Source organism: Hesperophylax consimilis, chromosome 1 (genome assembly GCF_061612785.1).
Source record: "Hesperophylax consimilis isolate HC1 chromosome 1, BYU_Hcon_1.0, whole genome shotgun sequence".
In the NCBI taxonomy this organism is placed as follows: domain Eukaryota; kingdom Metazoa; phylum Arthropoda; class Insecta; order Trichoptera; family Limnephilidae; genus Hesperophylax; species Hesperophylax consimilis.
In genome coordinates, this window is record NC_142836.1 from 35,394,077 (window position 1) to 35,466,165 (window position 72,089).

The window sequence follows — 72,089 nt, forward strand, 5'->3', positions numbered from 1 at the left end:
TTTTTAATATTATAAACAAATTCAAAAAAAATTCTTAATAAATTATTTTAATGGGTTCTAAAATATCATGGGTTTAATATGAAACAAAGCAAAGTCCAAGCACTTGGAAAACCCGTTTTTTTAAATAGAAAATTATGTTTATTTTCAACATTGCCAAAGCTTTTTTTTTATATTTGATATTTTTTTGTAATTACGTAAATTACATGTTGTAAAGTTGAGTGGACTTGCCATTCTTAATAACATACCCATAAATTGAAAAATAAATGCTTTCCCAAAACTATTAGAATTATCGATCTCTTGGTACAACATTGTTCATTCTGACATTTGTTCCAAAGCGACATTTTTGCACACAGTTTATTAGTTTTTATTTTCTCTTTAAAACCTTATCTAAAACTATCCCTAATTGTGCAAAACAGTTGGAGTTTAAAAATTCAAACAAAAGTTAAAACTCTGCAAAAAACATGAAAATAAGCCAAAAAATAGCTGATGTTCAAAGCAACAAGATTCAATCTGATTTTTTTTTACTTAATTGTTTGGCTAAATATCACAGACTTTATTGCGTAAAATGTTCTTAAACATAAGAATAATTCAATTCCAATATTCTCTGCATATTTACAATTTCATGAATTTCAAGCGTTAGTATTTTATTTGAGATTCAAACTTTGAACCTTAATATCTCAGTTTTATACCAATGGCGGATATAACTATATTGCAACCGGGATTTGCAAAAGTTTGCTTTTAAACTCAAAGCATTTTTGTCTGTTTAGATATTCCTGGTGTCTCTGGCCCTCGTGGCGGTGGTGTTCGCAGACGATGACGGCTCCTACAACCCCGGCAAGTACGGAGATGATGGCAGCTACCGCGGCGATAACGACGGCAGATACGTGGGAGAATCCGTCAAAGCCTACAGACCGTGAGTTACCTACCCTTTACATCCATTTTGTTATTTTCCTTTGGAATATTTTTGGAGGATCCTTTTGAGAAGAGGAATGGGTGTTGTAGGATGTAAGAAACACATGCCCGCAAATCGTTCCACAGCTCATGTAATAAATGTCAACTCTGTACAAATATTACACTGTGTAACAAGTAACAGTCATTATTATTTACATGTAGTTAATAGTAGCCACTTAATTCATTATTAGTTTTACAACAACTTCACCGCTACTTATGTAAATGATGTATTGTTCGTCTTTTTGTTTCGCATAGACCAAAGTTACCTTAAGTCAAAATATGATCACCTTATAATGTTACGTAACTTGATATTTTCTATCCTGGTGATTTGGTGAAGCGCAGGTATTAACGAATTCGGTAGATGACAAATATCTCAAATTATTTGTGTTTTATAGAAGGCCATTATTTATTTTTATACCCGCATAAAGTCAAACCACGCAGTGATTTTTTTCTACTTAAATATAAAATACCGATAAATATTATTTTCTTTAACCTCTCGCAGTTGCTCTTTGTGTGAACACGGATAAAATCTTTTCAATGCCGTGACATTACGTTATTAATAACTGATTTTACCTTTGTTTTCTTAAATAATTTTAAATGATAAAATCGTTTAGATTACGTAAAAACAAATAATAATCCCGCTATTTAATTAAGATGCTTTTTCTCAGTCCATCTTTAAATAACTCTTTCTGGTTAAGAATGAATGTTTATTCCATATTAATGTTTCCAGCATCACCTACACCAAGCCTGTGGAGTACACTCCCAAGTACAGCAACGCCTATGTGAACCGCCCAGTAGTGTACAGCCAGCCCAAGCCCGTGTACAAACAGGCCGTACAGGATAGCGCCTACTTCGCTAAGCCTTACGCCTCAAACAACCCCGACGCCAACAGCCGCATCTTACGTCAGGACACTGACATCCTCCCCGACGGCTACCACTACTTGTATGAGACAGAAAACCAGATCAAGGCTGAGGAAGAAGGCAGGCTAGTCAACATCGGCTCAGAGCAAGAAGGCATCAAGGCCACAGGATTCTACGAGTACGTCGGTCCCGACAACATCAAGTACCGTGTAGATTACATCGCCGACGAGAACGGCTTCCAGGCTGTCGGAGACCACCTCCCAACTCCTCCCCCAATCCCAGAGGCCATCGCCAGACTCCTCCAGACCATCCCCCAGTAATCATTTGAATCAAATTATTTATTCGCGAAAGTACCTTACTGTTATTTATGATCCCGAAAAAAGTTTTAAAACACCATGAATTGCTCTTAATCCTATTATTAACACTTTAAAATTTTCTGTATTAAGGAAATGTTCTTTAAAAAAAAGCTTGTAAATAAAAAAAAACATTAAAATTTACGGGACTTTATTTGTTTGTTGCCTTCATTCCAATGCTAGTGTTACGTATAAATAAGGCGTAGTGTCTTACATCCGTGCTATTATTATTCATACACATGATATTTTAATTTGATTAAACTTTTTACCACTGGTTGCCATCATATTAATTTATGTAGATCAAAACGAAGAGAAGAATAATAGCATTTTCAGTATCACAAAAAATGCAAGGTCAATTCAAAATACAGTTTTTTCCCTATTAATTTAAAAATTTCAGCCACTTCATTGACTCGTTTTATTTTGTGGCAATATATTAGTGTGATCTCCACGTCCTTCACATTAAAACCAAATTTTATATCAAGCATACACATAAATACCCCTTTCTAAATCTAGATCTATACGCGCTGTTGCATCGAGATTAGCAAGTTACTTCTAATTTAATATCAGGTTGTAACAAATTGTGCGAAATAATTTCTTGCTTTCAATTTTTTTAAACCTGGCACTGTTAAAAAGAGGTGTGAAAACTATGCCTTCGATCTGTTTTATTTTTGTAATCCTGTTATTTAAAAATAGGTGATTTGTAACAAATATTGCATTTATTTTGCCCATTTTATTTCAAAACGATTACTGTAGCTTTTTTAACCTTTAACAAAAAAAGCATATTAAGAATTTTTTTTTTTTATAGTGAATACCTCACAAGAGTCCCAACTGCTCCCGTCTGGAGCCAGTGAGACTATAGCATCCCCAACTGGGGGATGTTGTGAGGCTGAAGGTAAGTGGGGAAGGGAAAGAGGAAGGTGGAGAAGTACCTGGCTATTCAGATCTAGTCACTAAACACGGCTAAAGCCATTTGGAGCAACGTTTCAATTCTGAATGGTGGTCTTACACCAGGGCGATACTGGTAGTATCTTCCACTCTGGAACGTGCCGCAAATATACTATATATTATTTTAATTAATTAATTGTGAAATAACACAAATCAATCAAATAAAATTTATTTGCGCACGCCGGGTTCGAACCCGCGACCTTCGGAATGGCAGTCCAATGCGTTACCACTGGACTATGCCGGCCGTCAGAAGAATGCACTCTTTTCAGGGTGAAATGCCTAAAACCAAAAAAAAAGAATATTAAGTCTAGAAAATTTATATCTGAATACTCACCCAATTTCCTGGCATTGCTAGATGCATTTAGCTATAAAATATACCCATAAAAGAATATAGATGCGTCCGTACATAAAAATGTTAATGCCTAAAATCCTTGCAAAATTCAGTTTCGTTATCTAAAAGCTGTCTGATTTCTAGGCGATAAATAACATGAAACAAGCACATCTTTACGGGGTATACATGTTTATAATTTATGGTTATACTAATGCCGTTCGATTACAAAAAGAGGAAACTTAATTTTATATGAAACACATGCTTGGTGTTGGCTGAAGCAGGGTATTTTCCACTTGCTCATCAGAAATATTTTTGAAGTCATAAATTAAATTTATATACAAATTTTTCAATCACCTTCTGATTTGTAAAGTTTTGTCAAACTAATGAGATGAGTAGTATACAATGAATAAACATTAGGATGGGTCGCCAAAGCAGTTTTTATAGGTATTGTCAGGGGTCTCTGTAGTATAGGCCCAAGTATAAACAAGGTCCTAACTAAAAAACAGCGCGCAGCGTCAGGAACCCAAAAACCCTCCTGTGGGGATGTTTGTACTGATAAAAAAGTAAAGTTAAATCTTGCACTGCATAAACATAAATATATAATACAACAGAATTCTTTAGTATATGATTATGCAGTTAAATCTTGCTCTACATAAACATTTACTACAACAGACATGTGTAGTATATGTTTATGCAGTTAAATCTTGCACTGCATTAACATAAACATTTACTACAACAGACTTTTGTAATATATTTTTATGCAGTTAAATCTTGCACTACAACATTTACTACAACAGACATGTGTAGTATATGTTTATGCAGTTAAATCTTGCACTGCATTAACATAAACATTTACTAAAACAGACTTTTGTAATATATGTTTATGCAGTTAAATCTTGTACTGCATAAACATAAACATATACTGCAACAGACTTTTGTAATATACGTTTACTAGCAGTTAAAAACCCGCTCCGCGGGTTTTTGCTGCTAGGCCCTGCGGGCGGCACTTGATTGGGCTTCGCCCATTTTAAGTGATACTAACATCAATCTACATTTAATAGATAGATATTAGATCATTCACAAAGAGAGGGTGAGTATATATTGTTAAAACACGGAACAGGAGTTAATGAATAATAACATGTTCAATTTAGGCATAATAAGAATTGACAGTTATTGATATTGATTTAATTTAATTGATTTATTTTAATCTAATAAAGTTTAATGTTAGATTACATATACACCTTCCAGAGGTGACACCTCACAAAAGCGGCGGTATGCAAATTGCCCAATAAATAAATAAATATAATGTTTACATTTTATTGTGTACATATGCATTGATATACAATGGAAATAGATAAAATAATGTTATCTGATTAAACTTTATTTTATTAAAAAACAAATAACTTTGTTAACATCAATTTATTATATACCAATATTAAATACAGATTACAATTGGAAAGAAGAAGTGGAAGGAGAGGGGAGGGGTAAGAGTAGACTGGGTTTATAAGAATTAGAAATTACAATATCGTTACCCGGGAAAGACGAGTTAAGTGGAAAAATATTTAAAAGATTATTTATAAAAAAAAAACTAATAACAAAATGAAGAAATATATTCTTAGTAATAAAGATAGCGAAAATCAAACAAAAAAAATCAGGAATATATATATAACCTCAATTGGGATGATTGTAATTTCTTTTACAATGTTAGAACCAATGGAAACTTTGAAGTCAGAACTAAATAACATCTCAGGCTCTAAATGGAAATAGTGAATCTGAGTTTGCAAATCATTTTTTGAATAATGATCACACTTTTGATAAAAATTCAGGTCTTAAAATACTTCACTCAGGATATAAAGCATCGCAAATAAATAATTTTGAAATTTTAGAAATTAAAAAACATGTCAATATTAAATCAAATATATTTAATAAGCAAAAAAAATATAAACACAATTTTAAATATTTTCCCACTCAACTGGTCATTCCCGTCTATCGATATTGTAATTCTTAATTCTGATAAACTCTGCCCACTCTTACCCCTCCCCCTCCTTCCAGTTCTTCTTTCCAATTGTAATCTATATTTAATTTTTGATTTCAGTGACTCCTGATGAGGTGAATTTCGTTCATGAAACATGTAGAGGTTTTATAAAATAAAGTGATGTAAACAAAGTTATTTGTGTTTTAATAAAATAAATAATGCCATCACAAAGTGATAAGCTTCCAGAAGAAATCTTCTTATCAAACGTTTGTTAATGGTCAAGTAATTTTGCGTATTGTTAGCTGCATATTTAAATATTCGCGCCAGTCATTTAGTTCGTTCTTATACCGCCAGAGGGGCAGAGTGGTCGAATTTTGCCTGTAGACCCCCATTCGGGATTTACCCGAAACATACGATTTGAATTCGACCAATCATACGGCCTAGATCGTCCAGACGCTAGAGTAATAATACTATCAGATGCAGTTAAATCTTACACTGCTTAAATATATCCTACAACAAATTTTTGAGCCCTTTGAGATATGTCATAAATTCAGTCCTATCAGCAGATAAACTTTCATTGGAACGTTGTGTCGTAAAATGTTCACTTACTTTCCTATTAGTTTTTTCGTTTAATGAGCCTCGCCAGCTCTGGGTGTTATTAACTGTAAGGTTTGACACACCTTTCAAAATATACCACCATTGATTAAAAATAGATTCTATTTATGCATCATGAAATCAAACTACCACTAAAAGACAAAGAAAATACGAAAAACAGTTAATTCTGAAAAGGGATCAACTATTTTTTATAATGAGCTGGCGGAAATTAATTAATTTTAAAATAGATTATAAGAACCATATTAAGCAAGATAAATTGTAATATTAGGTACGTGAATGATAATAAGTACTTTTTTTAACTTGAAGGTGCAAATAACTTAAATTAAATGAATAAATTAATTAATTCAAATAATTATCATGCGTATGATTTCGACGCAGTGTTCACGCTATCCTACTTGTTACTACTCTTGTTCACATCTAATATCATACAGCCTGCTTCAAAAAGGGGTTTAGTTATCAATTCAAAAACGAAAATAATTTATAATAAAAACACATAAATTTGTTTTTGACCACGATAGTTTTATTTTCACTCTACCGGTTTCGGAAGATCCCTTCCTTCGTCAGGAGAATATTTAAAACTGATTTAAATATTCTCCTGACGAAGGAAGGGATCTTCCGAAACCGGTAGAGTGAAAATAAAACTATCGTGGTCAAAAACAAATTTATGTGTTTTTATTATAAATTATGATGAGCCACAAAGTTAGGGTTGCCATCCGTCCCGATATATCGGGACTGTCACCTTAATTGAGCTATCTGTCCCGACGTCCCGACAAAAGCCTTAAATGTCCAGATTGAAATTATGCAATGCAAATTTTAATTTTCTGTGCGTCCCATAGCCCAGAGACTGTGGAGACGATTTTACAGTGCCAAGTCTATTATAACATGACTTGTACAGAGTTCTACAATTATGTTAAAAGGTACCCAGAATTGTTGAGAAAAGCGAAATCTTCTGAAAAGTATGACCAGCCAAGTACTTCTGCTAGTACCAATTAAAGTAACCTATAAAACAAACATATTTACTTACTTATTATAAAATAAAGAAATTGTTTGAGTATTACAAAATTTTTATTTGTTCCATCCTGAAACGTCCCGACGAGACCCTGGCCGAATATGGCAACCCTACACAGAGTGAATGCTTTTTACAATTACGGAAAATAATTTATTTCCGCTACTTTTAATTCGTTTTCATTCATCAATACGAGGGAAGCGAGATCATCAATCGTAATTTTGTATCGACGAGGCTGTCTCATTCTTCTCGGCACCCTTCGGTTCAGAGAGTTGACATCCCTGAGATGAGATATTGACTTAGCCCGTCTGGGGTTATAGACTATCCTCAGACGTCCCTCAAACGACCCACCTAAACAACCCACACCTAGAATCACACCCACTGTTTATTAGCTCACATCACTGGCATTATATCCGGGCTCATGAGCCATACTTTTCCAAATTAAATTTACAGAATGTAAATACAAATTATCGGAGATATTATTTATCGGCATAAACTTAAAACTCATAAAGTGTTGAAATAAAATATCAGTCTTTACATTTATGTCTACTTATTTACCTGCGTTGTTTATGTATGCAGGTAGGTACCGGAATCAATTATCCGATAGGTAACTTGTTAAAAGTATTTCAAGTTCGTCATACTTTTATAACAAATGGGCGTTCTTAAAATTTCAAATAAATTTTAAATTGTTACTCACGTCCACTCTAATTGTTTACGTTTTTGGTTAATGGATGATAATACATAGGTACGAAAATCTTGTTCAATAATGAAATATCACTATTTATTCACATTATTGTGTGGGAAAAAAATGTACCACGTATTTTTTTTATGAAATCCAAAATTGTATTTAAATAGGCTGTGGTATTTTGCTAATCTGGCCAGATAAAATATAGCGGCTGCTTTAATTTGAAGAAGATGCTCAATTTCAACATTTCGTTCAATATTGAATGTCAACTTCCAGCCTTGATAATTCTTTTATGTAAAGAGATTATAGTGAACACATCGATGATTTATACAGGTGACATAATAACTTTGATCTAGCATCTTTGCGATTTCGCTCAGTTTAATAAAATATGGGAGTGTCAGAATTTCAATTTTTACATTGAAGCAGAAAAGATCACATAATTTGTATAAATTATATGGTAAAGCTTATCTGGATGACGGTTGACCTTTCTGAGATTGGTTCATGTACACTTGATCTGATCTTAGGAAAAAAAGTTGCATCTAGTTCCAATCTAAAGGCTATAATATTTTTTACTATCTTCCAATGAATGAATTATCATTGCAGAGTATTTAGAATGCAGTGTAACATTGAATGCATTATATCTTCCTAATTTAAGAAATAAATCCAAGGAATAAGATAATGGCAGGTATTCTTTTTAAACGTTGTTCAATGTGAATCATTACTATTTTTGTTGTGAGTTTTGATTCACATAAAAATTCATCGTATCTGTAAAACAATGGATTATTAATGAAGTATGCCGTTCCTCCTTCTCAAAAATTTCATGTCATGATATAGGTATCTACGAATCTCTTGAACCGTAACTTATTTTAAACATTGTTTATTTACTAAGAGGTTCTTCCAATACGTAGATATGTGTCTTGAAATACATTTATGAACAATCAAAGATGCAAAACGAACTTAATCAAATGTATATTTTGCCCTACCCACGTCGTTGCATTAATAAAACGTTAAAAGAATTCTTCATTAAGTACTTAATTTTTATTCACATTTTGTACATTTTTGAATAAATATTCCTAATACACATTGGAACGAGGATGACTACATGATTACACACGAGATGCAAGATTTATGGCCCACGAATGCTTTAAAATGGATTGAATAGCGAAACATTTTTGAAGGAATATTTTTATCCTTTGTGTTGGTACAGCGATTTATTTACATTTTGATCTTTGACTCTTCAAAATCCACCGTGAAAAAATATAGATTTCGCCCACTTACGCAATTAAATAAGTTTTTTATGGACTTTTGGTTTAGTTAACTCTAACGTACTGGGAAAACTATTAAAAAAATATTTTTTATTGATATCGGTATGCCGATATTAAAAATTGACTTGCAGTATAATGGAAGTGGTAAGAAGCATCTTCTACGAAAGACAAAGTTCCTTAATGTTAACGCATAGAAGGTATGGTTAACATAATATAGTTACTTGAGGTAGCATTTTGTAAGACCAAAAAAAAATCACTTATTCTGTAGAATCTTTAGACGGTGGGTCTAATAAAATCACCTACCTAAAAAATCGAGAAACTCAAACAAGGCTTTAAAAATAATGTCTTATAATTTTGATTTATTTCCACAATAGTGGGCATGACCTGTGATGTAGGATTCGATTTTTCTTCCGTTAATATTATTAATTGTTAAAAAAATTGCAATTAATTAAAATGCCCCATAAAACCCAATTAGCATTCTTCTCAGAGAAAAAATGTACCGTGCTATCAATCTATGACATATTTCCAAAAAAGTAGTTTTAATTATATTATAACCAGTTTATTTTGCAACACAATTTCATAAATTTATAGATGCATTATCTCTATGCCACTTAACTTAACTACGTAATTAAAAAGATCTGAACAAAGTGACATTTTCTCATTTCTCTTTGGTGGGTACCTAAAAACTAAAAGCAGTGATTTTCAAAATATTTTTCGAAATATAGTACAATTAGTATGTTATTTATCTAATTAGGTATTAGTTAGACGAGACATAACATTGCATATTGTACAGTCTACAAATTACTTAATATTATTTGGATAAATAAACAATACAAAGAACAAAAAAACGAACGGACAATAAAAATGGTGTTAAAAAATTAGATCCTTAATTTAGTATAACAAAGGAAAGACATAGGTTTTATGATAATGATTTAACAAATCGTTTTAATCACGAACCTGCGACCACTCCTAAAAAGAAATCAAACTATTAAAACTAACATTATTGCTCATTAAAAATTTGCCAATGATATGCCTTAATTAATTGGTTTGATGGATGTTAGCTAGTTTGCATAGACGACCTTTAGGAATTCGATGGTAGAAGTGAGAATTCGAGTAAGAATGTGCCAAATCTAATTAATAAAAATATATTCCTCTCATCTTTCGTGCTTGATGACATCATACCTGGTTGTTAGTTGTAATCTGATACATAAAAAAATGTTTTAATGAGTTTTTTAACAGAAAAATAAATTAGAATATTGCAAAAGACAAATTGTTTTATCATGCCTGAGTTGATAGAATTTTGGGTGAATTCATTTAAATTTTTATCAAATATTTACAAATTCTCCGTGATCAGTTTCAGCTATCTGAATTAAGAACTTCATGTTATATTAATTTGTCTTGCATAATGAAGTTCAGTTTAATATTTGCATAAATAAACAGTGCAATCTTGGACATATCGTTCCATGGACACAACTATACAGATAATTCTTACTTTTAATGTCAAATATTCCTAAAAGCTTCACAGCTATTTTAGTCTTTACAGCTTATAAGCTGAAAAAAGTGTGTATACACACAAGTGTAGAAAATAATCTGGACTATTACAAATAATATAGTATTCTTAAATCCTACAAAACCTAATTTATTTCCGTTCGAATGCTAAGACTTTTGGATTAAAAATTGGTACCTTTTATAATTTTATATTTTATATAACTAGTTTTATATTTTGATGATTTATGTAATAATGTCCACCCCAATGAGTTCATAGAAGACTATAATATGAAGGGTTTTCTTCCAATTTATTTATACTTTTCTAAAATTTATGATAATTTTTTCCATGGTTATATATGGAAATGATCAAATTATACGAAGGTGGCGGCCGAATAAAACGTGAAAAAAACATACAACAATGGTGATATATTTCAGACGCCATCTTTAACATTTAACCCAACATTACGAAAAGTGCTACTGACAAGGTTTGGTTCTACAGAATTAAAACACTGATTTATTATCCTGATTTTCGCCGATGTAAACCAATTAGTATTCAATGTCAATTTGTCAAGTACTTTATTACTGTTATTACAGTAGGTCATATATCACTGGACAGTAATTTGATACGATTATAAAAAACCTAACAAACCTTCAAGTGAGCCTACACAGAAAACGCTAATTTGACCATTCAGTAAGATCGTATCGTACGAAAATTTAATACATTAGAAAAATAACGTCTCTAATATCCCTTTACAATATAAGGTTACGTCAGGATCTTTCTTTTATTGAAAATGTATTGTAATTATTTTAACTAGCAGTTAAAAACCCGCTCCGCGGGTTTTTGCTGCTAGGCCCTGCGGGCGGCACTTGCTTAGGCTGCGCCCAGTTTAAGTGATATTAACAACAGTTACATTTAATAGATAGATATTAGGTCATTCACAGAGAGAGGGTGAGTATATATTGTTAAAACACGGAACAGGAAGGAGTTAATGAATAATAACATGCTCAATTTAGGCATAATAAGAATGACAGTTGTTTGAATAAATGAAATTTTACGTATTTGTGATGGATTATTTCAAATGAAACACTATTATTGACTACATGTCTACAACTGATATTAACTGTTATGGTACCTAATATAATTTGCTCATAGGAGACTTGCAGTGCTTAAATATGTGTTACAACCGTCAATGTCTATAAGTTGAATCAATATCGTATAGTTTGTCACAACAATTAAAGATAGTTACAACAAAGTTGACTGAAATAATACATTATTACATATTGATTAATTGTACCCGTGTTTATGGATAAAAGGAGGGTAATTGTGCAATGTGATTAGCAGTCGGTTTAATTAAAAGGTGTGAATTTTACTCCAACTGGTGGTAATTCTTTTCCTAAAACTGTTACTGTATCTAATAAAATTTAAAGTTAGATTATATATACACCTTCATCAGGAGAGTAAAAATCTATATATAAAGGTAGATTATTACAATATAGCGCCCCTGAGGTGATATCTCACAAAAGCGGCGCCATGCAAATTGTCCAATTAATAAATAAATATAATGTTTACATTTTATTATGTACGTATGCATTGATATACAATGGAAATAGATAAAATAATGTTATCCGATTAAACTTTATTTTATTAAAAAACAAATAACTTTTTTAACTTCACTTTATTATATACAACCAATACATGTTTCATGAACGAAGTATACACCGAAGTCAAAAATTAAATATAGATTACAATTGGAAAAAAGAAGTGGAAGGAGGGGGGAGGGGTAAGAGTAGGCTGGGTTTATAAGAATTAGGAATTACAATATGAAAGACCAGTTAAGTGGGAAAATATTTAAAAGAGAGTTTATAAAAAAAAATTCTTGTTAATTACATCTACTTTTATAAACATGTTCTCTTATTTCTAAAATTTCGAAATTATTTATTTGTGATGCTTTATATCCTGTGTGAAGTATTTTAAGACCTGAAATTTTTTTTTGCATATAACCATAAAACAATATATTCATAAGACAAATAACATTTAATAACGGTTATTCTAATAAATTGATAGTTGAAATACTAAATAAAATAATTAAACATATTATCTTCAAACGGTATTTTTACCCTAGTTCTTAAGATATAAATAAACAATGGCGTAGAATTCTGTTTGTGGATAACGACACTTCTAAAATTATATATGTATATAAACATTCCTGGTACTATTCAACCGGCGTTTTACACTAATAACAGAATGAATAAATATATTCTTAATAATATAGATTGCGAAAATCAAACAAAAAAATCAGGAGTTTATAAACTCAATTGGGCTGGATTGTAATTTATTTTACAAAGGTAGAACCAATAGAAACTTTGAAGTCAGAACTAAAAAACATCTCAGGGTTCTAAATGGAAATAGTGAATATGAGTTTGCAAATCATCTTTTGAATCACACTTTCGATAAAAATTCAGGTCTTTAAATACTTCACTCAGGATTAAAGCATCGCAAATAAATAATTTAGAAATTTTAGAAATTAGAAAACATGTCAATATAAAATCAGATGTAATTAATAAGCAAAAAAAAATTATAAATAATAATGAAAAATGCCATTGCAAAGTAGAACTAAACTTCCAGAAGAAATCTTATTATTAAACACTTGATGTTCAAGTAATTTTGCATATTTAAATATACGCGCCAGTCATTTGATTCGTTTCTTCACCGCCAGAGGGGCGCTCTGTCGGCCACCTAGCCGCGATGCGTATTCGGGTATCGGCCATATTGAATTAACGCTTGCTTTTTTCGTCAAACGTCAAACGTAATCACGTAATTGTGGATAATTTTCACTGTAATGTAATTAATCCAATGGATTATGAACTTTCTAAGACATATTTTCTTCGATATTATCCAAAAATTGTATAAGCAGAAACGATATTTTCAAGAAATATCGTATTACATGTGGCGATTCTATTTCAGTATGAAATGGTGTCTTAATCTTTAAAGTCTTATTTAAACACAATTTGAATTTGACCAATCACAGGGCCTACACCGTCCAGACGCTGGAGTAATAATATTATCAGATTATTGAAAATGTTATTCTTACCAAATTTGATTCATAATCAAGTAGTAGTATCCAATATACTCAATCGCCAAATCGCAATATTTTACTTGGCCATATTAAATTTGTTATAAGATTAAGAGTTAACGGTAAATTTTATAGCAACAATGTTCAGGTGTCAATTAGAAGACCTAAGAAAAGACATTCTTTATTAACGCAAATCTAATTTTAAGATATTGATGCAAATGCCTCAAATTAAAACTACAGTTTTCGCAAAACCCTTATTTGGTGAACTTGAAATAAACTGATAAAAATTTGTTGGACATAAAATAAATAACTACGTTGTTTTGGTGACAACCTTTTAGCCCCTAAATAAATTTTCTTTTATTTGTTTTCATCTATGCGCTAGGTATCAAATATACATGTCCTAACAAGTGGAATCAAATTTTAAAATATCTCCCAGTCAAGGGAAGGCAAAAATTTATATTATATTCAGTATTGTGTTACCTTTTTTTCAATCATATCGAAGAAGAAAAACACAAATATCATCTCCGTACAACTCTAAAAATACTACGTGAGTTTTAAATTTTGCCACAAATGAAAACATACCAGGAGTTCTGATATTATTTTCAACAATTTTGAACTTAAACCTCTTTCTATAAACCTACAACAATATATAGCAGAGCTTACTCAAAGACAAAGCCTATCCGAGTTAAACAAGTACTAAAAAATGTAAATACCCGGAGGCGTTTGAGTCTGTTCGGCAGCTGCCAACCGGATACTTTTCAAGATTCAGTGGTTTTTGGCGTTCAGTATAAATAGTGGAGGGCGAATCTCTAAGCTTCATAACGATTTAGATTTTCATTTCAACGCAACGGTTCCAAAGTTTAAGTGAAAATGAAATTCTTGGTGAGTTCTCGATAGCTCTAAAAATCAACTCATACAGCAACAAGCTAAAAATATATAATTCTAATCTCCACGAGCTTTTTTGATTATCAAAATGTGGTTTATTTGTTATGTGCAACAGAGTCATTAATATAAAAAATACATTATTTTTGAGTGAATTAAAATATCCACAAAATTGCAATAAATACACAGATAAGACCTTTGCTAGTATTTGAATAGTTTTAATGTTTACTTATCATCCGGTTATTTGGTAACAATATTTAAAGAAAAACAAGCTGTTTTTTTTCTTGAAAATGTTGTTTACTTACAATTTTTTCATTCATAAAATAATTTTCAATTTATAAGAAACAGTAAAGTTTATTTGTAAACAAGTTCTGTTGTTTAATAAGTAGTACGCATGACAGCTATTTCGCCTTCTGAAGGCAAAACAGCTTTCCCGCGTAATAATACCTACACAGCAAAAAATGTTTATAAATAAACTGTTTTCTTATAATTTGAATATGTTAAATAAAAACTTCAAATTAAAATGGAGTTAGGCAAAATTATCTTGATAACAATGAATAAAACAAAAGTTTTTTTTATTAGGTACCTTCTTTCAATAACAAAACAAAAATACTTGGCTTAAATTTATGGTATTTTAGAGAAGTGGTTAGAAAACAGTAAAGTTAAATAAATTTCCATACTTTTGATATCCGATATTTTTTTAATCACCGGATTTTTTTTTCATATTTTTACTTCTTGTGTTCGACAAGATTGAAGATAACTCTTGCTGAAGTAAGGTTACTTTATTCAGATTTTGTTCATTCAATCGATAGTGTTTAAAAAAATAATCTTTTTGGAAGAAATGGGTGAATAATTCGATCCCCTGTCAAATTGTCAACTAAGCAAAGCCGCAACCTTCTACAAACCTGCATTTAAGAACATCAATGATTGTATTTCTTCCCATAGGTGTTTTTCGCAGCCCTGGTGGCAGTGTGCGTAGGCCAGAACTTCAACAGGAACGCCTATAACAACTACCCCGAGAACAACCAACAGCGCTACTACAAGCAGGGACTTGAGAGGAATGCCAATATCATCAAGAGCAACTTCGACCTCTCCCCCGATGGCACTTACCAATACGAGTAAGTTACCTTTTACCAGTGATTTGTGATTTAACTGCCAACTTCACTTGACTTACCGAGTTAGGTAGATATTGATTTACCCATAAATTGTCTAAACAATAAATTCTTGAATCACACCTTTTTCATAAGACAATTACATCTTGCAATTGATTTTATCATTCGTGGATCGTTGGTTTAATATCTCAAGTTCACCTTGATTCTAGAATGGCCAAAAGAAACTTATCAATTGAAACGAAACTAGCATTAACACCTTTATTGAATTTTAGTTCCAGGTTATTACCGTTTCGGTTAATTTGAAAACAAAACACTTCATATCATTGAAGAAAAAGATAATACTAACAAATCTTAATGAAACATGAAATAGAACAAGACGTAGAAAAAAACATAACGGTCTCAAATAGGAATCGTACCCATGATATACGTCTTACCGGGACAACATCTTAACCAACTCGGCCATTGGGACCTATTTCTTTTTACGGCATTTAGATTAATTAGCATTATTTTCTTCGTCAATGAAAATATATTACATTGATAGAATCAAGATAGACCTTCAAAAGTTATTAAAAAAATGTATATTACTAAAATGTGATACACGTGACCGCGGTCATGTATTGGAATCGAATTTGTATATACCTACTTTCCATACTATTATTAAGCTCAATGAACAATCTATGATGAACTTTTTTATCCTTTCTAAAAGTAGGTAGTATATTTCACATCCTTCTAGTTTCTATTTTTATAGTTACGATGTAGTTATTTTCACTAAAAAATTTAAAACTAAATCAAGAATTATGGTACGTATTAACATAAAGATGTGGTTAACAATGACATTTCCTTTGTCTAAAAACGTTGATGACTCGTTCAATATTTTAATGACCTATTCGCATAAATCACATAAATTTCTCTAATATAGATTTGAACATATCGACTTTGTGACACATGCTAATATTGTCCTCGTTAAGAGATAATATGATACTATTTGCAACTTGCTAGAAAATAAGATTTATTGTTTGCAAATGTCAAAGATACTAGCCAAAATGCGTATTGAATCATCGCATGCATAATGTAATTTTGTGTTATTATAACTAATGCAGATAGTCTGATGTATGTGAAAACAAGCATGTTATTCTGTTAATTATAATCAATAATAAATCTTCATTGTGGCTTCCGCAAATCCGGGATGTAAAAACAATACGTCTAGCCGCTTTTACAGGCAATTAGCTGCCGTACATGTCCATGTCTACAAATGTTTGAATTGATCTTTCGTTATTTTTAGTTGTAACATGTACCATGTATGCAATATAAACTAGTAGTTATATTAACAGTAGATCTCGCGTCCAAAAGAATATGTTTCTAATTTAATCATGTACAAAATAAAACCAAAATTTCTACTTAAATCATAATATTTGTAAGTGGGTACTTAAATACATACCTATTTAATTATATTCCAATTTTATTTCAAATAAAGAACTACAAAATTTGTCCAAAGAAATCTAATTTTAACGACACTTATTTTTTCATTCTTTCTTCGGGCAGGTAGGTACCATAATATTGAAAACATGCGGATAAGAAATTCCAAATAAAAACGACTTTTTCTCTTTCAAATTTATTTGTTTTAAAAAAATAATGATATCATTTTACACATACATACATCATCTTCGCCTTGTCCTATTCGAGGACCCACCGAATCGACGCAACGCCTCTAGGTGTCCCAGTCCTATGTCACTTCGAAGTCTGGAGTTGTTTTTGTTAACTATCTGGGGCGGCCCACTTCACGTCTTCCCCCACTAGAATAGCACTCCAGAACTGTAATTTTAAATGGAACTCGATCTTCAGGAATTCTATTAAATGAACAAGCCAAGAGGTTTGATGGTTAAATAACCTTATATATCAATTTATTTGTGAATAATGATACTAATGTTTGTAACCTGTTGCCGTTCATTCTTATTTTTTCCGTTGTTATGTATTTACTTTATTTTTATGAATTCTATTGACAACTTTAACATCAATTGTAAAGAATCATCATCAAGATTATCTTTCGTAAATTTTGCTAAGCAAACGAGTAGACAGATTATCAATTCACTATCATATACGATAAATTGAGGTGACTTAGTTTGCTCACCCAAATTATTACGTACACGGAGAAAACTTACTGATATAAAATACTGTTAATTTATAAAAACTCTGGTAAAATTATCCGTTTTCCTGATGAAAACGGGACTGAAGGTCTATAACGAATGCATTCACAAATTTCATAACAAACTATCACTAAAGCACGAATATGTTATGAGGAAGTCAGAACACGAGTTTTGAAAAATAATAATATTTTCGTATCTCGTCCATTATATTTAATTGGACAAGGTAACCTGCGAAACACGTGTTCAGATATATTCTGAATGACTAATATTTTTTTTGTAAATTATCATGCAGTCACATTATTAAGGACTGGTTGTGAATTTGGACAATTCATCAAATATCAATGTTAATTTTCGGTTTCTGTGAAAGTCCTATTCCAGTTCTGTTATCACATCATTTTAGGCTAATTGCTTGACAGAACTGAAAGAATAACAGAACTCGAAAAAATCTTTCAGAGAACTTAAAACAAAACAGTACTCATTTTTCACCCGTGTACATTCGACATTCATGGCGGCTCGTGACTTTTGGGTGTACTAGAGTGCTAATATTATAAAAAATGGCATTTCTGATGTTGTTATAGCTGAAAACGATTTTTATTTTTTTTTTAGAAAATCGATTTTTTCTATGAAGATTTTCAGGAAATTTCAGTATAGCCGTGCGCCGCACGGAATTCCTGAAAATCTTCATACAAAAAATCAATTTTTCAAAAAAAAATAAAAAATCATTTTCAGCTACAACAACATCAATTAAGCCATTTTTTGTAATATTAACACTCTAGTAACCCAAAAGTCACGAGCCGCCACTGCCTACAACCTGAATTTCTGACACCGTGCATCATTAATAGTGCTACTTATTTCACGGTAAACAAGATTACAATATCAACGACTTCCTGATGTCAACGTATATTTATTTATTTGTGCAGCTACCAGACTGACAACGGAATCGCCGCCGAGCAGAGCGGATACCCTCGCCCCATCGGAGGCAATGAGATCGCTGAGACCGTCCAGGGAAGGTTCTCCTGGACTTCACCCGAGGGACAGGTTGTGTCCATTGGATACGTCGCCGATGAGAACGGATACCGCCCAGTGGTAAGATCGCTGCAACATGTCATTTTATACGATTATAATGGTGTGAATCTCCATACCAGCCTTCATTAACATACCTTATTTTAATATTACTGTCGTAATCGTGTTAATTAAGATTATGGTAATGTACAAAGACCTTTCTTCTCTATCAAGGATTTTTCCAGTGACGTTGCACTTTGGGTAAAATCATGCTCTCGATCGATTTCGTATAACTAATTAATTGACAGCAGTATAATATATTTTATTAAACTCATCCATTTTTAAATACATCTATTTGAATATCTCTTTAATTTTCTGCAATGACTGAAAACAAAATATCGATCGATCTCGGCAGATGAACTCTTTGTCGATGACAATACATTCTGTCAATCGCGTAGACACACGCAGACATGCACGCATTTCTCTGAAATCAGATGATATTACAGCAGTTAATAAAAATAAAAATATCAATCCTACCCGATCGGCATTTGGCGAGGTTGTCAGGGTTGTCTACTCCAGTTTCTGAATAGGATGGTTCAATTCTCAGTCAAACCAAAGAAAAAAACTGAAAAGACATTTGAAAATAGATATTATTATATGTAGTAAAAAACATTATTTTCTACGGGTTGATTTATTTATAACATTCTTAAAGTCATCATAGTAAAGACCATCAAAAGGATTACCAAAGAGCAAGTTAAACACAAATATATATAAGGGTCTTACGGGAAATTTACCTGCAACCTCAATTTAATAAACAGTGTAGAAATGTTAACCATTCCGTCACGTTTTTGTTTTATCTTACTGTCGCTTAGATTGCGTTATATCTTCCTCGCGCAGTTTCTGAAATAGATTCAAGCACTGCCAAAAAAATTTCGAATAGTCATAACACTCATAACCCTGTTATATTATATCTATATAATAAGAATCCCATCGTGGTTCATCCCGAACTAGCAATCAATCCATAAACACTGCAATCTGTAAAATGTGCCTAAATTATCCGAAATACGAAACACTGTCATTATGCTTAATAGCTATCATCGATCCTTGTTATGTTTTTTTCCGCTTCGGATTTGCTCAACACAAGTACCTACAATAATAACAGTCGCAATAAAAAACCAGTACAATAGAAATGACTAATAATTCCCACGTCAAATTGGCAGAGTAACATTGCATTTTTTTAATGCCTTTATTACACTTTTTGTAGAGTCAGATAATATACATATTTACATACTATATTTACATTCATATTCATAAATTATTGGAATTATTGCTTTTGGAATCATTAATTTACTTTAAAAAAATGCGAATGGGTTCATGGACATGACTTTTAAGATTAGAAAAAAAAAATCAAATACGTGTGTGCTGAGGTGACATGATAAACTCAAATTTCCATCAAAATAATTGTTTTCCGTAAAATATAATCATGAAATAATAGGTAAATAAGAGCAAAAAAAAGTTTTCAAGTTGACTTATCTTCATCTGTATTATTTGTTCTTAAAAAAGTAATTTGAACGCCCGCTGACAGTAAAAACTAGCGAAAAAAAATATATATTGTGCATTCGGCAAAATACAGAAATATTTTTGATAAATATTTTCACAATCTTAGGTGTCCTTTTGCAACAATTTGCAATCGGGTGATATTTTGAATCCAAACAAATTGGTACGCTATATAATGGTACGTCGTGGTTCTGTCACAAGATGCATTTAAACAAGTTTAGCACAAACCATTAGTTGAACGACAATCTGTATTATCTCCATTATTTTTTTATTTTTAAATTTGTGATTGTTTTTTCAGGGTGACGCCATCCCCACCCCTCCTCCAGTGCCACTGGCAATCCTGAGGTCCATTGAATACAACAGGCTGAAGGCTGCACAGCCCCAGAGGAAGTTCTTCTAAATCGTCTTCAAGTTCTGACCTCCGGGCACTCCCAGTTCATTACACATCAATATTATACATCCTGAACATATAATATAATTGTATCATTATCTTTTGAATTAAATCTAGAATCAACAAAATCTTGGTGTATTATTTTCGTTTTTTTGATGAATGCATAATGAAGATATTTCAATTTAGTGCCTGTGTGGTCCGAAACATAGAGTTCTCGATCATAATCCTCTGCTAGCTAAGTCCCCAATCATTGCACAAGCAACTTTTCTCCCTTACAGTAATGGTAGTAGGAGGAATTTGGATATTGTCGGGTTATTCGAAACCCGAGAATGTTTGCAGCAATTGCAGCAGTTGCGGGCTTTACGGTATATGGAGGTGCGCACATAAGAACGCGTCGAATTTATTCATTTATTTGGAAAAACAGTCAATACGGTGACCGGATAAATCATCAAAATGATAATTCATAAAATTTTTAAAAAGTTATATAAAGTCATGGAAAGTGATAAAACAAAAACTTTTTTAACTGGGTTAAGTAGGTTAGGTTAGGTTAGGTTAAAAAAATCGTTTTAAATGACTTTATATCACTTTTTAAATGTGTGATGAATAATCACTGTGTTGAGTTATCATGGAACCGTAAATACATTTACAAGTGGGACAAAAAAAGGTTTAAATGTAGGTTTACAATGTTAAGTCTTGAATAATAATATTTCACGTTTAAATACGTTGTAGGACATGTGGAAACCATCCACATTTCCTGCAAGGCAGTTATCAGCTATTAACCTAGTGATTCTTCCCAAGGCCATCACCATTGGTAAGTTGGTTCTGCATCTAGGAAGAATCAACAGCCTATGTTGGTGGCCTCGCGCAAAATTATCCGGGACATAGAATCTTATTAGTCAGAGTGTCTGGTATTGAGACTAAACCGTTTAGAAGCTTATACGCCATCAGGAGTAATAAAACATCCCTTCTGGAATTAAGGTTGCATATACCTAGCATTCCCGAAATAAATGCTGTTGGAAACAGCCATGGATAAAAACCAAACTCTCTCATTAGAGGTATCGTAAAAAAATATGTTGTATCTTCTCAACAATTAGTACATAGATAGTGTCCTCTGGCCCCCATACCTGAGAACCACTCTCGATAATGCTACGCACTAAGCTAAAGTAAAGCAGCCTTATAACTGCTAGGTTGGTCAAGTCAAAATTGAAATTATATGAAACTGTCATGGCAACTTAAGTCTCTCGGGCGGACTTTATTGGTATTTTTTAACTCAAGAAACAATACCATAAAATTCATAGCTTTTGATGGATTTGATATATTTTTTACGTTTGCGTGCATTGTCCCATAAAAGAGTGAGACAGATTTTTGTATATTAACTCCACACAGGAGGCCCTGAGAACATTGATTTCACCCCTTCTTTGATCCTTTCGGTTCCGGTGCATAGTCGGGAAACACATATTACGCTCCCAACATATTATGTACACGGTTGAAATTTAATACATGAGAACGAGTCGTTTCTACGACTAGAAAGAGAGTAGACTAGAGTTCAACAACTGTAAAACGATTTTCCGGCCTGTATTTATATTGTATATCCTCTATCTCCAGCGACCGCGGAAGTGGGGGGCAGAGGGGGCCAAATGCCCCCCTAAAATCAAATTAGGGGGGGCCGCGCCCCCCCCCCAATTTTACTACCTGGGTAAAGAAGGATTATCTGTGCTGGTAAAGATTATCTGTTCAGGAGACCCTTGTGGTAATGCTAGACGACGACAAGTCATGTAATATTAGTGATGAGCGCAAGGCGACACTTGGCGGCTATCCAGGGAAATGGGCGAATTTACCACCCTGCTTGTGAGCCGGCGGAGCAGCTGGCCCAGAGAGGCCTTGCAGAGTGTTGATTATACTGCTACCGGGGCGCAAAATCTGCGCGGTCATTGCGTAATGTGTACAACTCGATGGGTGAACACGATTTCAATCGCATATGGACAGATACGGAAAAGGCTAATATGGAACTCACTAAACAACTCAACGACTACAACTCGACAACTCAACGATAGCATATCACATTCCAAACTAATAGAAAAACTAAAGCAAATTGGAATAGATGGAATAGCGCTATCATGGTTCCAAAGTTATTTAAATGAGAGACTCCAATACGTTAAAATAAATAATACCTTAAGTGAACCTGAAACCACCTCTTTTGGCATTCCGCAAGGAACTGTCATCGGTCCAATCCTTTTTACTATTTATGTAAATAATATGTTCACACTCCCAATAGTTGGAGATATCATATCGTATGCAGACGACACTGTACTGATAACAAAGGGAAAAACATGGGAGGAAACAACGAGGATAGCAAATTCCAACATAAACACTCTAAAAATATGGTTTGACCAAAATTGCCTGTCACTAAACACTGAGAAAACATATTTTATCCCATTCTCATTGAAAGAAAAAAACGTCGAAAATAATGTTCTAATTAAAATCCACTCTGCAGAGTGTGAAAATAAAAAAGAATGTAATCATGTGAAATGTTCACCCATAACGGGAAAAAATAGGATTAAGTATCTGGGTGTTATAGTTGACAGTCAATTAAAATGGAGCGAGCAAATTAAAAATACTATAATTAGAGTAAGAAAACTAATATATATATTTATTAGATTAAGAACAATCCTATCATCCAGTATGATTAAAAATATATTTTTCTCTTGCACAATCCATATTACAATATGGTATAATCGGTTGGGGAGGGACTTTCAAAACTAACCTTTCACCTGTAGAAAAGGTTCAGAGGTTAATTTTGAAAGTCATCCTAAGAAAACCATCGATATTTCCAACCACGCAGCTGTTTGACTCGTTTAGGGTTCTTAGCTTAAACAAATTTTTTAAAAAGAATGCACTGTTACAAATTCATAAAGACCATTTCAATTCAACAATTTCTACAAAAATAAGTAACCGATCTAGATCACGTGGTAACTTATAAATTCCTAAATGTAAAACTAGTGCTGGTCAACATCATTATACTTATCAAGGTATAAAATTGTTTAATGCCCTTCCGGATAAAATTAAAACTGAAAAAAATTACAAAACTTTCAAATCACAAATCAAAAAACTTTTATATAAACCCAACGGTAATCACAAGTTTTAATTTCATTGGATACATTTTTCAAATAATTGTTTATATGAACTCATTTGTAATTTTTATTGATTAAATTTTCCTAAATTCACGTTATGAATTTAGGAAAATTCATTAATGATTAATAAAAAATAAAAAAAAAACAAGATTTAATATTTAAAAAAAAAAAAACTACATATATTTTTTTTACATATCCTCCAAAGTTATATTATGCTCTTCCTAATATGCGTTTATTGTTGTTGCATTTTATTAAGTAACCATTTCATACAAGATTGCCAGCTCGGTCTTTGAAAAATTTACAACTAGTACTGTACCTACCTTCTATTATTTCGTACCTAATAAGTACATTTTTATTTTTATATCTTATTTTTTCTAAGTATAATAACTATTATATTATTGAAGTTATATTTTTTAGTTTGTAATTAAATTTTTTATTTTCTTAATTATATTGTGTTATCAAATTTATCATCTAGTTTTATAACTATTTGTTAATTTTTAGCTTCATCAACTAGTGAATTTTTACAACCTATAAACCATAATGACTCTCAACACTCCCCAACTCAAACACGAGAAATAATTTCTCAATTGAGTTGGGCAGTTTTCGTTAAAAAATTCTATTTTTTTCGCAATCAGCCTCGAAATATCTACATTTATAAATTATTGTAATGTGTTTGTATATTCAATAAAAATAAAAATAAAAATAAAAATAAACTATGCCTACTATGCCCCGTGCTCGAGCCCCTCCAAAACGCTTCAGTGGCAGAGCTCCAGCTGTGCAGTTGTCGCCTAGGGAAAGTCTATATCAGTGTTAGACTGGTCTAAAAACGAGTTGGAAATAAGGTTTGAACAGCCTGGAATGAATCGCCTCGCCCAGCTCAAATCTGTTCTACTTAACCGTTCAAAGGAATTATCAGCAAGCGACATCCAGGCCGAATTAGGCGTTCACGCAACAGATTTTGATATTGACTCACCAGCACTGCAAATGAAGATAGCTAAGAAAGCAATACCTCACGTGAAGACTGTCCGAGAGTACGCAAGAGAACTGGCTAATCTACCTGAAGTTTCAAGACCAATGATTAATGAAGTAGAAAAGTTAGTAGTCTTGCTCCTCACCGTGCCAGCTACGTCTACGTAGAGTGCCCTCCGACGCATCGGAACATTCCTCCGACTACCAATGAAGCAGAGAAAACTTACTTATCTAGCAATACCTACTGCACGTGCATGCTTCAAAGACGGCTGAGAGACGCAACGTTTTTGGTATCGTTCAATGAATGCAATAAATCAATATTAAAAAAAGGTTTTATTCACTGAACCTGTTATTTGTTTGACCTAGTCATCTCCGTTTTGTCTTATTTATAACTAGTTGATTGACTGGAGAGGAGACTGAAGGAAGAGGGTGACTAAAAAAGTTTGCCCCCCCCCCCCCCGTCATAGAGTACTTCCGCGGTCGCTGTCTATCTCCCTCCTCTCCTCAAAAAGACCTTCCACACAGCATCCTCAAATATGACATGGGCCCCGAAGGAAATTATTTTCCTTAAATTAAGCCTTCTCTGTGGAGATCAAGGAAAAAAAACTTTGGGGATACTGTGTGGAAGCTTATCATGTGACAAATGTGACGTTAGTTCCTAGGATGTTTTTAAATTAGCCATATAAACATAGTAATGAAATGCAAGAATACCCTTTCTCTTATAGACTTGCAAATTAAAAGCGATTATGCGTTGTATTGCGAAGTTGAATCACAGAATTAATTAATTAGGTAAAAGATGACACTTTTGTAACAAAACTAGACACAGTTGCAAGAAAACGTATCTCCACAAAATTTGCAAAACTCTTGGGAGTCCTTTCTTGTACCTAGTTATAAACCTCAGCCTTAAGTTTTAGCGGTAAGCCAAACAATCTCAACTTGACGCAAAATAACATATTTTGTTAATAATCTGAAGAATTCAAAAGCATTGCAGCAAAAAAAAACAAGGATATAATAAATAAATTAACTGAATTAATCTTAAGATAAGTAGTTTTCTACTACCTAATCAAATAAAGATCTTCTTGAACATTTATAACAAGTTCTAAGCTCACACCTACGCGAGTTGTTGTAAGTTTCTAAGCAAATGAACAGATGTCTCTATCTGAAGCATTAAAAAAATCAGACGTTTAACTATAAATTATTATTAAAAATATCGTATTTTTTAATCAATTTTTTAATAATTTGAATTAATATAAACGTTTGACATAATCTATGTATATATTGTGGGTAGGTTTTATTAGTTTTTTTGTATTAATTATTACTCTTTTGTCTATTCATGTTAATATTAATAATAATAATAATATTGCAATGATGTGTGATGAATGATGATTTGTGCAAAAACACCTCAAGGTTATACTAACATGACGAGGAACAGAAAATAGTGTAATTATTACCAGAAATTTCGTATAGATATTAACAATATTGAACTATAAGAGAGCAAAATGTTTTACTTTGGCCTCTTTTTACGCCAGACTAACATTTTATTTATAAATGTCCATATTATCAAATACCCTACAATATTAATAATATCCATTATCTGATATTTTCCATATATTCTGGTAGCCGTATGCTACAGTAGCGCCTCTAGCGGCCAGCGTTATAGATATTGCCAATATTTTACAGGAGTTGAATATACTCGTATTAATATTACAGTGTATTTGATATTATTATAATAATTGGTCATTACTAAATCCGCATTCAAATTCTATTCCATGATCAGCGTTGAATATCGACATATTAATACAAATAAAAAATAAATAAAAAATAAATAAATATCTGACGGCCTGCGTAAGTACGTAGTAAGAAGAAGTAAGACTCTCGACTAGTATTCCGAAGGTCGCGGGTTCAAATCCCAGCGTGCATAGAAAATTTTAATTAATTCATTTGTGATGTTTTACAATTAATTCATTTAAAATAATGTATAGTACCTACCTACATTTGCGGTACGTTTCAGAGTGGAAGATGCTCTCAGTATCGCCCTGATGAAAGATCACCATCCGGACTTGATTGAAATGGCTTTAACCGTGTTTTGTGACCAGATCCGAATAACCGGGTAGTTTGCCGCCTTCATCTTCCCCGTCTACTTCCCCTCCTCACTTTCAGCCTCACAACATACCTCAATGGGGGGTGTCACTGGCTCTTGACAGTTGGGAGCAGTTGTGACTCTTGTGCGGAATTTACATTATAAAAAACATGTATCTTTACAGCTGTGACACCCACAGTAGTAGATAATTTCAGTATCGCCCTGTATCGAGAATCGAAACGTTACTCTAAATGGCACTAGTCATGTTTGGTAACCATATCTGAATAGCTAGGTACATACTTCCCCACCTTCCACTTCTAATATTTTGGGGTTAAATTGGTTTATAGTCTCACTCATAAAATAAAGAATAACACAAGAAGTGCCTTGTAGGCATGTTTCGCGGTCCAAATATAAGGCCAATTTGGGCCTACATTTCCATACAAAACTTTGTTTCACCGTGATTAAGATATTCAAACGGGATGGCGATATAAAATTGGGGGTAAGTAAGTGTATGATATGCTAAATGGTCTAAAACCAAAAGTTTCAAGACAATGGTACATTTATTTACATTCAAACGCGTGAGTAAGGCATTTCTGGTTATCTTCTTTATTCTATGGTCTCACTGGATCCAAATGGTTGGCAGCAGTTGGGACTATTTGATATGATCAAAATTCGGAGAAAACAAGTTATTGTGGACTTTGTTCTTAACGGTGCAACAACATGTATTCATTTAATTCTCAGTAACACTGAACTAAACCTACTCGCAGCAAGATATTCTCGCACGACAGATGCTAAGTTTGCTGAATAAATTAAACAGTGCATTTAATCTCGTTAGGCCACCTCTAACAGGATAAATAATTTGTAAATTCTGGCAATCCCTATAAATAGTGGAGGACAAAACTGAAAGCTTCATAACAACTTAGGTTTTCATTTAAACAGTTTCAAGGTACAAGTGAAAATGAAATTATTGGTGAGTTCTTTTTTTCTCTTAAAAATATATTCAAACACCAACACGCATTATAAAAATAATCACATTTTTAAAACGCCTCATCAGTCAATTGTTTTAATATCTAGGTATTTTTAGCTGTCTTTGATTTATGCTGGAAGTGTGATTAAATGAAGTAGTAACTAAATAAAAATATAAAGGGAAAATGATTTGTTTTGAGGGTATTATATTTTTTTAAATGCTCATTAAGTGAGCAATAATAACATCCTAGCCAATGTGTAGTAGATAAGTGCGTCGTACACACTTTCGTATTTTGTTTTGAATAGGCTTTAAGGCGTCACAAGACTCTAATAACGGGGGTTTGTTCAGGACTCATGTTGTAATTAAATCAGACGAATTTGTAACCACGATATATATTTTATGTATACATAGTATGACATTCATCATAAGTAATTATAATAAAACCCACGGAAAGATCAGCTTTCTAGGCCTGCTTAGGCAAAGTCGACCATAGGTCCGTCAACTGCGGCGGGCCGCTCACCGAATATTTTTTTACACGACTTCGTTACTTATGTCGTTAAGATTCCCACTTTATTTTAAAGATTTGATAGGGAAAAGATATGCAGGTCTGTCCAATACGTTGGATCGCGCGACGCATATTTTTATGCATGGCTTTTTCATTTACGTCGTTAAGATTCTGACTTTATTTACGGCATTGTCCTGTATTCCTCTTTTAAAGCTAAAAAAAATAATTTAGACTTAAGCCACATTTTTAAAAGCTAGCTACTGTACGAATTATTAACATTCTTTAAAAATAGCACGTAATTGTACAATTGACTAAGTAATTTAGTGACTTTTAGTTTTTATTTTCACTAATAGTAGTGTTTTTTTTTTCTTTTTCTAATTTTTGCAAAATTTGATGGTGATTAAAAAACTCCATAGAAAACCAGAGGTCAAATGGTTCATTTACGGGTCATCAACATTTTATGATATATTTTGTTAAGTAATGAAATAGTTTTCCCTCTCCTAGTTGATTTTCGCCGCCATGGTTGCAGTGTGCGTAGGCCAGATCTACCATGAGCACACCAATCCCTCAAGGAGGCGGCTTGAAAGGAATACCATCCTAGTTGAAGTTTCCGAAGGCCAGATCTACCACGAGCACAATCATCCCAACAGGCAACGAATTGAGAGGAACATCAAACTCAGTGCTAACAAAGTCAATACCCCCGACCAGCCACTTTATGAGCTTTACAAATACAGGTAATAATATATCAACATCCATTTTTTAAATTTATTTATTTATATTGTACGCATTGGCTTATGGACGGCCTCTCACAAACATGTGATAAATATAATAATTTGGTGGAACATTGGCAGTATAATTTGTTAATAAAATTATAAAATATAACACATGCGAAATAATAATAAAATATCTATTTATTTATGAGGCATGTTATTGCAGCCTTCTTGTAACTAAATTCCATATAGTTGAACACATTTACTATTTCTGAAAAAGTGTTGCTAACTGCATGCAATCTAGGTACAAGTACGAGGTTACGAGTATCTAATTAGTACGTAAGGTGCGAGTATCTAAATTAATCGGTTCTAGTATTGTTGTCCTAATCGAGTATTTCTATTTGGAATGCAATTCGGGTAATTAAATCAGGGCTGTCCATAATACCGCAAAGAATTTAAAAAAATTAAAAATATTTTTTTTAAATTAAATAATTTTATTTGTTTCATCAAATGGTTGTAATTTATGGTTTTTATATGTAGACCGATTTTATAATTAATATTTCTTAGAAGTACATTTATACTTGCGGGCCTTCCTGGGTGTTTACTCATGCCCAGGCCCAAAGAATCAGTCTCGGTCCTCAGACATCGCTCTGTTAACAAAATAATTTCAGCAGTAAATTTGCTCTTGTAACTTGCGTTCTTTACCAATTGCGTGAATTCATTAATTGAAAAGACATAGTGATGGCCAAGTCACAATCATTTTGAAAATATTCAGACAAATTTAGTATTGAATCGGAATGTTGTGTTCACCTGTCCTTGGAGCTGGGAACACTGGAAAACGATGAATCTCTCACGCATTTTACTCCATTTTTACAATCAAAGTATTTTATTTTAACAAATTATTATAGGGTTTAATTATTATCCCGAAACACCTATACAAATAGAAAAAATCTCGAGATATAACAAATGCCGCCGACGGGAATTGAAGTCGTTGCCTTCTGATTTTCGGTCAGCTGTTCTAATCATGAAGCTACGTAGGCATCATGTATCATGTATTTTTGCAAGTTTAACATTTTTGGTAAAAAATCCTTTAGTTCCATTCAGTTACCATATTATTTACTTTATAATGCCTTTTAGGGGCTTTTACGTAGGAATGGTTTATAAGATCATATACAATAATGTTACTATTAAACAGATTTTTCAATATTTGATCTTAACTTCCCCAACTAAATCTTTTGTATTTATTTAGTGATAAATTGAAGATGTCCACTGAATAATCCACATTATTACCCTTCATTAGTATTAAAAGCAATTAGGAGAACATATCATAGTAGTTAGTCCCAGAAATCTGCACTGCCAAACAAATCCCGACTTGTAGTAATCTGGTATTGGTGGAAACACGCAGATACAAAGCACACATTCCTACCACTGTGCACCAAATACGTACCTAGTTAGTAAATACACATACCTACTATATTGTCCACCAAATACATAGTTCGCATAAGCACATAGGATTTGTCATATTTTTCGTTTGATATTTTTATACTTTAATAACATAAAAACTATAAAATTACTATACACGTCTCTGGTTAGAAGTCAGGTTGAATACAATGCAACCATTTGGTGTCCTCATTTCAACTCTTATTGTTTACAAATTGAAAAAATTCAAAATACATTTTTACGTTTTATTAATTTCAAAATTGGTATTCCTATTATTGAAATCAATTATGTCAATTTACGCAGTAAACTTAACTTATCGAAATTATCTGAAAGGCGAAAAATATTTGATCTCCTTTTATTATATAAAATTGTTCATTCAAGGTTAGACTGCCCTGACACTATAAACTTGCTATCTTTACATATACCTCCAAAATATACTAGACGGAATATTTTATTCTACAACAATAACTTCGCTACGAATTCTGTATTAGAAAGAATACATAGGTTGGGCAATGAACTAAGTGATGTCGCTGATATATTTAATTTAAACTTCAATACATTTAAAGCCAAATTAGTCCACCATTTTTTAAATGTAAATAATGTATGAGAAATAATTATATTTTATTTCGATTTTCTATTGTTTGTTTTATACTGTTGTTAAAAATGAAATTTGTAATTTTTATGTACTTAAAAGCCCAATAGGGCGTCAATAAATAAATAAATAAATAAAATATGCTTTATTTATATTTGTGCTATTTTTATTCACTTAAAATTAGCTATAAACCAGATAAACGTTGTTCTTGTCTGTGTGTTTACTCAAGTAAAGTATAAAAATTGATATTTAGAAGTATGTCTATTAATAATATAATTTTCTTAAAAACTCCTATAACTTTGAAGTGGTCGAAGAGTTTGCCTACCTGGGCTTCATCATAACGCAGGACAACGAAGACCCAGTAGAAGTAAGAAAGCGCATCACAGCCGCTAACAACACTTACTTCGCGTTGCTGCCAGTGTTCAAATCCCGAAACGTCCATAGGAAAACCAAAATAACCCTGTATAAAACAATTATTAGAACGGTCTTGGCCTATGGATGTGAGGCGGGAACACTGACAGCAAAGTCTGCGGAACGGCTGGACACCTTCGAAAGAAAGGTACTTCGAAGAATCTTAGGAGCGGTGCGAGAGGGAGAGGCATGGAGAATCCGCCACAATAAGGAGCTATATGACATCTACCAAGCTCCCAGACTCTCTACTCATTTACGGCTCCAAAGACTAAGATGGGCCGGACATGTGCACCGAATGCCAAGCACACGTGTACCAAAGAAGGTTCTAACAGGACACCCGGGAGGCAAACGAAAGGCGGGCAGACCTAGGCTGAGATGGGAGGACGATGTCAGGAAAGATGCCAGAGGACTACTCCATGTTGCAGATTGGAAGACGACGGCCGAGGACAGAGGGCGGTGGAGGCTCATGTTAAAGGAGGCCAAGGCTCGAAATGGGCTGTAGCGCCATTGAAGAAGAAGAATATAATTTTCAATTTTATATTTTGCTTTGAGATATTTACTTAAAAACTGCCCAAAAATTTATTTTCTAAATCATTTTAAATTAATTTTTAAATTAATACATGTTTAGTTCAACAGTCTCATATTTAGACATTCAAAAGGAATGGAACGAAGAGTGAAATTTTACATAGCAAAATTACATTTAATCTTTTCAGGAGGATGCCATTTCCATAACTCCCCTTGTCCCCCACTCCATCCAGGGGTACAAAATAGCTGTTGAATTCAAGAGACTGGAGAGATCATCGCCACCTCTATGATGCCTGTTACAATTCCTGATCTTCGGACACACCCATATCATACTATACATGGTGTCCAGAAATTCGTAGTACAAGCGGGAAACTGGGGAATTTTTACTGTTGTTTTCGGCAACTAAAGGGTTAAAAAGTCTGTATGCCGGTTCTACGCTTCAACGTAATCTAAAAAACATCACACAGCTTATATTAACCCCCAGGCGATATTTTTTCAAACTTGACCTACAATTTACTCGAAAACGAAATCTCACATTAATAAAAAGTGTTCCACATAAACGACATCGATTTATACTCACGTGTTTCCCAGTTGTACTACGAGTTTCCGTACATTTTATTACTGATTTCCTATACCTTTGATAATAAAATATATATATATTTTTAATATTATGTTTTTATTTCGTAAAACTTGTATAAATAATTTAGAATCTCAAAATAATTATAATTTAATATTATGTATTTTGATATATCTGCTAAAAAACGTGCGATTAAAATTCTGAAAAACTTACACGCCATAGAGAAAAAAAATATCAAAGACCTCAACCCCTTTGTCGTATTGTAAAATATTAATCGTGATTATTTTTTGTAATAAATTCTAAACCCACACCTGCGTGAGATGTTCTAAGTTTATCATGAAATAAACAGATGGCTCTATCACGGATAATTCCATAATTAACATGCTGACATTTATATTATACTTACCTATCTACTTCAACAAAAATAACATTTCGCTTAGAAATGCTTAAAAAATTTCGGGAGCTTTGTCAATGATAAGAACAATTATGAAGGTAGACATAATCGATGAAAAGTGATTAAACTTTATTTATTTAAATTCAGCATAATCTTAACGCCAGGAATGTTCACTATTAGGCATTGCGATTTCAAGGAAGGAGTGTTAAAGTGTAATGTGTCAATGCAATTTCGTGGGAGGGGCAAAACATTTTCAACCTTTTCCAAGAATCTACTTAAATATATACAGACTGTAGAATTCTCAATGGACGAATTGTGAAAGAAACGAAGTCACGGGTGACTGAGATGTAATATTTTTAGACTTGCCATAAGTAAAGGGTTGAGATATTTTTTTTAGTGTAACCTAATATTTTTTTGGATAATTCACATATTTTTAAAAAAAATTTTACGTTATCTTTTATTTTTTTCGATGAGTAAAAATTAATATTGAACTCTCTTTTCTTCTTTCAAAATAATTTTATTAAAAATGATAAGTTTTCATCTTAGTAAAGAAATTTTGTACAAATTGAGATTAACATAAAAATATATACATTTCTGAAAGTGTTGATGGTATTGTAGAGTGGCTTGACATTCACTTACAGCTGTACACTGGAAAAAGAAAAGAAGTTTTTAGTAAAAACATAAATGAATATAATAGATTATATTCAACACTGTTAAAATATATAATCACATTAAAATAGTATGACCGATAAGCAATATTTATTTGCCTGAAACATAAATATAAATTGAAAAAAACTTCAGAAAAAAAATAAATGCCGCCGACGAGAATTGAAACCGCAGCCGATTGCCGATCAGGTGTACTAAGCCACTGTGCTACGTCGGCTTATTTTTAACCGCCAAATAATTCAATAAATACTAAAAGTTTGTTCAACAATTATTGCTTACTAGCAGTTAAAAACCCGCTCCGCGGGTTTTTTTCTGCTAGGCCCTGCGGGCGGCACTTGGTTGGGTTTCGCCCATTTTAAGTGATATTAACAACAGTTACATTTAATAGATAGATATTAGGACATTCACATAGAGAGGGTGAGTATATATATATTGTTAAAACGCGGAACAGGAAGGAGTTAATTAATAATAACATGCTAAATTTACGAATAATAAGAATGACAGTTGTTTGAATAAATGAAATTTTACGTATTTGTGATGGATTATTTCAAATGAAACACTATTATTGACTACATGTCTACAACTGATATTAACTGTAATCTTAGGTACCTAATATAATTAGCTCATAGGAGACTTGCAGTGCTTAAATATGTGTTACAACCGTCAATGTCTATAAGTTGAATCAATATCGTTTAGTTTGTAACCATTAAAGATAGTTATAACAAAGTTGACTTAAATAATAGATTATTACATATTTATTAATTGTACCAGTGTTTATGAATAAAAGGAGGGGAATTGTGCGATGAGATTAGCAGTCGGTTTAATTAAAAGGTGTTAATTTTACTCCAACTGGTGGTAATTCTTTACCTACAACTGTTACTGTATCTAATAAAGTTTAAAGTTAGATTATATATACAACATCATCAGGAGAGTAAAAATTTATATATAAAGGTAGATTATTACAACATAGCGCCCCTGAGGTGATATCTCACAAAAGCGGCGCTATGCAAATTGTCCAATAAATGAATAAATATAATGTTTACATTTTATTGTGTATACACCGAAGTCAAAAATTAAATATAGATTGCAATTGGGAAAGAAGAAGTGGAAGGAAGGGGGGAGGGGTAACAGTAGGCTGGGTTTATAATAATTAGGAATTACAATATCGTTAGACGGGAAAGACCAGTTGAGTGGGAAAATATTTAAAAGAGAGTTTATAAAAAAATTCTTGTTAATTATATCTGCTTTTATATTAACATGTTTCCTCATTTCTAAAATTTCAAAATTATTTATAGTGAAGTATTTTAAGACCTGAAAAAAACAAATAGCATATAACCATAAAACAATATTTTCATAAGACAAATAGCATTTAATAACGGTTATTCTAATAAATTGATAGTTGAAATACTAAATAAAAAAATTAAACATATTCTCTTCAAACGGTCTTTGAAATAGTGAATCTGAGTTTGCAAATCATCTTTTGAATAATGATCACACTTTCGATAAAAAAAAATCAGGTCTTAAAATACTTCACTTAAGATATAAAACAACGCAAATAAATAATTTTGTAATTTTAGAAATTAGAAAACATGTCAATATAAAATCAGTTATAATTAATAAACAAAAAATATATAAATAATAATGAAAAATGCCATTACAAAGTGATAAGCTTTCAGAAGAAATCTTCTTATTAAACGCTTGTTAATCGTAAGTAGTCAAATATTGTGAGCTGCATATTTAAATATTCGCGCCATTCATTTGGTTCGTTTTTAAACCGCCAGAGGTGTGCTCTCTGTCGGCCATCTATAGCCGTGCGTATCGGCCATTGAAGAAACGCGTGATTTTTTTTATAAACGTCAAGCATAATCACGTAACTGTGGATAATTTTCATTGTAATGTAATTAATCCAATGGATTATGAACTTTCTAAAACATATTTTCTTCGATATTATCCAAAAATTATATGAGCAGAAACGTTGCTTTTGAAGAAATCTCGTATTATTATGAGGCGATCCTATTTTAGTATGAAATCGTGTCTTAATTTTCAAGTTAGCGGAATTTAACCGAAACAGACAATTTAAATTTGACCAATCAGAGGGCCTACACCGTCCAGACGCTGGAGTATTAATAATATCAGATTATTTTTTACGCCAGAAAACAACCATCTTAATTTTTGTAGGAAAGGCATTGTCAAATAATAAATTTCCTACTAGGTTACGTCTAGATATATTATATTTCATTTAATGGTGAAATATCCATTTTATAGTAGCTTATATTTACAAGTATACGATTTTATGCAAACTATTCTAAGCAATAATTATTAGTCTGAAACACAAATATATATATAAGATTATAATATACAAGGTAATGATCCGGAGGCAAATATTTTTCACTTCACAAATCTGTATTTTTGCGCCTTTTTTTATTTTTGAAAAAAATTACGACAATGGCGCATTTTTATTTTATTTTTACGTTGACGAATACATTTTATAAACCGTTTGTTAAATGTGGAATTTTTGATTTACTGCCAAGACGTAAAGTTCATTTTTGTACGTTTCCTATGTCACAATGGCATTGTAGCCAGTTGGAATCGTTTAGGAATGTGCGGTTTTAGATCGTTTTTTAAATCAATAATTATTAAATAATAAAAAAATTAACTTTATGTTTTCCGCTCATTTTTAACGTTATTCGTAATTTTCACAAAATTACGAATAACCCCATTATAAGATGATTTTTCACGGGTCTGCGCTAGTACTTACCTTGTTAACTTCGAATCAAATTTGAAAAAAATTGGTCAGCTTACAAGCAAAAGTACAAATGCGAGATTAAAAAAATGTTAGTAACTTACGATGGGCGGTATCCGTTCTCATCGGCGGTGTACTTGACGTTAACGGTCTTTCCGTCGGGAGATGTGTAGGAGTAAGTTCCTTCAATGACCACGGGCTTCTCCACTCCAACAGCCTTGGGGGTCCCTAGGGCGCGGGCTGAGATTCCGTTGGCAGTGTTGTAGCTGAAAGGAGAAATTAAGAATCTTAATAATAATAACTTGACAGTTAAAGATCTGTGTTATTTCACTTCATTTCGTCATTTCTACAAGCTGGAGGAAAACCACGTGATCATAGTTTTGGCACTATGGTAAACTACAACATCAGTCGAAAAAAATGAGCGTGGTGGGTAAATTATGACACATTTGTTAAAGTATCTGTAAAACTAAATGGTGTAAAGAAATATTCAATTTCGGAAACAAGCCCGAATTTTAGATTACCCGATGTGGGATTTGTAGTTTTTTTTACGCAGGCAGCAATCTACGCGCCATTTCAAAAAGGACTAGTAATTCGTAAGCATATTTGATTTTCGATTACTGAGGATATTACAATACGAGTTGCCTGTATACTTTCAGATTCATTTATTAACAAATCACAAAAAGGTCCCGCGCTTCTCACAACTTGGTTTTGTTCCCCTTTCCCTGATTAGCTGTTCTAACAATTTGAATGTTTATGCTTTGCATCAGCCTTACATTTGACAGGCTTTACTACCAGGTTTTGCTGAGATTGAGATAGAAAACTATGGATCCAAATATACTCTTGTCTATTTTTAAAAATAAAAATTTACATTTCAAATCTCTTGAGCTCATAAACGAAACAAGGTAGGCAGATCGAAATAATACGGTTAATCGAGAAATTCAAGACATTAAAATCTGGTTTATTTTCATAAAGCCAGGACTCACACTTCTAAAGTACTTATTAATTTGGAAAATGTAACAGGTTTCTGGTTCATATTTATATAGAATTTTGATAGTGACTACACAGGAAATAAATTCTCTCAGGGCCAATATCACCTTACTGTGATGAGGGTATTTTTTTAAATATGCATTGAATGGTAATCGGGAAAAAATGAACGGTTATCAATCATAAAAATAATTGGTTTGGTGAGGTTAAGTTAATTGAGTTAATGTTATGTTAGGTTATTATTATAATTAGCTTTAATGTCTTACGCGTATTGGAAGTTGCCTTCAGGGTCCAGATTCTGCTCCTGGTTGGTGATGGCGGCGGTCTTCTCCTCTACACCCCTGCGCTGGTGGTGGTGCACATGCTCGGCATCAGAGAGGGCAACAACTGCTCCCACGAGGACGAAGAATACCTGGAATTACAACATTCATCATGATGAGAAGCCTAGAACACCATTATTGTTCATTATGATTACCGTCGGTGCCTCAAACCTAGGAGATTCTTGGTCGCCCCCTCAAAATGCCTCTACTCCTGTAGGTCTTCTGCCTCTTTTCAGTTTATTTAATCGTTTCGTAGAATTTTTTTTATTTTTTTTTTTTTATTTTTTTTTTATTAACGACAATTATAATTACAAAGTTAAGTATATTATTCGCAGTCCTCCTCACTAGGTATTCCTGTTCCGAGGCGGACTGTAGGTTTTTGTATAGGTGTAGATCGTGATTTCCTTGTTAATTTCTACAAAAAAAATTTAAAAAATTGTCTTCACATTTGTTCAGTTCATAATTTTATTGATTTCCTCATCTTCATGTTTACTTAGCCATAATTTGATGTTGTTTTTAAATTTTTGTGTCTCCGTTGTGTTTTTGAGTTCAATTGGCAGGGCATTATATAGTTTTGTAGCATGGAAATGATGATTTTTCTGGCCAAAAGACGTATTTAATTTTGGGATGTTCAATAGTTTTGAGGATTTCTTCCTTGTAATATAGTTGTGTTGGTCAGCAGGGTACTCATATTTTTCTGTAAATTTGATTAGAGCATTTTTTGAGTATAGTTTTATTATAGTGAACACTTTAAAAATTTTAAAAATGTCTTTTGATGGAGTTCTTATGGGTACTTTAAGGATTATTTTTATTATTGCTTTTTGAGTTTTAATAAGCTGCTTCATGTGGATGTTTGAGGCAGATCCCCATCCAATAATCCCATATTCTATGCGTGATTAACAGAGAGCATAGTATACCTTATATAAATCATTTATACTTAGTACATTGCGTATATTTCTAAAGTAGTATATTCGAACAATGAATCAAATTTCATAGTTAATTTTCAAGGTCTGTGAAAGTATTTTTCTGTGTTAATACTGCACAATAGTCCCTACTACTTCTGCGTTATTTCACTTCACTAACCTAACTTAACCTAACCCAACCCAACCGTCTAGAGCTAGTGAGACTATGGCATCCCCAATTATGGTATGGTGTGAGGCTGAAGGTAGCAGAGTAAGAAAGGTTGGGGAAGAGTTGTCACCAAACCTGGCTAAAACCATTTCAAGCAATGTTTTAATTCTTAATGGTGGTCTTACACCAGAGTTATACTGGCAGTATCTTCCACTCTGGAACGTACCGCAAATATAGGTAGATCTATATATTTTTTATATGAATCAATTGTGAAATAACACAAATTAGTCAAATAAAAGTTTCCTAATAATAATCCCAAGTAATTTTTATTTTACATAATTTATTATTGTGAATTCATCATTAGCATCCAGAACTACGTAACGAGTGACGGTTACATCAATAAAATTGCAGTTCTATCGAAATAAACTGCATAATTATCGGATGGACAAATATAATTAACAATTATTATGGACAGTGGAAAAACAACATGTTAAGAAAATTGTGCTTTGAATCACACGATTATTGAAATTCGAAATTATGAAATTAAATGTTGTTATATTAATACTAGTGTGGGATTTACACGATTACTAGGTACATTTAAACCGGGTGAAAAACGTAATAGTCACATGTGACGCCAGAAAAACGTGATGGTCACACGTAACGCCAGAAAATGTGATGGTTACATGTAACGCCGGAAAAACGTGACTGTCACATGTAACTCCAGAAAAACGTGATGGTCACATGTAGCTCCAGAAAAAAATAATGGTCACATGTCACTCCAGAAAAACGTGATGGTCACACGTAACGCCAGAAAAACGTGATTGTCACATTTAACTCCAGAAAAACGTGATGACAACTAGTTAAACGACTAAAGTACTAGTTTAATGGTAAAGAGGTAGTCACAAATCACTTTTATGGTTCGAATTAGTTTGACCATCAGTAGTGAATGCAATCCAAGTATTCAAACGTTTAATTTATTATACACTTCACCTTTTTAACATTCTTCAATTTTCACAAGTTGTAATTCAGTGCTTCGTTGTAGGGATTTATTTATATAAAAAAAAAAAATAATAATAATAATTTAGAAATATTGTGAATGGTTTTTGTATTTAAATATTATTTATTTGAAATAAAGATTATTCAAATAATTCTTAAATTTCTATTTAAAAAAAATCGATTGACATTAAATCAGATTTCATTAAAAATTAAATTAAATTGTACGAGAATTTGGTTGTCATTACTATTTACAACATAACTTATTACTCAATTACACATTCCTTTAATTCCCATAAATAAAAAACTTCAAACCAGTTGATACATACCGTGCAATACAGATGATAATGCACATAAGCAATAGTAAATACCACGATTTACCATTTGAATAGTTGAATTAAGTACAAACTACAAATAAATTGAACATTTCAGAACCATCCCATGGTAATGGTTTGCAATAATCCTCGCCAATGACAACACGGAATTATGAAAATCACCCGTTGAATATATTTCAAATAAAATATTCCGATTAAAATTTTTGCAATATAAAATAACTTATAATAAATCCTGTATGAGATTACGACAAATGATTTTGCACCAATCAAAATGCGTTGTTTTTAATTTTTCATACATTAAATAATTTTATCAATCAATTTATAAATACGTTCTGCTGTGCAATTATCACTACGAGTGACAGATGTTTCCCCTTGTGAAGGCATTATTGAATAAATCAAAAATTTTAATAAAATAGGGTACAACAAATTAAACTCGATAAAAATAAAAATAAATGCATTACTTTATACACCCTTCGATAAAAAATGTTAAATTATTTTTTTATATATATTTTTATGATTCAGAGACCAATATTTGTACACTCGAGCTTACATTTTTACAACATGAGGTTTGTCCAAAGTTTCTTACAAAAGTATGATTATTCTAGTTTTCACGAAATAGTTTAACATAGTATAATATATTTAAACACTACAATATCATGCGAGAGAATAACTGAATAGTGATTATTACCAGGAATTTCATGATGATACTGACTTGTTCACTTGTCTGTACTGAATGATACTAAATTATCTACTTTGGATCTTTTTATACCATACAAACTCAAAACGTTTTGTCTTTTTTATGACTTATTCTCAAACAGGTTGTACAATATTTTAATAAGTTATTAATAACCAATTGCAAATCATCTGTAAATGAGCTTCTAACTGAACAAAAGACGTAAAAAATTTGGCCTCCGCGCATCAATATAAGATTGTTGTTGATATTCATAGTGAATGAGCAAATGCAATGTATGTACATATTATGCGTACAATACAGAGATTTACTATTAGCTAGATAAGCTCTTTAAAGAAAAGCTCTCTGTTAAATATTATACGAGTATTTTTTATGTGAAATCGCACGGTGTGCAGCCAGTTATGACTATGGCATCCCCAATTGGGGTATATTGTGAGGCCGAATGAAATGGAAAGGAGATGGAGGTTGTTAAGAGGAGGATGGGGAAGTACCTGGCTGTTCAGATCTGGTCACTAAACACCACCAAAGTCATTTCAAGCAACGTTTCAATTCTGAATGGTGGTCTTACACCAGTATGATACTGAGAGTATCTTCCATTATGGAACGTGCTGCAAATATAATATATATTTTTTAATTAGTAAAAAGGGATATAACATACATTAATCAAGTAAAATTTACCTGCGCACGCCAGGATTTGAACCCGCGACCTCCGGCTTGCTAGTCGAGAGTCTTACCCCTCGACCACGGAGGCCGATGATTAATGAAAAGATATTTATTTTGTTTCTCTTCGAAGTCTCTTAAAAACAATTATACACCAATGTATTACAGAGATTACAAATAATATTGTGTGAAACTACTTACAAGTACACAGCGAACATTTAGATTTCCGAGGACATGAGGTCTGACGGAGTGCAGAAATATTAGGGGCGTGGAAAGCATAGGGGCTGCAAAACTGTATAGTGTACATGCACCCAGAAACAAAGAATTAAAATAAATTAACCTATTCATTCATAATTAACGTAGATTTAGATATTCATAATTAACGTAGATTTAGAAGCTATGAAGTGCAGCGTCGTTTTCTTCTACGTTTTACACTCATCTCTGAGATTTTCAGTTGTGTAATCGTCTATTTTTGTCGCTATTCATAACGTGAGGAACGTCAACGTAAAACATCAAATAGGTTTACGATGGGGTAGATATTGCATCTTCTTTTAATATATAAAATAATTTTACTTACCTTCTAAACTTTTTAACAAAAGTCATAATTTTACGGTTAAGACCTATCTAATATCTCTAACACAAATGCCTGTGCTGTGCTTGTTTGGAAAGGTAGGCTGATAGGCACTGGTTTCACAGCATCGGAACACGAATCCAAGCAACATAATGAGCTTCACGATTAACATCTACAATAACATCATTAGGTACCTATCTATTAAATATTATGCCATAATGATTAAACCATCTGTTTTTTTAGAAATAACTTTAATTAACGCCGGCCAATGTCAACAATAGTTATTGAAATAAATAATACTTTCTAGGTGAATGTTTATAAAATTTAAATATTACCAAATCTGCGAAGTCAAAACTTCTTGGTGAAATATAGTGTTTGACAAAAATCAGAAGAATAACATTATAATCTTGGAAGAAAATTAATTTAACGTGATACAGTGCTCGTACTGACAAATATGTAGATAGTTATTTAAATCAGCGTAATGAAATACAAAATAAATCGTTTGGGAATTAAATTGAAATATGAAAATCGAATTGGCAAATATATGATAACATTTCATAACTTTTTCTGATTCCCAAACCTTTACTTCTAGCCCTTGACTCTAGGACATGTACATTGACAAAGTTAACTATGATACCGGAGGCGGATTCCCTTATATACAGGTATAATCCTTAGCGAAGAACCTGTTTCATTTTTTAATGCTATGCTCTTCTATTAATATATGTATGTTATGTAAATTACTGTTTAATGTGTCATTGTAACACAGAGACATTCTCTTATTGTAATTCTTACTTTTTTATTATTGATTAATTGATACGACTTATTTGTTTGCCGATCTTGAAATATTGTATAAGACGATGGAAACTCCAATTGTTGTACAATCCTTAATATCCTTATAATTATTTCTGGAAAAGTTTAGAAAGGGATATATGTTTAAGTTCATAAAATATTGATCTACTATTTAATTTATTATATAATTAATAAAGGATTGAAAAAAATATCAAAGGAAGTTTTCGTGTACCTTGCTATTCATATCGATGGGGTGTTTATTTTACTGTCTGTCAAAACTATCAGATCATAATAGAAACAAATTAAGTGGGTCTATATCTATCTTAAATATATCCATATAACTATCTTAAACTTAGAACAGATATTTCCTAGTGTGGCGAGAAACGAATTTATATGAGCAGGTATTATGTTTAAAAAATATTGAATAAACGTCCGAGCGCATATTTACAAAACCTATACTTTTTCAGTAGCGGCAGCGTTAAGTTTGTTGTGCAAAATCATGTACAAACCCTATATTATTTCAGTCGCCAGCTCTACGGTGACGACAGTAGTAATAGATTAGCTTTTTTTGTGCATAAACTTGGCTATTTATTTATTTTGTCATCTACAAATTGATATAATATTTTCTATTATTTGTTCGATAATTAAATTTGCAAATGATTCATGCGTTATATAGTTTGTTAATAATGAATAATGGTAATACAAATCTAGGTACACCTACTATTTCAGGAATAGTAACGGACTATAATAGACAGATTTTGTTTTATGCCAAATTATGTAAATGACTGAAACGTATAGGTTTTGTTAGTACGTGGTCCGGGCTGCTGGCAATGCATATAATTGAAGAAAAAATCTTATTCGTTTGTGAAGTAGACGGGAAAATGAACTAGCAGTACTAACACAAACACGGTACACAAGAAAATTAATCTCTTCAACAATCAAATTTCTGACCACTCGACCTCGGAGTCCAATGTTACATAAATTACCATGAAAATAACGTTGCGAATTACCAGTATCTCGTGACGGTTTGGCGTCCGCCGCTCTAGATGCAAGACGCCAAGACATTCTATTACATCAATAATTTATTAAATGGCTTGTGATTTATATTGCTCACTGTCAAAGAATATGTAAAACTTTATATAGTGAACGTCCTCATTTAGTCACCTTCACATTAAAGGGCTACTTCTTCTTTAAAGCTGGTGAGTTAGGTAGGTACTGTTGTTATAAGAGCTTCACAAGGTAGGCAGCAGGGCAAATAATCAATGACAATAGTCTACAAAAAAATAAATGGATATCGAGTTCCTTTGTGATCGACAATCGAACCAATAATTTCTCCTTGTATCTACATTACGTGGTTTTTGCTATTCCGTATTATTCCGTAATATCCTAATTTGATAAGTATTCAGAATTTTTCTAATGCAATTGTGAAAATATCGATTAAAATACCTCTATCTACTTCATTCATTATTTTTGAAAAAGATATTGTACTTTTGATAATTATTTTATTATCTGGCTTTAATACGCCAAAATAAAGTCGGAATCTTAACGACGCCGCGACGTAAGTGAAGAAGACATGCCCAAAAACATGCGACCCGCGGCTTTGGTGTATTGGACAGACGTACGGTTCAATTTACTCAAGCAAATCTTTAAAATAAAGTGGGTATCTTAACGACATAGGTCAAGAAGTCGTGTAAAAAACTATTTGGAGCGCGGTCCGGCGGAATGGACGAACCTACGGTCAATTTTGCTCTGGCAGGCCTAGATAATTGATATCTCCCTGGGTTTATCTTAATTATTTTTGATAAACGTATTACTAAAATCTCAGATGTTTCTAAATCAATACCTCGGGAAGTTACTAATTCATCGTCTAGAAAAATAGTGCTTACCGCTAATTTTATAGATGAAAAATATAAACAATAAATAACATTTTCAAACCGTTTTACATAAAATATGTTATTGGTAAGGTTGTGTTTTTATTAATCTTAAATACAAATTACTTACTTCCATAAGCATCGGTCTAAATATATATATATTCGTTACGAATTAATTAAAATGACTCGAGCTCGAACAAAACCCCGTTATTAGAGTATTGTGTCGCCTTAACTGCTGATAGGGTGATAGGAGCAAATCCATAAAAATATTGCTAATAGAATATTAGTCTATTCAGAATATATCGGAACACGTGTTGATGCAGGTATTCTTTTCCTAACATATATATAATGACAAAATGTTACAATATTACAATTTTTATGAAAACGTTTTCCGACATCCTAATAACGTATTCGTTTTACCGACAATTCGTTTTTTTACCGATAGTTTGTTAGGAAACCTGTCAATTCATTCGTGTAAGGTTTGCAGTCCCATTTTGTAACAGGAATACGAATTTCTCCATGCATAAATTTTCTGACATTTTTTTTTGTTACTTTATTTATTTTCATTTCTTGACATATATTATACATAATAATAGACAGTAAATAATAACATAATATATATTACCAAAATTGTATACACAAGAAATGAAAACCCACTAAGGCACTGCCTGAGTGTGGGTAGTATAAAACCATTACTATATTTCAAGTACCTAAGTATAATATATATAAGTAGAAAAAGTTTTTTTTTTTGTTTATAGTTATTATAAAATTAAAGAGAAAACATTATGTACAATAGTTTATAAAGTTTCAGCAAGTGAGTTGTAGGAAGGATCAATAAATTTATATAAAAAGCGTTTCAATATCTGCGTCATTCAGCCATAATTTTACCTCCTTAACATATTCTATTGTTTTATTTATCATTTGAGTTTGTAGTGGTAGAAGGTTAAATGTACGAGGACCAATGAAACTGCTATGTGTCTGCATTAATTTAGTATTTGTTTGGGGGGTGTAAAATATATTATTTGTTCTTTTGCTCATTCTGTTTTCATTTATTTTGAAATTATTTTTGTTTTTAAATAAATATTTCATTGTTTGTAATATAAATAATTTACGAATGCTAAATAATTTAGATTCTTTGTATAATAGGTCGGTCGAGAATGTTTTATTTTTGTTATATATGACTTTAATTATGTGTTTTTGAATTATTTGTAGGGGTTTAATAAATGTATCAGGTGCACCACCCCATCCTATTATGCCATAAGTGATTGCAGATTGCACCAGGGAGAAGTAGATCATTTTCAATTTTTCAGCGTTTGAAATTTCCTTGAGTCTATAAAATATGTAGGTAAGATATCTTAGTTTAAAAGTGGTTTGATTAATATGTGATTTCCAATTTAGATTAATATCTATTGATACTCCTAAATATTTTATATTTTTGACATTAGCGAGTTCGTTGCACAGGAAGCACATTTCTAATTTTAAGGTTCTAAGATTCTAATTTTAAGGTTGTCTTTTGGTTTGTTTTTTATGTTTTTGTAAAAAGGTAAGTAAAATATTTTGCTGTAGTTTAAGACAAGTTTGTTGTATTTTAACCATTTTGAAACAAGTGAAATACATTCAGTTGCTTTCGAAAAAGTTTCTGTCCAATTATTACCATCCACTATTATTGCCGTGTCATCGGCGCAAGAAACAATTTTACCAGGGATGACAAAATTACATAAATCATTTATATAAATTAAGAATAAAATCGGGCCAAGCACAGTTCCCTGCGGAACTCTGTTTTTTATCTGTGTCTCTGAACTATAATTATTCCCAATTTTTATTTTTTGTGTTCTGTCTTTAAGATAGTTTGATTGTAGTTTTAGTGTGTCTTTTTTGAAGCCCAGTCGAGTTATTTTTTTAATGAGTAAATTATGATTAACGGTGTCGAAAGCTTTTCTTAAATCTAGGAATATGGCAAGACATTTCTTTTTTTTATCGATAGATGTGTAAATATTTTTTGTCAATTCATATATGGCATCCTCAGTGCTTAGATCTTTACGAAAGCCGTATTGGTTTTTCGATAGAATTTTATATTTTTCTAAATGTTCAATGACTCTAGATTTGATGCATTTTTCGAATATTTTTGATATGTTTGAAACAAGGGATATTGGTCTGTATTGTCTAATTTATGCGTATCCCCAGATTTATGAATAGGTATTATAGTGGAGATTTTAAATTGTTCTGGAAAATGACCATCTTTGAGGCATATATTAAAAATATTTTGTAATGGAGTTAAGACATGTTGTTTTATTTTTTTAATGTATCACATGATAGTCCATCATTTCCCTTAGAGTTGGATGGTTTTAGGCTTTCAATATATTTTTTTATTTCATTAAATGTAATAGGAGAAAAATATTCAATAGAGTTAATTGAATCGTTATTAGAATCTAATTGAGGAGATGTCTCCATATAATCATCATTAACATTAATGCCGGAAGATTGAAGTACCTCGTCTACTATATTTGTAAAGAAGTTATTAAAACATTCTGCAATGGTCGATTTGTTAGTTATTATTTCATTATTTATTTTAACCTCATTTACAATATTTGAAGACATAATTTTTTTGTTGGCAATTTCATTTATAATATTCCAAGTTTTTTTAGTATTATTTTTAGCATTTTCAATTTGTTCACAATAGTATTTCTTTTTGCAGTTTCGTATCAGTCTATTTAGTAAGTTTCGGTACATTAGATATTTTGTTTTCAGATCAGGCATTGTTCTGATATTATTATTTTGGCAATCCATTTGATATTTTAACATTTCTCTATACAATTTATCCCTTTGTTTAATTGATATAATTAATCCAACTGTAATCCAAGGTTTAATTTTTTTATATTTTTTGTTAGTGACAACTATTTTACTTTCACTTTTTAGAATATAATCTCTAAGAGTATTATAGAAATTCTCTAATGCTAAATGTGGATTTTCTATTGATATTACATTTTCCCAGTTTTCTGACTGAAGTAAAGAGTTTAGAGTTTTATAATCAATGTCTACTTTTTCTAGAGTTACGGAATTTCGGTTTAAAGGTGTATTTTTGAAATGGTGTCCATAAAAGGTCGGGTAATGATCTGTGATATTAGTTTCGAGAATTGAAGAGATAATATTGGCTGCCTTGTGCGACTTGACAAATGTGTGGTCTAAACATGCAGAGTTACTTAAGGTTACTCTTGTTGGTGAGCTTATATATGACATATATCCAGAGCTTGATAAACAATTTAGATACTCATTTTGACAATTTAAATTTATATTGTTATCATTAATATTTATATTAATGTCACCTGTCAAAATGGAAAAAGTAAAATTGTTTCTGTCAAGATTTCTAACAAAAGATTTTAGTTCTTTTACAAATAAAAAATCATTTAATGATGGGGATCTGTAAATGGCTAGTACATGATATTTATAGTTGTTTTGAAAAAAGGTTAATTTTATTGCATTGGCTGACTTAAATTCAATACATTCAGTGGCAACATTTTTCAGAGTATTATGAAAGAAGACAGTGACTCCATCATGACCAGTATGCTTACAGGCAGAGGAAATTGTGGTATATTCTGATAAGTTATATGGAATAACATCTTTCATTTGTGTTTCAGTCAAAACAATTACGCTTGGAGAAAAATCTAGGTTATTAATAAGGATACAGAGCTCATCGAAGTGTTTCCTTAAACTTCTAATATTCATATTTAAAATCGAAAAATTAACATTTTTAAAAAGTAGATTTAGTTCATTTGGGTTTGTACATTTATAATTTTCATGTATATGGTTTTCTTCAGCCATGTTAAAGGTTGATTGGTGTTTGTATGTGGTGTTATTATTATTTATTCGGAGGGGATGTCTTCTGAGCTTCTTATTTGTATGATGGGAGATTTTTCATTTTTTCTCATCCAAATTTTTCCGTTCTTTGCCCAAATAAATTTGTACCCAAGCCTTGAAGATTTAGCAAGGTAAATCATGATAATATACTCGTAATTTGCTCAAAGTTTATCAGGAAGCCTGTTAATTCATAAGTAAGGCCTGCAATTCGGTTTTTAACTGGAATTATCAATGATTTGAAAAGAATCTTAATAAATTAATAATAGTCATTTTTCTCCCTGCAGGCTAATGAAATGGGGATGATGAATGCTTTTGTTTTCCTATAACAATTTTCTTTAAACGTTTACTGACTACGATCGATTTTAACCATAAGTTTGAGAAATCACAATTAACACCGAACCCACGGTTTATAAACTTCGGGGGAAGTATACTAAATTTAGCGCAAGTATTGCATTACAGTGTGGAATATTCGTGCTGAGTAAAAAGGTTTAAATAATTGGGTGGTCTATAATAACCGAATAGTCATTTTATCTTAAAATATAAGTCATAGAAGCCTGGTTGAAGAACATTAGTCGTTCTCTCTTTAAGTAAACTGAGTTGTATGACCTTTTTTAGGTTTATAAGTGAAATCCCTTGAAATTGTGTCGTTTCTGAAAAATCACTCAAATGAAACTTTACCTTTACAAATATTAATATACATGCTTTATCGCACTAAAATACTAACCTGCATGTATTAATGATTTTATTATTCTTCCTTCTTTCTATGTCAAATGTATTCATAATACGTAATTATGTTATAAAAAGTATTCATAATACGTAATTATATTGTAAAAAGTATTCATAATACGTAATTATATTGTATTACGTATTCATAATACGCAAATTATATTGTAAAAAAGTAACCATAATACGTAATTATATTGTAAAAAGTATTCATAAAACGTAATTACTTCGAAGACGATCATACAACATAAAAATAATCATTTAATCACGCAAATGGAATCGTTAAATTGATTAATATTTAAATTTACAACATTACCGATTATTTTAACATTTCAATTAATTAATAAGTTTATGTTAATCGTAATTGAATAAGCGATAATGATAATATTATTCTATCCCTCTCACTCAACGTGAAGGTAATAAATCAGAAGGAAGATAATATCTTTTTATTTATTTTAAAACGTACAATGAAATAAATAAAATATTACACACGTTTCATTATCACATGAGAATAACTCACACGTTATTTGAAATTCTTCTGCACTATTGAAAGGAAATAAACATTTATTAGTAGGTGTCGGTATTTGCAAGTGGCATAGCGACTTTGCCTTCACGGGCAAGACAAATTTAAATAACAATTTTGCTTACAATAACCCCATACAAAAGGGCATGTTATCATTGGGTATGCTGTGTGGATGGCATTTTTGAAGAAATGAAATATGGTAATTTCTGGGAAGGTAAAGAGTGTGTGGGGTGGGTAGAAATCTGGGAGTCAGCGTGTCCAGGAGTGACGTATGAATCCATCTCTCCTGCTGCCCTGCAAGCGCGATGGGTCGAGAGAGTCCGGCCGAAGACGTCAAAAAGTATCTCCCTCAACTGGCCTCACTTCATGCAGTTGGTGGGCGGATGCATCCTCCGTCAAGACCTGGACAAACATCACCCCCCCCATGAACCCGGGCACCCCTGCGAGTCTCGAAATGTAGCGAACGACTCGCGGCGACTTATGGTATAGGTGTTGGTTATCCAATAAAAGGTTCCCGGAGCGATGGTACCTACACCCGCCTCCCAAATTGAATATATATTTTTGTATTCACTAGGTAATTTGAAGTTATCGCATATATATATGCCCATCAGGCATCGGATCGGCAACGCCTAGCCCCATTTCACTGCAAAAAATCCCGAGGCGAGGCGATGACGATACGATGCTGTATGGATACCGTAGATACTGTGGTTTTGAACCGAGGCAATGCTGATCTGGTGCAGGGGTGATATGTGTGCGATAACCTTTAATCGTTTAAACGTAGGTATTAAGATTGTTGCTCACAAGACTTGTATGAAAATGAAGTATGTGTACAAATGGTAAAGGCTTCTCTTTATGATTTGTAATTGAAAATTGCTTTTAATAGAGAAATTCTGTCATCACCAATATATTGTGGCAGTAGCTATTTATAGTTTTATTATGTGCACAACCTGCATAAACAAATTTCGACACGAGAGCGTATAATCAAATCAGAAATTATTTAATACTTAAAAGCCGCAGCGAATAAATCCCGGCATATTACGGCGGCTGCGGGTTTTCGTGTCGGATTTATTATTCCCAGAGAATAAGGCAGATAACAGTCACCGTTTGCCATTTGTCTTTTCCAGTCTCCGACCTTCACATTTGCAGATGAGCACGTAACATCTGCCTTGTGTGCGCGGGAATTGCTAACATCTCTACCTCCACCGCAATACACACTCACGCCACTTTTTCAACTTTCAACTTTGCCAACACAATGAAAGCCACGCGTCCGCTAAATTATTCGTAGCATTTTAAGTAATTTAGCGTATTACGGCTATGCAGTTGGGTTGCATAAGAGGCTGCCAACAAGTGGGACTTCCTGGTACAGTTGTTTCTAAATTAAACAAAATGGTGTCATACATTTTCAATAAAAACGGGTTTCTAATAAAAACATCATTCAATACATGCAGCGAATAGTGTTGCATGAAATTCATAATAGTGCCAATATCTGGAAAACTAACGATATTTTACTAAAGTCATATTATACCCAAAGAACTTTTTTACGAATGATTTTTAATAATAATAATAATAAATGTTTTATTGTCTTCAGTTTTCATAACATACAAATATTACCCTCACCAGGATCTCCCGTGTTGAGGATTTCATTTCCATATTATTAAAATTTTGCAGTGTGAAGTAAATATACTAGTAAATACATCGTAGTAATTTTTCTGAAACAATTATAAATATAATTGCATGGTTTTTTTTTTATTTCAATTGAGTGGTTTGGATTTCTGTGGTTTTTTTATAAGATTTATATTTGAGATTTAAATGTTATAATATTATTAAGAGTTTTGAATGAGGGTGGAATTTGTTGTAGAGTTTAGAATCATTGTATAGTAAGCTTTTTTGCCCAAATATTGTATTTTTAATTACTCGTTGTATATAATTTTGACATTAAGATTATTGTTTCAAAAATACGTATTCTAATTGGGTGGTCTGAAACCTTGGCACAAGGTAGACGAAACGCAACACGGCATAGTACCCTAAAAAAATTGCCCCAAAAGGATATCAAATCTTGGTATACAAATAAATTAATGTGTAAGTAACAATTTTCTTTTAAATGTTAACCACGATGAAGAATAAAAAGTCCTTAATTTCATATCGGGTTTTTCTCTCAAATTCAACTTTCAAGGCTGAAACAAAAGGTTATTTGTATTCTCGTCAGCACAGTGCATAATTTCTAACGGCCTTCATTCATCTTCTTTCCTTTCCATTCCGGCGTACGATTTTTAAATATAATTTTTATATTACTGAAATTACCTATACCAAATTTTTATTTCCAAACATTGCTTTCACATCATGCTGAAAATCCTTCTTTTTGTGTTTATTCCCGCTAAGAATCCGGGTGGTTGGAAAAAATTGCTACAAAGGAACAAGCCCACCTCCATTAATAATTTCTTTTAATCAGATGTTGTAGATACAAAATTTAAAATATATTTACGTAGCTTTTGCGTTTTTTATCGAATATTATTGTTAAATATATGAAATGGAAGCTGCATTATAATTATTGTACACATAATTTATCTCTTATTTCACATAAAACATTTTAATATCGTTTGTAAAGGGTAAGTAAGAAATGTTATATATTCTTGCGTAGTGCGTAACATTATTCAAGTTCAATGAACTTTTAATTTTCAATATTGAAACTACTTATCATTTCAGACAAACTATAAGGTAGGTACCAAAATTATTTTTTAATTGATAATTCTTATTCGAAATTCATATTCCTTTTTTTCAGGAGGGTATAACTCCGATCAAAAATTGGAACCGTAAATATTGTGACGTCATATTGTTGCCTAACTATATCCACCAATGAAAAACTCTGAAAGTATATGAAATAAACTTTCAGAGTTTTTAATTGGTGTACAGTATAATAAGTGAGCTCCGAATGAGAATTGTACTGTCTATATATTGGCATATATATGGTTTTTAAGGACCAAGTTGTTTCATACAAAAAGCCCGAAGATATCAATCTAATGAGTGGTTTAAATAAAACTTAAAAGAAAGAATCATTTGAAGAAACTTATAAATATAAGTTTCTTCAAATGCTTGTCAGATGATGTTTATAGAGTTAAGATACGTTACTTAGAGTACGTGGTTTCACTGAAGTAGGTCCAGTGGACATTCTTTAGCGGCCGGTTCATAATAATAATAATAATAATATTTGGACAATTTGTACAGCGCCGCTTTTGTGAGATATCACCTCAGGGGCGCACATTTTCTTTGAATGGCTATCCTCTTCATAATTGGTGCTAAATTTTATTCGATTAATATGAATATAACGCGTCTTGAATTTTTATAATGTCATTGGATAAATACGTATTTTTTACGTTTACTAACATTCGATATGTAAATTTCTTCTATTGAAAGGCAATGATTCTAAAGCAAATATTATTTTTATAAAAACTTTCAGCTTTACAAATTTTGCAGCTATAATAATTTTTCACTAATAAAATAATATTCCATGCTATCTAGTGTGACAGTGGTGTAAGTAGTTATAGTTTATTTAACCCCTTGACCACGAAAATTGTCATAAACTCTCTCTGACTTCCCGGAACGCAATCGTACAAAATAAATCCTTGATGTAAATTTAAGAAACGATTTTTCAAAAAATTGCTTTATTTAAATTAATATTATTCAATATTTTTTCTGTAAAACAATAATGTCTAACATCTAAGATGACAGTTACCGGGTTCAATAACTTTATAATTGGCTTTTAAAGCACGAATAACTAAAGAAACATTCTTTAACTTTATTTCATCTCAACCTTTAGATAATAATGATTACATTTATAAATGAATGAATGGTGTTTATTTATGATGGCAGATCAAAGGTACCTTAACATTCTGGAAAACGCGAAAGAAAGAATCAATGAAGTCATACGGCTACTACTTTAATGGGTGGACAATGTGAATAATATCCTTCTTTGGAGTTTACCTTGTGTCCTTACAATGGCTTTACATAGGAATGGTAAAGTCTAGGAATGTTAACCGCACACTCATAAACATTTATTGTATAATAAATTAAAGAAGATATCCGCTCGGTGGTGTTGTGACAGGGCCGGACCTGAGCCAAACGGCGCGGCGCCTGGCGCGACTTGGGCCCCTTGTCAAAACCTGTAGACGCCTAGATAGGTGATCACTGTAATCAATAATATTCGTATGATTTATATTTTTTATGTAGCGCCGCCATTATGAAAAATATTCTCAAGGGCGATGTGTCAGGACTGTTAAGTGTCAGATAATATCAGATCCATGGTGCCTTGAGAATTCGGCGCCCGGAGCGGACTACTCCAATTGCGCCCGCATAGGGCCGGCCCTGGTTGGGTATGTAAATAATATTCTTCTGGACTTAAGATTTTATTGCACATTTTCCGACTGCTGTTTTCTAAACCGTGTTTGTGTAGGTAAGTACCTGCAGGACATTTAATAGGTAGGCTATGTGTACAAATTATAATTATTCTCATTTGTACCTTGCATAGTGCATAGTATAAATACTCCAACTACTTTGTAAACCTTTGCAATTGTACGCGGTAATTTGTCCATTGAAGAAGTGCGCGTAGTTTTATAATTGTGATGATGTTTACGGTAAGGAAAACACTTTTCCGGTTTTAACAAATTCCTTCAATGATTTAAGTTGAATAAGTTGCGCTTATACTTCATTCAAACCATTCGTTTGGAAGAGATTATAACTGGTTCAAAGATTTCAAAAAAGGTCTCTGCAAAATTTATTGTACCGACAGTTTTTTAAGTAGCGAAATAAATGTGTCAATAACACGTAGACAAACAAACGATAAAATATTTGATATGATCCTAGATTATTTAAACATTTGGTAAAAGTTTTAAAAATATGAAAACCTAACATTAATAATTATTGTCCCTGTAAGTTTCATGCTAAGGGATGCAAATGGAAATTATTTTGAATATTTTTACAAAAAAATAACGTCAAATTGCAAATATAGTTACTGCACAAATCTTTGATATGTAATTGTGATCATAAACTACAGATGCAACACAGGCTCATGTTTTAAAATCAATTATGTAATAAAAGATAGGGAATATTCAAGACTGTTGTTTTTTTACAAATTATTACGTGCACCATGCACCATAAATTACAATATTGTACCAGCAAATAAAACTTTTTCCATAAGACACAAAAGTTTTCCGCTGGGGGGTTTTGTCGTAAATATTTGATTTGATAGGGATTTTCTTCATGAATATAATCAGTTACTTGTATTTAAAGATTCTCTGTAAGTTAACAGAAATGACTGGCAGAAATGATAAAACTTCCTTTATATGATATTTTGCCATGAAGCATTGTTCTATTATATTTAGAACTCAATTGATTGTAAAACACATTTGAAATTTGGTTTTCGTGTGAGGGTTGTTCTTAGCAAACAATATTATAGTAACGCGAACACCCAGCACATTTAAAGCATTTTTTACATTATTTTGAGGAACAACGCTTAATAAAAAATAACTTCAGATTGTAAGAAGGGGAACTCAAACTCTTTGTTTTATTTAATATTTAATATCCAGAATTCAAATTCACGCAAACTTGAAAATGTATTTTCTTTAATTTTTTAATTTTTTTTTTCCATTACTATTTTAACTAAAATGTTTTCAAAATATCCAATCATAAAAACACCCTCATATACATCGTTTTTTTATAAATCATCATTTTTCTTTGATTCAAAAGAAATCATTCGGGATTCGACAAAAATATTATGCAACGATTTAGACAAGTGGTATTTATTAATATTAATCAAAAGATTTAAGCCTGTGACAGACCAAGCTATATTATCGTGGCTTGGCCTATTTTAGCATATCGCTCGCCATACATTCCCATCGCATTTGTATCGCGAGCGATATGATAAAATAGACTAATCCATGATAAGTGTAGCTTAATGTGTCGCCCACTTTATGCATCCAACAAACTATTCATAAATTGAGGTACATGTATTTAATTTAATTGTGTATTTTTATTACACTAATGATAAAAAACCGAATAATCACTCAGCACTGGTGATTACTCACATTTTATCATATTTGGAATTAAAGGAAAAACTTTGTTGTTTACTGCGACATAATCGATCATTATCTACATGAATTATAATAAAATATAGACATTAATGTTGTAATAAACAAAGTAATAAGACATTACATGGCGAGTATTTTTATTCAATTCACAATTGAAGATATTTAGATAGTCGAACTGGTCGATGTAGATGTAAATAATTATCGGAAAAATAATTTTCATTTTACTTACAATTCAGCAATGCTTACAGATATTATTTTGTTATATGCAACTTGCCATATTAAATTTCATAACTATAAAATCACCATAACCACTCGAGCGATTGGTGTCATATGTACACATTTAACATTTTATTTATTTAATACCATTCTTAATATTAATATGGAAACATATGAAGATACTTACAGTGGTTTAAAACCAACGAATCCACCTAGATTTGACCGTTTATCCAATATGTTTTGGTTCTATTAATTTGGCACATTTTTGCAAGCGATTGCTGAAAACGTATTGCAAACTTGGCATTATATACCAAAAATCACTCGAGTGGTTAATAAAAACACGCAAATTGACGTAACCTTAAATTCCACTTCTCTTGCTATATAATATTATCTTCGTGACTTATTTCTCGGCGTTTAATAAACTATAGTTACCTACTGTTGACTTTCCTTGATCATAACCTCACTGTTCTGGCGGAAAATATAAACTTGTAAGATGTACTACTGAACAAAATTATGTAAAAGCAATACCACTAATAGCTTTGTTGTAACGTCATCATATTTCTAATAAATCAAGCACATTTCACAAAGAGATGATACAACGAAACTTCCACATTATGTAATGTCGGCTATCTCAAAGGGATTAAATAATCTACATCCTTATTGAAGAGCAATCATATGAAAAGACTTCAACATTAGACATTTATTTAAACAGTGTCGTACCTTCAAATGTATCACTTTTCATTACAGAAAGCCTTCTTCCTGTTTGCGCTGGTGGCTGCAGCGTCTTCTGCCCCCGCAGGAGACGAACCCATTGCCATCATCAGCCAAGAATCCAAAATTGAACCTGATGGCGGTTACCAATACAGGTATCATTTCACTGTCTATAATATTTATATGCACTGTCGTCTTCTGAAAAACATTTATTAATTATTATTTTTCAATTTAATGAATTTCTTTATTTTATTCGTGCTTGTTTTAAAAATTTGCATAAAAGAAAAATATTTTTGATTGAAATCGTGAAGCAAAGATACAAATTAATAATATGTTACTTAACATTCTTAGTTTTAAATAATTTAATTTCAAACTTGGGAGGGGGGAACTAGTTTATTTACTAATAATAATGCTTTAAAAATTGTAAATATAAAAAAATAATAAATTCCACCATCGAAAGTATTACAAAAATTGGACGGTAATTAAATTATTGAAAATATAAAGAAAATAGCAACAGAATGCATGTGAAAATCATTGTTAAAATATCAGTCAGTCTATTGGCTTTGGAAAAAAAAGTTACATAATTTTTTTTAAACTTGGTTGCTTCTGTCGTTTCCATGATAACTCCTCAAAAGACAATTAAACACACCTTAAAAAGATGAAATAAAGTTATTAAAAGTGATGAAACAAAATCTATGTTAAATAGTTACACATGTAACCTATTTAAAATAGTTTTTTTTCATCACTTTTCATAACTTTATAACACTTTTTATAGATGTGTTTAATTGTCATTTTGACGAGTTATCCGGTCACCATTATATTCCCAGATGTTCTAGGTCTCACTTCGCGTTGAGGATAGTTCGGATTCATTAAAAACTTTTAAGGTACCATTTTTAAGTTTTACAACCAGTAGGACCTTACTTTAACAAAAGTTAAAAAATAATGTTTCTTTAGATGATTAAATTTATCAGCACCTAATTGGTTTTAATCAAGTATTATGCAGCGTGTACAAGTACGAATCAAAGTGCGAGCCGATCCACGAATTACGGGACAGGTACGAAGCAATCGAAAACGGCATGACACGCCGCCGCTTGTATATACGCAGCATTAGATTTTAAAATATTGAAAAAGTTATCAGTTTTAACGACGATGTAAATATTTAGTAAAATTTTATATCCATGTGAATTAATCGGCAATATCGTTTATTTAACAAGTTACGAGACAGCGAATGGAATCAAGGGGCAGGAGACCGGCACTTTGAAGAAACCCAGCGATCCCAAAGGAACTGACGTCATCGTAGCACAGGGCTCCTACTCGTACACGGCGCCAGATGGCACCGTCATCTCTCTCACCTATGCCGCTGATGATGAGAAAGGATTCGAACCTTCGGTAAATTTACTGTTTTTAATATGAATATAACACCCCAATAGGAGCTTTAAATCAGACTCACTCCTTGTTTCATGAAACGCCATTATGCATAATCTCATGCAATCTAAATATTTAACTACTTGCATTTTAGAAGTTTCTAGTTGAAGTTACCAAAAGTCCTCGAAATATAAATTGTATTTGCAAAGAAGCAAAGGGATAATTTTTTGTTGTAAGCGACTCGTTGATAAATCGGTTGAATTACAAACTGAATATATTCAAGTAGGTAAGCACTTTTTTATTCGTGCCTTTGGTTCAATTAAAATACATGAACACTAAACAAGTACAAACACAAAAACAATATGTTCATGCACGCAATAAATTGGCCATAAGTTTATTCTGAATATTACGTATGGTGAGATTATGCTGCTGTTAATTGTTTATTTGAAAAAATGAAGATTGTATAGCTTACAGAGATGAATGATGCATTTAAAAAAAGTTATTTAGAAATCTTCCTTTTACTCGTACCAACCTTCTGAAGAATTCCGTTTTCCCGTCTGCTTAAAGTATATATATACGTATATAAAGGTAGTCCTATTTTAAGTATCAAAGTTATAAACTATCTTATCCAACATGAACGGTTTAAAAAGCAGCATACGCATTATTTTATTTATTGCAAAATTATTATTATTATTACTTTTCAGGGAGCTCATCTTCCCACCCCTCCCCCAATCCCACCAGCGATCCAAAAGGCTCTGGACTGGATTGCGTCGCAGCCTCCAGCAAAGAACTAAGTTAATTTCCTGAAACCAAACTCCAACTCCGAACCAAGGACAATCAACCCCTGCTACAATACAATCAATGGATACGAATCTTCGAAAAATTATGGAATATGAATTATTTATCTATCTATTATTTTCACCTCATTCGTTTATCCATTTTATAATAATTTGGGTAAATCAATGAAGTTAATTTTCCTTAATATTTATATGACTTTTTAACACTTTTTTTCGTGTACCTGTGGATGCAGTGCCATCTATGAATACCGTGTGATAACCATCTTCATTGAAGTGTAACAGATGATCATGTTTTAATGTGAAGATGATCGTTTCTTTAATAACTAAGAACTTTTATATTATATTTAAAGAGCATTGAAAAAATATATTTATATAAAAACTAATTCAGCATAAAATCTTTATTTTATTTACCAATTTTACTTTATAATAATATAGCAAATCCACAAAAAATAAAAAATAAATAATACTTTTAACAGAAGTATTACACGTACTCGACATCTTAATTTTCATCCTGAATAAATTAGAATTTTTTTTTCCTTAATCTATGAAAAAAAAAATTGGGAATATAAAATATGTAATAAAAAAGCTGCCTAAATCTTGTTGCAAGCCTTCGTCGCTTTATGGCCGAAGTATTAATTTTTGAGTATTTAGTTTTGAGCTATTGGTTCGAATCCTATCCGAAAAAATAAATAAAATTGTTTTTTGTGTTCAATTTTGAAAGCAAGTTGAAAATTGTTTTAAATTTTTTTAATGTTAAACCGCACAAGAGTCCCAACTGCTCCCAACCGTCTCTAGAGCCAGTGAGACTATGGCATCCCCAATTGGGATATGTTGTGAGGCTGAAGGTAACGGGGAGGGGAAGGAGATGGGATAGAGGAAGGTGTGAAGTACCTGGCTGTTCAGATCTGGTCACCAAACACGGCCAAAGTGAGGAGGACTGTAAAAAAATAATTAATTATATTATTCTTTATACCTATATCATGTACAAACTTTGCAATTGCAACTAATAAAAAAATTAAAAAAGCTATTTCAACCAACTTTTCAATTCCGAATTAACTAGGGCGATACTGAGAATATCTTCTACTCTGGGACATGCTGCAAATATACTATATATTATTTTAAATGAATAATTTGTGAAATAACACAAAATTAATCAAATAAAATTTATTTACGCACGCCGGGATCTGAACCCGCGACCTCACGCTTGCTAGTCGAGAGACTTACCCCTCGACCATGCAGGTCGTCAATTAAACAGTTACTGTTGCATGGATTTTAACTGAACATTATCTGACTATTATTAAAAAATGAAAACATTGTTTTAGCCATTGTATAATGATTTAACCAAAACTTTTATGGTGCGTATCACATTTTTTATGATACTTACCACAAAAAACCAAAGTATTTTGTTTATAATGTTTATATCGATAAGAGTAATCAATGCCCATTCTATAGTGCCTACCCGACTACCTCACCGTTTTCCCAGCTATGCAAGTAATTATCCACATTCTCTAAGACGGTTTTAAAGCCATTTTTGTGTAGTACAACACAGTAATCAACAGTACAACCCACATATACACTTTTGCTAATTAGCAATAAATTATTGAATGGCAACCAAAGTGACATTATTAGCTATTATATTTTAAGTGCTATTCTCAACAAGATTTAGAGAGAAAACACAAAAAACAAACTCATCGAGTAGGCAAAGAGCCATTCATAAAGAATCCGTTCCCATTTCGCAGTGATAGCCTCTACCAGACAGCCGTGTTCTTTGTAACATGAGATTTGCTTACACTTACACTTTACACACCATCCAGTATTGATTGAGAACTGGTTTGCTCTTCTCTCCCATTAAGTGCTGAGAACCGGTCGGAGATGTCCAACTAAACAGAATTACACAGTATTATTATCTCATGGCGTGGCATTACGCAAGGCGAGGCGGTCCGGTCTGCCTAGAAACCTACTGAAGGTGTTGCGTGCCCGTTCCATTTTGCCCCCCGTCACGGAGCGTAGCGGATTCACGGACTAATCGACGGGGGATTTAATGGTGTTGTAGACATCTTAGGATTTGTTTAATTTACATTGACAATGAACTTAGTAAAAATAATATATTTTTTAATCTCTGTCACTTTTAAATGTGAGAAAAGCTTTTAATGAAGTAACATAGTATCACATACTGTAAATATATAATGGTACGTATACATTTGCGAACTTAAACGCGAACCGAGCCACGAATTACGGGAAAGGAACGAAGCAACTGAAAGTGGTGTTTTGCGCCATTTGCGGTTGCTTTATCCCTTTCCCATAAGTTTAGGTTCAGTTCGGCAGTTATGCTCGCGTATGTATACGTAGCATTATGCGCTTTGAGTTGCTTCGTTTCTTTCCCGTAATTCGTGGCTCAAATGTATATATAACGTTCGGATGCAGGTCAAAATGGAAAACAGAAAACAAACAAAGTTGCACAGTATTGGAGAGTATAAAAATAAATCTTATACATGGGATTACTAAGAAATTCGCTGATCAGTACTGAAATATTTCCTTCATTTGTGTAACTCTTGGAGTGATTCACATTATGGAAAAATATTATACAATCGTATTGAGAAAGGGATTTTTGTTTACAAAATAAATTTAAAAAATCAAGAGAGGATTAAGGAAAGGCATAAATGTTTACATTATCATAGTTTAATGATGTGCAAAATTTAACCAAGCCACAGTCGGAAAGATATCGTAATGACTAAATCAAATATTATTTTTATTAATGTCATAGATTTACAGATATTACTTGAAAAACAAGTTAACGATACATTTAATGTTAGTTTATTTACTTCAAACACTCAAATAATATCTACCAATAAATATGCAATCAAAAATGGCCTTCACCATAAAATATTATCATCACAATAGGCATTACAAACTATTAGCATTTATGTATATTTCTTAAATATATTGTATTACACATTGGGAGAAAAAAACTCATGGTTTCGTTTTCTGACCAGATATAACTAATGTGGCGACACTCTTTTAATGCTACCGTTGCCTAGAAAAGGGTCCCGTTTGATTCCCATGAGGTCGGTAAACTTTAACACAGAAGTTTTGTCTATTTGGTTCAAGAAGTCGCATAGATTTTTTTACATTACTACAATTATTCAATTACCTTTATTAGGGGGCGTCATTTTTAAGTTCAAGATCCCAAGCTTCGTTCGCATTTAACGATATTATAATATTCTATTATTTTTTCATCTGGTAAATGTTTTTTTATGCAATCCCCACCCATGTTATATAATTTTAGGTCTATCAATAGCCTGAAGCGTCCGAAGAAACAAAGAACTGGTTTATTGTTTATGAATTTCAACAAGATTTCAACGGATGACCTTTGGCTAAGCGCCTCGCCTTCGCAAGATTGTTATATAACCATACCAAATACAGCCATAAGTAGTCCAGAAATAATAATCGATTACCAATTCTTATGGCTCTGGCCGATAGCGAAATTAAAAAAAAAAAGAAATTAAATTATTTTCCCATAATCAAATCACCGACTTACATTAATATTGATGTTGTAGAATTGATTGTAGATTTTGGAATAGGTAGTCAGAGGCACTAGTTTTGCAATTATTCAATGGCCATTAATCGTGACGATTAAGACAACTATTCGACGATAAAAATATATCGGACAAATAATTTATTTATCGTGGATCGTAGTAGACGCATGCGCTTGATATCGTCGATCGGTGAAAGTTTTGGGTTCACTTTTGATTTCAATATTTATTGACCCCAACTATCAAATTAGATATATTTACGAGAAACGTTCTTGGTTGATTTCTCAATCTGCACTGAAGTTTTTATGAATTCTGAAATGTATAATTTATATTAAGTTAGGTTTCGGAGGTAATAGAATTCTCAACCCCACAAATTTGGTACGTATTTGGTAAGTATTTTTGCACATTTTTGTTGATTATGGGCATAATTATTGACACCGAATCATGTCCCCTCCTCATTTCGTATACTGGGCAGTGGGCTTTTTAAATATTTCAGATAACGAGAAAGTTATCAAGGAAAACAGCAAACTGCCAATACTGTTAAAGATGAGAGTTTTCCAAGTTGTTAACAACAATTGAAAGGGCACTCTAAACACTCGTCTACGCTATCAATAGTGAATTGATTTTTCGAACATACATAAAAGGAAATTTTAATTGGTAACCTTAGAAAGATTACTCTAAGAGATCAATCTAAGACAAATAAACATTTCCTAATCATGTAAGCAGCTACCATTAGACATTCAAGTTGATTTTAATTCAAACTTTTGATTGTAACTATCTACACAAATTTTTAATTGATGGAATGTACGCAATTCTATTTTTATTGCATTGTTAAATTTTGTACATTCATATTAACAATTAATTTGTAGTTTTTAACTTTATATTCATGATCTGTTTCCATGTTAATGATTAAGTACGAGTGTGTTGTTAAATTATAATCAGGCATATAACCAAAATATTTGTTTTCCAAATATTGACGAAGTTACGTTGTAATGCAATTACTTTCCGCTGAAGTTTACCAAATAACATTGTCATCATTTTAACAGATGGCGCTTCTCGAGAGAAGATAAATAACATACTGTCAATTATTAACGATTTTAAATATTGGAAGAAAATAATATGTGAAACTTAAATATTGACTGGTGATCTTTAGTAAAAAGTCATCATAATATTTTATACATTACAAAAAGAGTTCCATTAAAAATCAATTAAAATGGCAATCATCAAATGTTTTTTTTTTCGATTTCTTGCATTTTAATTTAACCTTTTTAGCCCATTCGACCATATAACTAACTGTTAAGAACAAAATTTATTAGCACTTTTCATATGTCTAAACAATATATATCAACATTTATTATTAAATCCAATAAATTCACATACTTAAGCCCAATGAATTTTAACACTATTTTCAGCAGAAATAAAAAATGTCAATTGTTGGTATTGCTTGTTTCCATTCCATGCTGATAGTAATTAAATATTAATAAACTATTCTCAATCCCTCTCAGCTATATTTTTAATTAACTTTTTAAATGCATTTTTATTTTACTTATTAAAAAATGGATTTTTGTTACATTTAAACGACTTCGTCCGAGAAAAACTCGTTTTAAAATAAAAATACCAGATTTTGTCCGTCTTAACAGATGTGTTAGAAACAACATAATGTCTTGTCTTGTCATGATGCCACTTTATGGTGAAAATAACAGATGTGTTAGAAACAACATAATGTCTTGTCTTGTCATGATGTCACTTTATGGTGAAAATAACAGATGTGTTAGAAACAACATAATGTCTTGTCTTGTCATGATGCCCCTTTATGGTGAAAATAATTGCTGTATTACAAGCTCTTGTATTAATATAATGGAAAGCAGCAAGGATGGAGTCTCTTGTTCATGTCTTTCTTGTGACTACGTTAATGTAACTTGTGCACGTTACCATTATTTCGTGCCAGCAAATAATTATTGATTACGCATCATTAAAAATGAAAACACTTTAATGTTTTATAAGTAAGATTAGGTGCGTGTACAACAAACTACACAGTTTCTGTAGGATTAATTTTAAAATATCACGAGATATATGACCTCGGATAAGAATCTGACTCTTAAAATAGTATAACTATCTTTTCGAGACGCTTTATATAGTCTCAAACAACGCTTTCATTCGTTGAGTACACAGCTTTAATTAATATTGAAAGAACGTGATAATTGAAGCAGCGACCCTCAAAACATCAACCAGAAACAACTTTAAAATTTACTTTTAAATGCAAAAAAAACATTCGCAAATCTGGTTTCAATTATTTCAAATTTTTGCCGTAAACTAACAGCATTACTGATAAATGTGTTTTTAATTTTACATTTTACTGATAAACAACCATTCACCACACATTAATGGTTGTTATCAGTTTTGTCAATAGTAAAGCCCTAATTATCTTTTATTCGTAATATATTAACCATCTCATTACAATAACTTATTCAGCATTATAGGAACCACTGCCTAAATGTACAGTGTAACAATATCTAATATAAATTAACATCAAGCAGACAGATTGAACGATTGATAAACTTACTTTACAATACAGCCAAGTCTTATGGAAATATGTTGTCTTAGCACACGACTTTAATCATTAATTTTGTATTATAATGTAATAATAATAGCGTATTTAATAGGAAATAAAAATGATTTAAGAAATATGTCTATTATTACTCTTCTATGATTATTATTACGGTAATAGCATGTTTTTTTATCGACTTGGCATTTATTTAGTGACAACAATTTATACTTCACCGTTTGAGCAATCTGTCAACTTGGAAATTGTCTTGAGATTTCTAATTTATTAAGCAAGTAACATCTTATTTTCTGCACATTTTAAAATACACGATTCTGTTAAACGAAAAGTCAACAACATTCACAAAAAGCAATTTACATAATTATGACTTTATTTTCTCAGTTTTCAAGTCAATATTATATACTAAAGAGTTACTACATAACGGGACTAATTGTATTTAGCTTTGATTTTTTTTGTGTATTTGTTGCACTATCGAAGCGATTGTCTTTTTCATCACTTACTGAATGAACTCAGCAACTTGGTTCAACGGGACGATAGAAAAATAAACAAGACACGTTATTAATATACAGTACACAAGTCAACGCTGTTCCAGTAATAAAATAGAACGATAAAAACAGTACCTGCTAGAATAAGATTTAAATAAACGTATGCACGACGAAATTGGAGTAATTTTTTATTGATAACATTGTTAACGACCTACGACAATGGATTAAACCTGATTCAATTAATACACCTAATGCCGTTATTGGCATGAGATACGAATTAACATAGCAGGTATATTAATTTAACTAATGATAATATAAAGAAGATAACTAATAATAGACGTCGAAAAAGAAAATAACTTTGACATTGATTTAAATAGAACATATTTATAATGCAGATAATCTGATCCCACTAAAAAAATTCTAAAAGATCTGGGCTTACGAAATGCTTAATCTACCTGAAATTCCAGGGCCACAACTAAATTCAGGTCACAAGGTCATTTTCATAATATGTTTAGGAGGTGCGATTTATTATTTATATTATAAAATAAAAGCCATTTAAAATAAACCCCTATCAATCGTTACATATTTTTCAAAAAAGCATTTGGAAACGTGTTCAAATGTAATTATTGAAACAGTGATTACTTAATTTATTTCAAGTTTTTCTTTCTTTCTAACGTTAATTATTTTGTGATGATTTTTGTGGAAACATGGAAAAAAACTATGTAAGAATCCTTATCACGGGTGAAACCGGGTAGTAGATCATGTAATTGATCAATATTTTGTCGTAAATAACGTTTGAACATCTCTGAATTTGCTCAGTGCTTTTGTTAAAATCTGAGTGCCGCGGAGGAGCGCGAGCATTGATATTCGAAGCACTGCATTTTGAATTGTTTATATTGCACCAGGTCATCCTTGAACTTTCATTATTCTACAGGAAATCATAGGAAGTGCAAATAACGATTGATTTGAGCGCAAATGTTTGCTTTTGCACAAAATGACTTTTACTTTCAATGTTTGCAATTTAAATATCACAATAGTTTAAAAAATGAATGATACAACTATTGATCTTAATCAACCTTTGCACGGCCTTCTGAAACTCTGACTCTCAATAAAATAATATGCGATGACTTAAATTTTGAACTTCATCCAAACCTTTATGTTTTTGTGAAACAGCACGAGAGACCCAACCGTCTGAGCCAGACTATGGCATTAGGGATGCCTTGGGGTATGTTGTGAGGCTGAAGGTAGTGGGAAGGGGAAAGAGATCGGAAAGAGGAAGGTTGGGAAGCCTTATTTAGGCTTTGAACTGATCTTCCAAAAGTATATTTTTATCTTATTTTCCAATGCTATATTACACATGTATTATCCTTTATGTATTGTTTCTCACTTCGGGTTATTTATTAAACATATATTATCTTATTGAAACCTGACAAAATAAATATATTTTTCCTTTCCCTTCCTCGCTTCGAAAATATTCTCTTCATGGAGATGTCGCAGTTCCATCGGGTCCTGGCAGTTAGAAATCTTCCGCAGCATCATAAATCCCAATACCAGTATAAATTTGAAGAACGGTAATGTCTAGACAAAATCTCGTAATTTTCCTTTCACTCCTTGTCTAGTTTACTCTCTAATTGCACACCTAAGCTGGAGTATTTAAATTCTTATTATGTATACTTAAGTCTCATATTCCTCTTTATTTTAAGTCGGTAAGTAACTGGGACACAGACGAATATACGAACATGCTAATATTACTTTTGCCATCACGAAACAATACTCTTATCATACTTTATGGCACGTAAAATCCGAAGAAAGTTTATTATAAATTTATTCAAATAAATTCTCATTTTATGTTGAAAAGGTATTTTTTGCTATTTCATGTGTTATTACTTAGTCGTAAAAGTGTTCCGCCATTGTGTCAACGCGAAGAAAAGGGAAACCATTGCATAAGGCGACGGAGACGAATAACCGAAAGAGAAATTGTTCTTGACACACTACGGTTTTATTGACCTCCAGCGGCTCCAGAACTCTGTGTGGACCTTCCCATTGTGAACTGAGAACTGAAAACGTTACCAGCATACCGAGAAGCCTCCTAAAATCACGCTCAAAATACCACCGGAAATACCGTAACTTTATATAGAACACTCATCAAAAGTTTTTTTATAAAACACGTCAAAGTTTTTTCTAAACCTTACCACAATTGCTCCCTTTGTGTTTAGTGTACGCTTTTAAAGGGTTTAAATCTGCATTCTCTCCGTTCTCTGGACCATCTTCAAGGTACAGAAATGAATGAATGTGTTAATCTTCAATGAGCTTTATGATGTTTTGGAAAATCCACATTACGTGACGAAACAATGGAGCATAATGCAATTTTATTTATTGTTTCTCTTTACGAATCATTCTTTCTTCTTTTTGACAGTATTTTTTTAAAGATAAGCTTTATGGAGACCATATTTGGACTTAAAAATCCTTTTGACGGTATGTTTTCACAAATTTATGCTGAGGGTTTTATGAGAGGTTTCTCTGAAATTGTTCGTGGAGAGGTACAACCAAATTGTTTTTTTTTTTTTTTTGTGAATACTGCATAAAAGTCTCAACAGCTCCCAACCATCTGAAGGTGAGTCTATCCTAATGTCTGTCCCAATCGGGATATGTGGTGAGGTTGAAGCTAATGGGGAGGGTAAGGAGATGAAGAAGAGGAAGGTGGGGGATTACCTGGCTATTAAGATCTGGTCACCAAACTTGTGAAAGCCATTTCAAGCAACGTTTCAATTGTGAATGGTTGTCTTACACCAAGGCAAGGGCGATACATAATAAAATAATGGTTCCATGATAACTCAACACAGTGACTATTCAAAACACCTTTAAAAAGTGATGATAAATATTTTCCCACTCAACTGGTCGTTCCCGTCTAACGATATTGTAATTCCTAATTCTGATAAACCCCGCCCACTCTAACCCCTCCCCTCTCCTTCCACTTCTTCTTTCCAATTGTAATCTGTATTTAATATTGGTATATAATGAATTGATGTTAACAAAGTTATTTGTTTTTTAATAAAATAAAGTTTAATCAGATAACATTATTTTATCTATTTCCGTTGTATATCAATGCATATGTACACAATAAAATGTAAACATTATATTTATTTATTTATTGGGCAATTTGCATACCGCCGCTTTTGTGAGGTGTCACCTCTGGAAGGTGTATATGTAATCTAACATTAAACTTTATTAGATTAAAATAAATCAATTAAATTAAATCAAGATCAATAACTGTCAATTCTTATTATGCCTAAATTGAGCATGTTATTATTCATTAACTCCTTCCTGTTCCGTGTTTTAACAATATATACTCACCCTCTCTTTGTGAATGATCTAATATCTATCTATTAAATGTAGATTGATGTTAGTATCACTTAAAATGGGCGAAGCCCAACCAAGTGCCGCCCGCAGGGCCTAGCAGCAAAAACCCGCGGAGCAGTGCAAGATTTAACTGCATAAACATATACTACACATGTCTGTTGTAGTAAATGTTGTAGTGCAAGATTTAACTGCATAAAAATATATTACAAAAGTCTGTTGTAGTAAATGTTTGTTTCTTTCCAATTGTAATCTTTATTTAATTTTTGGCCTCGGAGTATACTTACTCCTGTTGAGGTGAACTTCGTTCATGAAACGTGTAGTGGTTGCATATAATAAAGTGATGTAAACAAAGTTATTTGTGTTTGTAATAAAGTTTAATAAGATAATATTATTTTATCTATTTCCGTTGTATATCAATGCATATGTACGCAATAAAATGTGAACATTATATTTATTTATTTATTGGACAATTTCTATAGCGCCGCTTTTGTGAGATATCACCTCAGGGGCGCTATATTGTAATAATCTATTAACCATATATATACTCACCCTCTCTCTGTGAATGACCTGATATGTACCTTTTAAATGTAACTGTTGTTAGTATCACTTAAACTGGGCGAAGCTCAACCAAGTGCCGCGGAGCGGGTTTTTAACTACTAGTAGTCAATTATCCCACGATCATTGAGGCCGTTTAGACGATATTAAATGATTTGAAACTTGTGATTTAAGAAATTCTGTGAGTACAACTTAGGGAATTAGGAATCTTATTTTAAAATTCTAAGAATACAACTTGAGGAATTAGGAATCTGCCTTTAAAATCATGTCAAGAGTTGTGACAATTTTATTAGTCGGTTCATTAAAAAAAATTCTAGGAATTTTTTTCAGGTAAATTTTTCATTTTAAATACATTTTTCAGTCGTAGTAGTGTGAAGTTTCGAAAGTATCTCTTTGTTGCAATGTTTAAAACGGTTTTTTTTATAATAATAACAAAGTTTATTCCAGGATGTAGCGAGGTTAGTTCAATATCGAATTCCCAATATTGATAGAATAAAATTTTAAAAATCTACGTTTTTTCTATTATACAGTTTTTTTTTTGGTTGATTATTGAACCTTCCTCCCCAGAGATTGGTTCTTAACCACTGTGATAAAATTTATTTTAAAACTTAAAAAACAAAATTATTTGACTGAGGATTGAACCTTCCTCCCAAGAGACTGACTAAAATGAGTGAACACCGCTATCATTTAGGCCAAATCCTAATTTGATGGTACCGAGATTTATGTCGTTTGTTATTCTGCTTTATTTTTTATAATGTCTTCCAATTTCCGAGAAATACGTGATTGTGTGTGAGTGCCTTCAAAATTCAATAGAATGCATTGTCATCGACCACAAGTGTATCTGTTGAGTTTTAGATCGATTCACTTCCACGATTCCATTTAATTCATTCTTTCATTTATTCATTCAATCAAGAAAACAAAATCGATATTTAAATAGATGTATTTAAAAATATAATAAAAATAAAAAATAAACTATGTAGGGCGCAGTCTTGAGTGAGCTCGGGTCCAGCGCTCACTCAGGTGTGGCGCTTGGTGCTGGAAAGCTGCGGTCACCACCGTGTTATTGGAAGCCATTAGACGCATCCTGGCTCCTGTGACCGAGTGTCTCATCAGGCCGGTGAATCATTCTTCATCTTCTCAAATAAAATTGAGTGGGTCGACACGTAAAATATGTGCAAGGTGTCGGTAAAGTCATCAGTATACCTACGTATATTTAACAACACCAGGACACTGGCTTATCAAGAGACTTCACAGTCTCGAAAATAAATATTTTGATTTGGGAGATATATTTCACCTTAAAACTAATCAATATAAATGTTGTTTATTTAATTACTTTTACTTTTTTCTACAAACTTAACACAAATAGAATGTGAATACCTTCTGCTATTTTTATTATATTGAACATCGGAACCGGTGAGTTGTGGAGCAAATAAAATTGTGTGAAATAGGGGTCGGTGTGATCGTTTAGGTTTTATATTACTTCTAAGTTTCTATTCTCATTTTTACCAATGTATTTTTTTTACACTAACCCCACACGGGAGTCCAAAATAATTCCCCTCTGGGCCTATGTCATCTTTTGGAATGCTGTGTGGAGGGTCTTTTTTAAGGATAAGGAAGGAGAGGAAGTTCTGGGAATGCGAAGAGTATGAGGGTTGGGTAGGAATCTACGGATCAGTGTGTCCAGAAGTGACGGACATACGAACGTTAACGTTGACGAGACTTGTCAATTAATAGCAAACTGGCTGTTATCGCAACATCTATCACTCAACACAAACAAAAGCCAAATTTTAAAATTTTGTCCAGTGCAAGCTACACCTATAAATATAAATGTAAACATTAATAATAATATTATCGAACCTTCCCAAACCTGTTCACTACTGGGAATAGAATTAGATATAAACATAAACTGGAAAGAACATGTCTCAAAAATTGTAGCAAAAATCAGTAGTTTTTCTTATGTTCTGGGTACCTTGAGATAAATATTAAACACCGAATCAGTAATAGCCGCATACTATGGTTATGTATATTCAATAATAAAATACGGTATTATTTTTTGGGGAAACTCGGTAAACGCTAAAGATGTTTTCATCATACAAAAGAGATGCATAAGAAAAATTACAAACTCTGATCGTTTAGATTCATGTAGACCTATGTTTAAAAATCTGAAAATTCTGACAGTCACAGACATATATATAATGGAGTTATGCATGTTAGTGCGATCATCTACAGACAAGTTCCCACTAAAAAACTCAACACATAAATATGCTACAAGGCTCACAGAAAACTTATTAATACCAAAAGCAAACAAAACTATATTCCAAAAAGGACCATACTACATGGCTATTAAAGTATATAACAACCTTCCACATAACATTAAACAAATACAAGATACACACAAATTCAAATCGTTACTAAACACTTTCCTTGTTAATAAATGTCACTACACGTTGAGCGAATACCTCACGTAAATGAAATGCCTTTTTTTATTGGTATATATATGTATTTTTTATTTTTTCATTTGTATATTGTTATTTTATCTGTATAAACATTGTAATTATTATAATAAAACAAATAATATTATATAAACATTGTAATTAAATAAATGTGGTTAGCTGGAAGAAATGGGATCTACCCATAAGCTACACCTTTTGTAATTTTTATTTTACAATAAATAATTTTTGATTTGATTTG

At 32.0% G+C, this 72,089-nt stretch overlaps 4 protein-coding genes and 1 long non-coding RNA gene across 6 annotated transcripts in view; 4 read left to right on the plus strand and 1 right to left on the minus strand.

Moving 5' to 3' along the window:
• LOC149426765 (endocuticle structural glycoprotein SgAbd-2-like) overlaps positions 1–2,309 on the plus strand; it is a 2,896-nt gene extending 587 nt beyond the window's left edge. Inside the window, exons 2-3 of the mRNA XM_089638420.1 lie at positions 768–913; positions 1,682–2,309. Of these exons, the coding sequence (XP_089494546.1) occupies positions 768–913; positions 1,682–2,132 (597 nt within the window). The 3' untranslated portion in view covers positions 2,133–2,309. The remainder of the gene's footprint in view (positions 1–767; positions 914–1,681) is intronic.
• An 11,994-nt stretch (positions 2,310–14,303) lies between these two features.
• LOC149426766 (endocuticle structural glycoprotein SgAbd-2-like) lies at positions 14,304–20,765 on the plus strand. Its single transcript, XM_089633127.1, has 4 exons — positions 14,304–14,431; positions 15,377–15,549; positions 18,608–18,773; positions 20,545–20,765. The coding sequence occupies exons 1-4, from the start codon at positions 14,420–14,422 to the stop codon at positions 20,644–20,646; spliced, it is 453 nt and encodes a 150-aa protein (XP_089489253.1). The 5' UTR covers positions 14,304–14,419; the 3' UTR covers positions 20,647–20,765.
• Positions 20,766–27,542: 6,777 nt separating this feature from the next.
• On the plus strand, positions 27,543–32,633 carry LOC149426767 (uncharacterized). Of its 2 annotated transcripts, none has more exons than XR_016302394.1 (3): positions 27,543–27,787; positions 28,779–29,023; positions 32,156–32,633. It is a non-coding gene; the product is annotated as an uncharacterized LOC149426767 (long non-coding RNA). The 2 variants fall into 2 exon arrangements; XR_016302393.1 differs by having other exon boundaries at positions 27,551–27,787; positions 28,794–29,023.
• Positions 32,634–33,434: 801 nt separating this feature from the next.
• Positions 33,435–40,849, minus strand: LOC149426768 (larval cuticle protein LCP-17-like). Its single transcript, XM_089633151.1, has 4 exons — positions 40,739–40,849; positions 37,598–37,743; positions 36,452–36,613; positions 33,435–33,586 (listed from the first exon to the last, which is right to left on the minus strand). Exons 1-4 carry the CDS (start codon positions 40,748–40,750, stop codon positions 33,574–33,576), a joined length of 333 nt encoding a protein of 110 aa, XP_089489277.1. The 5' UTR covers positions 40,751–40,849; the 3' UTR covers positions 33,435–33,573.
• A 13,455-nt stretch (positions 40,850–54,304) lies between these two features.
• LOC149426769 (endocuticle structural glycoprotein ABD-4-like) lies at positions 54,305–59,224 on the plus strand. The gene is made up of 4 exons (XM_089633138.1): positions 54,305–54,361; positions 56,777–56,895; positions 57,955–58,129; positions 58,810–59,224. Exons 1-4 carry the CDS (start codon positions 54,350–54,352, stop codon positions 58,897–58,899), a joined length of 396 nt encoding a protein of 131 aa, XP_089489264.1. The 5' UTR covers positions 54,305–54,349; the 3' UTR covers positions 58,900–59,224.
• The last annotated feature ends 12,865 nt before the right edge of the window (positions 59,225–72,089 follow it).

Excerpts from the sequence above, each read along its gene's own strand:
- LOC149426766 (XM_089633127.1), top strand. Across the intron at positions 15,550-18,607 it reads GATGGCACTTACCAATACGA|CTACCAGACTGACAACGGAA; the intron begins GTAAGTTACCTT and ends TTATTTGTGCAG. Across the intron at positions 18,774-20,544 it reads AGAACGGATACCGCCCAGTG|GGTGACGCCATCCCCACCCC; the intron begins GTAAGATCGCTG and ends TTGTTTTTTCAG.
- LOC149426768 (XM_089633151.1), bottom strand. Across the intron at positions 36,614-37,597 it reads GAAGGCAACTTCCAATACGC|CTACAACACTGCCAACGGAA; the intron begins GTAAGACATTAA and ends TTCTCCTTTCAG.
- LOC149426769 (XM_089633138.1), top strand. Across the intron at positions 56,896-57,954 it reads GATGGCGGTTACCAATACAG|TTACGAGACAGCGAATGGAA; the intron begins GTATCATTTCAC and ends TTATTTAACAAG. Across the intron at positions 58,130-58,809 it reads AGAAAGGATTCGAACCTTCG|GGAGCTCATCTTCCCACCCC; the intron begins GTAAATTTACTG and ends ATTACTTTTCAG.